Raw genomic sequence first — 72089 nt, forward strand, 5'->3', positions numbered from 1 at the left:
AACAGGGACTTTGTAGATATAACCATATAAATTTGAACAGCAATGTGTAGCCCCCAAGGGCCGGCTTAGTAAGATAATACTGATCTGGGACTTTGTATATAATTGATAATAACATCATATAATATAGTCTCCACCGTGGGGCTTGAACCCACGTCCACAAGGTTAAGAGCCTTGTACTTCACCAACTAAATAGTGGACCGTTCAATATAATGGATTAATGCTTGTGTACCTTGAATTTTTGACAGGAGCAATTGGTAGCCCCCAATGGCCGGCTCATTACAATGGGATGAGTCGGGTCTTCAATAAGTTGATCAAAAAATGACTTTACATTAGCCCCCAAGTGCCATGGTGTATGCTGGCAGTGACATGGGACTTGCCTATTTGATATAATCCCAATCTGAATAATATAGCCCCCAAGTGCTGGGTCGTAAGCCTGCAGCGACTCGGGACTATTCCTTCCATTGTAGAATAAATCATATCCATTGATAAAAATAATAGCGGTTGTGCTAAAGCGACTTTGAAAACCTCAATCATAGCACTGGTTATTGATAATCACAATAAAAATCCAGCCATGTTGGCTATTCGAGATTTAAATAATATAATCCGGTATGAAAACCTCAATCATTCAATATCATCATGAAAATCCAGTCAGTTTTGGCTATTAAAGATTTGAATACCTCATCGGTTGACAAGTAAATCCGGAGTTTAAATACTCGGTGGCTCTTGGCCGATGGCGATTTAATACGCCTCCATTGTAAGCCGGAATTTTTATAACCCGGCGGCTTATAGCCTTTGAGAAAAATCCAGAACGGATCATCATTTTGAAGCATCAACTTTGGTAATGAGCTTGAACTTAATCATTTACATGTCATATTTCTGCAAATCCTGCAAAGAGTTTAAACAGCATATGCCCTGGCGACTTATCGTCAAAAACCAGGGCGGGTAATCACCCAAATGTAGTCTTATCCTGTACACAAGTAGATCACAAGATCCCTATGATCCTTTGAATGATACCGCCGGTTTATGTGACCCGGACAGTGAAGTTAATAACTCAACTCTGTAAGAGCCGGCACATATGATATTTGTGACAACTCAAATACTTGCGATTGTATAAAGCTGTAGAAGAAACAGACAAAATTTTGAGGCTTCTGATTCGAATACGATCAGTAAACCGTTCCAAAGGGGTTAAGCTAAGATTCGAATACGATCATATAGCCCCCGGTGGCTTTGGCGATGTCGATCAAGTGGGTATCGACAGCTATGTTCTCTTTGGTTCGAATACGACCTATGTTTGAACAGGAAGCCCCCAAGTGACCATAAGAGTTGTTTAATGACGTTGGTTCGAATATGACCCACGTCAGACCCAAAGGGGTTAAGCTATGATTCAGATATGATCAAGAAGCCCCCTAGTGGATTTGGAAGTATGCCGATCAAGAGGGTATCGACAGCTATGTTCTCTTTGGTTCGAATACGACCTATGTTTGAACAGGAAGCCCCCAAGTGATCATATAAGTTTTGGCATTGCGCCAATCAAGAGGGTACTGATAGCTATGCTCGATGAGCAAGAAGCCCCCAAGTGATCATAATAAGATAAGCCATAAGGTAGGATACCCAAGTTTGAACCGCGCATCATGGCAGCAAGTTCTTTTGGCAACCTTTAATAATTTCTGAGAACTCGAACTTGCGAGAGATTAATGCTTTTTGAACCGGAACTTTAAACCGGATTTGAAAGCTTTAAAAATTTGTGAAGGACAAATTTACCTTGAACCGGATTCGAGAGCTTCAAAAATTTGTGAGGAACAAATTTACTCTGGGTCGGCTTTTGAACCGGATTTAAGAGCTTCAGTGCTTTGTGGGAGAAAGATGTCTCTTGAACCGGATTTTAAACCAGAGTCCTTATTTTGAGCCAGAAATCTTCTGACAGCTTTTAAATTTTCATCGATCTAGCAGTAATCTCCGGGGCCCAGGTTATTTTCCCTTTAATGACCTGGAGTTCTTGAATTAATTGAAACCGACTAATTTTGCCGAGTCATATCATTGTAGCCCCGAGTCTTAAGACGACTTGAGGAGTTGGCTTGAGATTCTCCATAATTAACCGTGATATAGACCAGTTTGAATCCTGCATGGGACAACTTGCAAACCAAAGTAATTGCTCTTTTGAAGAAAATAATATGTAATATAAAATATATTGGATGGATTTTACCTGATATGTTAGGCTAGTGATTATCCACAGAAGGTTGAGGTGATTGCGGCGGGTTATAAATGATCCCGTATGAACCGTGTCAGCAACTCGGCCAATGGTTCCTTCCAACTGGCTGTTTGAAGTTAACCAAATCATAGTGCCGGCGACTTGTGCACCTATCCATTGAGCCATCCAGTGCAGACGGTGGTTGATAATATATGATAATTCGCCTCCAATTTGTTGGAAGAGAAAACCGGGCTTCCCAAGTAGTGACTTGCTCATACTTAATAAACAGCTCATCCAGACAAGTGCGGCTCGGTGTGTCGATATAGACCAGGCCGCGAGAGACGGACGGTAAAGACGATCGTAACATCAGAGGCGGCATAGACAGATGAACCGGTCGTGGCGTTGTAAGCCAGTGCACACGGGCAAGTTGTCCTCCTTGTTGTAAGCCGGCATGGTCGCGAGAAACGGTCACGACGTTGTAAGCCGGTGCGGGAGTCTGTTGAGTAACGACGACCACCTGTGCCAAAAGATGTTGGCGTGCCTCCATCTCCGCGGTATAATATCACTTTTTGTCATAAATAATTTCCCTGCATCAACAACATTGCAGACCAAAACAGAGATAAACTGCTCTTTGACAAAAAATAATATGTACCAATAAAATATATTTTAGATGGATATCACCTGATGTGCCAGGCCGGAAATAATCCGCCATGAATTGATGATCGTTAGGTGAAGTTGAAGTCGCTCACGGGTGAACCGGCCACATCGTGGTAAACCGATGCGGACGGGTGAGTCGGCCACGACGTTTGTAAGCTGGTGCAGACAGCGAGTCGGCCACAACGCATGTAAGCTAGCGCGGACACGTGAACCGCCACGAGGGCAGATGAGCGAGTCGTCCGTGGCGTTGTAAGTGGGCGCGGACGGTAAGCCGGCCACAACATTGTAAGCCGGTGCGGGAGTCTATTGAGTAAGGACAACCACATGTGCCGAATAATGTTGGCACGCCTTCATCTCCGTGGTATAATGCCACCTTGTAATGGATAATTCTCCTACGCACAAAAAATATTGCAGGATAGAGTAATTGTTCTTAAACAATTTAATACGTGTTGATAAAATATATAGAACAGATAGCAGCTGGTGATTTGTTCGGACAACCTTTGATCCGTATATAGAGTGTGTAGATGACTTCTGAGAATCTTTGACCATTATAATCCAACAAGAGGCCCTTCTGAACCATCCATTAAAAAACGCACGGACGGCTGTTTGACTGGTATTTTTTTTTGCCGTGAGAGGAGTTCCCTTCCTCAAAAAGAGACATATTGTTGTGTGCTGCTGTGGTTTTCAACTGCTTGACAGTAGCAGGCCATTAAAGTCATGTAGTAGTAGTAGAAAATCAGCACGCACAGCCTTTGCCTTCTCGTCAAGCTGTTGTCCCTCCTATAAACAAAAACGGGCCATAATCTCAAAGGCAAAGCAGGGCCGGTGAGTGAGGAGGTGAGGCTGTAGCGGTAATTTTAAAGGGACTGCGACCACGCAACAGATGCAACAGCGAGGCTCGTCGGCTAATGGCACAGCCGTGACCGCAACAGCGGCGACCTGGCGATGCAGCGCGACAGCGGCGAGGGTCGTAGTCACAGCTCAAAGGCGGCTTGCGGCGCGGCCGGCTCAAGGCGACCCAGGGCAGCTTCAGCGCCTAGCAGCAGCGGAGACTTGGTGTTTAAAACGGGGCGATCCGGCGACTTGGCCAGGCAATAACAGCAACTATTCTGGGCGGCTCTTGGCGGAGACATCGCTCGAACGGCGACTCAGAAACAGCAAGGCAGGTTCAATCCGGCGGCACAGACCAGCGAATGCGGCCACTTGGACGGGGCAGTGGTGATGGTGGTTTAGAGGCAAGGCCACGGAGAAGCGGAGGCAGCATGACGAGACCCGGGCGACTCGATGGCGTAAGTGACAGCAGCGGGTCAAGGCCGCAGCGGCGTGGCAGCTCAAGGCGGGTCGGGACGCAGCTGCGGGGGCGACGCCGGTGCAGGCAGCAGAGGCGGGCAGCCGGCTCACAGCCAGGGGAAGCCCGAGGCCTGCTCCAGCAGGTGCCGCGACGACTCTTAGTCACTGGGGGAGGCTGAAACGAGGTTACGGCGGCTCGGCGCCGCTTGCCGCTGCGGAGGCCCGTGACGAAGCAGAGCAAGGTGGCTCGCAGCTGACTCTGGACATCTCTCAGTCACCGGGGCGAAGGCGAAATCCGGCGGGCTGAAGAAGTGGATCCGCGAGGCGGAACGAGGTAAATCTGAATCACGGCTCGCTCCGTTTCCGGGTCGTGGGCATCTCCCCCCTTTTTTATGGTAATTTTCCCCTAATGGACTTGAGTGCCCTGTTGATTCCGTGAGATGACTTGTCTTCATCTTGGTCTCCGTCCAGCACATGACAAGCACTAGTTGTATTAGTACTTTGATTTAAGAAGCGATTTAGATCCTCACGTGAGGACGTGGTAGCTGGGAGCGACTCGCAATTTTACCACTTGCCAGGCGCACAGTACGCTTCAAAAATTCCTCTTGTCCTTTTGTCGGTCTTGGTAATCTGATTCTTGCGCTGATCGATCTCAGACACGTCCTCGACTTGCAACAGAGGCGATGCACCCGATGCAAACTAATTTTCCCTTGACCAGGCGGCAGCTCGTGACGCAACACAAGAGGGGTCAGCGGGTCGCTCAGTGGTAGCTTGAATAATTGCCTCCAGATTCGAGGAATCACCGGTCACGTTCATCCATGCATAACCCTAATTTCTCTTGACCTCAAATCTTAAAAAATACAAATCCAAACCGATGAATTTGAAGCTGACGTAGATCCTTTCAAATCAGATCCTCTTCATTGAAAAATTATGAACTTCTCGATCCCTGTGAGAGATCCCTCCAAGAACTCAACACCACCATGCGCAAGCCCCACGGTGGGTGCCAACTGTCATGGAATTAACACGGCAGATGTCCTCAGCGTCAGGACTTAGTCGCGAGGCGGAACGCATCTATGCGGTAGCTTGAGAGGGGTTGATCGGGACGAGAGACGCAACATGCAAGGCAAGAATTTAGATAGCTTCGGGCCCCGGGAAACATCATCCGGAATAGCCCTACATGTTGTTTGAGGCTAGGTCTCATTATGCTCATAAGGGAGTCGCCGTAAGCCGGCTCTCCTCTTTCTGTCTAGCCCTAGATATTGTTTCTTGTTGCTTGTCCCTCTTTGGGGAGCCCTGCCCCTCCTTATATAAGTTAGAGGGGCGGGTTTACATGTGGAGTCCAAATAGGATTGGACGAGCCTATCTTCTACTACAAGCCGGATACAAGTCCGGGTCTTGATTCCTTGTAAGGGAGATATTCCTCACGCCTTTCCTCTTAAGCCGGCCTACCATAACGTAAGCCGGCATTCTGGGCCTTGAGCCTCCTGGGCCCCCGGGTCTTGTCGCTCCTCTGATCCGCTTGCCAGGTCACCCATAAGTCACCTGAATCGGGCGGGTCACTTAGTGAGTCGCCAAGTCCGGCCGGGTTATACTTCCGGTCGGGTTACACCGCGGGGCATATCCCCAACATATACTATAACTGCTATGATCCTGGAATATGGGATTCAGTGGAAAACTCATATGCACGTGTGGAATGATAAAAGGTTAAAAAAAGTTTCCTAGTCTTGCCTCTAGGACTATCTCAAGTGTTATTGGTGATCATGTTTTTCGGATCTTAGGATATCGTTAAGTGTAATGGTAGTCCTAAAACAACATTGTGATTATGACATTGGAAGAACAGTCATATTGAATGGACCCAAACTTGTATGTTATGAATTGAGTTAATATCGTATGTAATAAATTGTAGAGAGTATCGTAGTCACTTCTTACCGTACGGTCGGCTTTGGAGTTTCTCAAATATCACCAGTAACGCGGTGCTCATAATGACAACTTACAGGTTCATTGGAAAGTTTGACAAGGGACTAGATAGCTCGAGAGTGGGATTTGCTCCCCCGACGATGGAGAGATATTCTTAGGGCATTCTCGGTGTGACAGCATCCATCATCGTCTGGCCAGACATAGGTGACTTCTTCACGGGGATGCCGGAACACAATAATGAGAAAGAAGAACAAAATGAGTAAGGAGGATAACGGTATAGTGAGAATGTGATGACCTGGGAGGATACCAGCGCATCCTGGGTTTTGTGAAGTATCACGAAGCGAAGGAAACATCACATGATAGCCAAAGTTTCACTCAAATATCATTCATGTTCTCGTAGGGATTGATATGGACGTCCACGGTTCCGCTGTCGGACATTGAACGAAGGGGTTTCGTTCATGTATGTGAGTTACTGAACCTACAGGGTTCACAAGCTTAAGGCAATCATGATTTGATGAGTGTTAGTAGGACGGGAGTGATGATAACATATTTGTGTAATTGTTTCATTAATATTCGGAATAGTTCCGAGAGGATCCAGAAGCATTTCGGGGTCACCGGAAGGGTTTCAGAGAGTATCGGGTAATACCAGGTATTACCGAAAATAATATATAGGTGGAAAATGTTTCCGGGGATATTAAATTATATATAAAAGGGTCTGGTATTTATTAGAAGTCTTCTATATTTAATTTAATACAAACCGGCCTTAAAAAGCCAAACCGGAGAAGAAAACTTGGGCCAACTTGGCCCAAGTGGAGGACCCCCCCCCCCCCCTTATGGATGGAGGAGGCCGAATTGGAATAGGGAGGAGTTGGACTCCTCCCCTATGGACGGCGCCCCAAGGACGCTCCTTCCCTCCTTGGTGGCTGCCCTCTCCATCTCCTCTAACCTATATATACTAGGGGTTTTGCTCTATTGAGACACAAGTTTGGAGCCTCCTCTAGTCCCTCTAGTTCTAGTTCTAGTCGATCCTACTTGATCTTAGAGCTAGACAAATCCTCTAATCCTCATAATTATAAGTCGATTGTTGTTCTAATCTCCTCCCTCTAATTCTTCAGTGATGATTAGTTCTGGACGGTGAAGTGCTGCCGGATCATGAAGGCTGCACGCTTGCAACCAACTAGAGAGGCCGTGATTTCAGTCTTTTGTTCGAGGGACTATTCGTGGGTGGTTCGCGGGATCGTTCATAGACGGTTCGAGGGACTCCAAGTACGACCTACATCGACACGTTCTTCTTCCGCTGCAACTCGGTGACGATAGCGATCATGATCTCAACCCGTTATGCATCTTCATATTTATCTTGGGTGTGCATATGTGCGATTTTTTCTATTTTCTACTAAGTTTCCCAATAGTACCTGCCACATCCTCCTTAGGGGTGTCGTCTTGGATTCCTCATCTTTGTTAAACCTTGGTGGCTATTGTTTTCCTATGATTTCATCATCGGCTAGGCAGGTGCACGGCCTCGGGGTCGACAAGGAAGTCGGAGTGATGGCTCCAAGGAGAACCTTAGTGTTGTAGAGTGTCAAATCTGGTCGCGTGGGTGGCAGAGTCGTTAGCTCGTGTGAACACGATCTTGGGGTCGGTGGGGAAGTTGGAGTGGCGGCTTTGAAGAGTAGTTATGTGTTGTGAGCGTCTGATTTGGTCGCATGGGCAGGAGAGTTGTCAACTTGTGTGGAGCGTGGCCTCAGGGCCGGTGTGTGTGTGTTTGTCGAGGTCTATAAGTCGTAGTGGCGGCTCCGGGTCGGGTGTTTGGGTGTCTACTCTGGTTTCTTGGGCGATAGAGTCGTCGACTCATTTGGTCACCAGTTTCGGGGCTGGTGTGTGTTCGTTGTATAGGTTTTCGGACAGTTTTCCTTATAAACTAACCAATTCTCTTCATCTTAATGAAAAGGCGGAGCTCTTGTTAGTTGCTCAAAAGGAAATGAAGGAGAAGAAAAAACAACAACCATATTGTTATCTCTCGAACATTATAAGACTAAATCGACATTGAAGTTTGTTCGATTGCACCATGTAACAAAAATCTGAGAGGCCCAAGTCAAGGGGAAAACTCTTTCAGAATATATGTAACATCCCAATTTTCAATTTGGATGTTATACATAGATCATCATATGCATATCACATTTTATTTGCATTTGGTTGAGATCCTCGGAATCTTCAGCAACTCAAGGACCCAAGGAGAGAGTTGGAGATTTCATAAAATTTTCATATTTGAATTTATTTCAAATTTGAAAAGAGGATCAATTTGATTTTAATAATTTCTCTCCAATTATTTTTCAACAATAAAAATAAATGAGAGAAGATAATATGACTTCTTCAAAACAGAGGAGAAATATTGGAGAAGAAATGTTGAAATCAAATAACTATTTTATTTGTATTTTAGTTGCAGTTTTATTTGAATTAGAGAAAAACATGCATTTTTAAAAAAATTGCATTTAGTCCAGAAAAATGTTCATCTTGTCCCAAATATTAGTTTTGGACGGTGAAAATTGTTTCTAGAATTTTTAGAATTTTATTAATAATTTATTAGGATTTTCTTCGCGGAAATTGTTTTAAAAAAAATCTTCCTGGGCCGGCCCAGCCGAGCCGGGCCACCTACCCAGCGCCGCGCCGCCGCCTTCCTCCCGCTCGAGAGTCTCGGCCGCCGCTGCGGTGGAGTCCAGCTCGGACTCCACCATCGCCCGACGCCGCCCCCTCCCCAAGAGAGCCCCCCGGCCCTTTATAAGGAGCCGACCCCGGCCCCCTTCCACCTCGTCAGCCACCACCGCCTGCGCCACCGCTGCCGCTTTTGCTCGTCGTCGCCTGCCGCTAGCTGCTGCCACCCCGCGTCGCCGCCGTCGCCCCGAGTCGTCGCCGCCGCCCGCCGCCGCCGCCGCCCGCCCAGTCGGATTCTTCCGCCACCCGATGCCAAACCCGCCGGATCTCGTCGACGCCAGTTGACCGGTATAAGCCGCCGGTCTTTTCTCGGTTTAGTTCGATTTCTTTAGTTTTGGTTTATTAGGTTTAGATTGTTTTTTTTTATTTTAGTTCGTTAGTTAGCGAACGTTCACCCGTTAGTTTCTTATAGTGAACGAATTCGTTCGTTACGATCAGTTAGCCAACGTTCGTTCTGTAGATTTTTCCTTTTAGTTTTATTTTTCGGTTAGGGACCTATCCGCGAATAGTTTCTCGTGATCTAGCCCCTGATCTTAAAACTAGCGTAACTTTTAGCTTGTTTATCCAAATTAGATGAAACCAACGCCTAAATCTTCGTAAATATCTCTTCTTTATAGTAAACCAACTTGAACATGATTTTTAAAAATTAAAATTTGAGTTTAGTTCAGATTAGTTTTCGATCTTGTTTTGTTTGTATCTTGAGTTTCGTAGCTCCATTTGAGTTGTTTGTTTTTGCAAATCGTAGCTAATCACATGTACCTGCTGTTAAGATCTAATCCACATGAAAATAATGCTGTTAGGTTTTGTTTTCTATTTAGTTTAGTCGTTTGCTCGTTTCGAGTTTGATTTGGATCTTTTCTCGATTTATCTTTGTTTCGTTTGAGTGATTGCTTATGTATGCTACTGTTTGTCTATGCTAAATTATCCTGAGTGCGAAGCTTGTTACTACGAATCCCTAGAGTTTGCAGCTTGTTAGCAAGTCAAGTTACACTTCGATCATACTCTTCTATACCCAGTTTTTACTATGCATTAGTTGTGCCCCTCAAATATTTGCATGAGTAGGATTGAGACATGTGGTTTGGTTGTAGTATTATGAGGTAGGAACCTAATACCTTTTGATCATCCCGGGAATATACATTATGCTCTATTATTGCTTAGCCATGCTCGTAGATGGGGATTGGATCGCGATATACGTGGAAGTTATGAGAGTTATTAATCTTGGATAACATTAAGGTGACAAATTTAATACACATCTGGGTGGATTGGTTGGGGCACCTGGAGAATCCAGTGTTTGTCCATTTGGGAAATCCCGGAGTACCCGTGTGATTTTTCCTTGGTTCGCCACCCAAGCTCAAAGGGATCATATGATATTTCATGCCTAGAAACTTCCGTGTGCAGCCACAAGCCATTATGGGCTCTGGCATAGTTGAGTAAGTTGTGTGAGTTCTCGAAGAGGTGGACTAGTAGATGTAGGGGAAAGTAGGTGTACCGGTCTACTCGGAGTAGAGAGTTAATGCTTCAGAAAGACTATGTCTCGATCTTCCGATCATGGATGCGGTCGAGTCTTGTGGGGAAAAGTGTGCAAACCTCTGCAGAGTGTATAAACTAATCATGGTTAGCCATGTCCCTGGTTATGGACATCTTGGGTATCTGGAATTGGATATTATTGTTGATCTCATCACTACTTAATTAATTGAATTGGTTTTAATGATGATACTTGTTTAATTAGGATTTGAGTTGGAGGAACCTTCTCAAATATTGGTACAACTTGGGAGTAGTAAATAAAATTTATTCCTTTGTTGTAGGAAAAAATTAGCTTTATGCAAAATCTTAAACTTAGAGCCTCCACCAGCCAAATATTGCATGTACATATAGTTCTTGCATTCATTTCTTTACAGTGTAACTCTGCCAGCATATTCAATGTGCTGACCTACACGACTGCAACGTCTCATGTTGCAGACTACTCAGACGACGTATAAGGTGCGATAGGTCGTTGTCGTGCACTCAGCTATGCTGTCGGAGTTGATGGACTCATTTACCTTCGAAGCTTCCGCGGTTATTTAGTTTAGATGGCCTTCAGCCATATTATTTTTATGTAATCATACTCTTTATGAGGACTCGATGTAATAAGTGTGTGATTGAACTCTGTTATAATTCCTCAAGTACTGGGTGTGTCAGCATTACCGATCCAGGGTTGACACTTAAGCACAGGGACTTCGGTCCATTGAAATCGTGGTCGCTACAATATAGTGAAACCCAATCCTCATAAAAATACCAACAAGATCCAATTATACCAAAATAAGATTACTTATTGTACTACAAGGATCAGATTAGCAAGCGTGTGACGTCAAGTTGTTGCATTCTAATAATTTTGTGGCAAAAATAAACCATTTTACCGGTTGTCCCCGTAGGGACACAACTAATCCATTTGATTTGTGTAGTTGTACACATGTTTTAGGGACTGTCTATCCCTCACATGCCTAAAACTTCTTCTGTATCAGTCACTTTTACTCCGATCCATCGGATCACTGATGAACGTCCAGATCTCCTTCTTCCTTCTTTAACCGTCGATGGTCATCTTCTTTCCCGATCCTGCAGCCCCCTCTGACCCAGCCCTAACCGTCTGCCACCGCCTCCCGCGGCCGGCGGCTATCGCAGCCTTGCCATCTCACCTTTCCCCCCCCCCCCCTGTCGGTGTCAAAACCGACGGATCTCGGGTAGGGGGTCTCGAACTGTGCGTCTAAGGCTAATGGTAACAGGAGACTGGGGACACGATGTTTACCCAGATTCGGGCCCTCTCGATGGAGGTAATACCCTACTTCCTGCTTGATTGATCTTGATGATATGAGTATTACAAGAGTTGATCTACCACGAGATCAGAGAGGCTAAACCCTAGAAGCTAGCCTATGGTATGATTGTTGTTGTTGTGTCCTACGGACTAAACCCTCCGGTTTATATAGACACCGGAGGGGGCTAGGGTTACACAGAGTCGGTTACAGAGAAGGAGATCTACATCCGAATCGCCAAGCTTGCCTTCCACGCCAAGGAAAGTCTCATCCGGACACGGGGCGAAGTCTTCAATTTTGTATCTTCATAGTCCAACAGTCCGGCCAAAGTATATAGTCCGGCTGTCCGGATACCCCCTTATCCAGGACTCCCTCACCCCCACCGCCCCCTCCATCCCTCTAAGTCCCGCCTCATCGTTGAAGAATTCCGGCAATCCCCTGCACCTCACCCCTAAGATAGATAGTGGGGCCGCCTCTTCTCCGGCGAGATTTGATCTTATCCGGCGAGCTTGGGATGAACGAGGAAAAGTGACTGACACGAAGGAAATTTTCAGGCACCTGAAATATAGCAAAACCACATGTTTTATGATCATTTGTTTGAAATGCAAACGAAATCATGAATTTCTATGTAATTCTAGTGGTCTCATGTCAAGATCTTTTAACCCGCCGGTGACCCCCAAAATGGCAACCTAAAAAAACAGAAATGCTGGTTTTAAATATTCTAAAACATAAAAAATCTAAAACTATTCTGCCAATCTGGTCAAACAGAAACGTGCTCTTATTCTTGGGCTCTATCTGCGTGCCAGTTGTTGCTAGCATGCTCGGAAAATCGCCGTGGTTCAGGCCAAGTGGCCACAGTGGCAAAGAGCGGAGGTGTAGCCTAGGCAAGCGAGGCCAAAAGCCGAGAGGAGGATCCGAGAGCAAATACCACATATTCAGGGGAGCAAAGCTGCTAGACACCTGCAACCATCCATGATCCATCTACTCTACTCTGCTCCCCTCCTCTCCTTATCTGCTACAGCAACTATATATTTCCCCCGAGGCAATTTCGGCGTGCTTTACTTACCAGCGGCCTGTTTTTCCCTCCCCCTGACACAAAAAGGCAAAATCTATTTTTGTTAATTAGGAAAAAGAAAGAGCGCGTGTGAACTGGCGAGGGTGGGAAAAAAGGGGGATATATTGGAGGCTGTAGGCAGGAAACTATGGGAGCTGGGTAGGAGTAGCTCAAAAATCTGTGAATTCGTTTCTTCTGTCCCTCTCTTGTGATCTTCTCCGTCTGTAGCGCTGGAGTGAGCTCGTGATGTCTCCATTTTAGGACGGAGGAGTGTGCAAGTGTGCTTCTTCTTCTTAGTATTATTATCATTTCTTTTCTGTTTGCACCCCAGATATTTCCTTTTGCTGCAACTGTTGAGCTCCAAATCTGCCGTGGTTCATTTCGTCTTTGATTCCGGAGGGAGAAGGGGATCTGCCATTTCTGTGCTCGGTTCACCAATTTCTTGCTCAAACTACTCCTCTTGAGATTTTACCGTTCCCCTTTTCAGTTTCTTGGAGGTAATTTCTTGTGCTGTAAAACTCTGGTTTGCCGCTAGAAAGATCTCGTGTTTGACCGGAGACGGGTTTATGGGTTTTCGCAGCTTCCTAATCCCTAGTCCTAACTTCGCTTGAGCGCTCGTGAGCTCTTAGTTAGCGGTGTGAAAATCGCGGCGTCGAGTGTTCTCGTGCAAGAATCGGTTGCTGCTGCTGCTAGCCATGGAGGTGAGGTCCGAGCAAGGCTAATGGCGGGAAGGGATCTGTTCGGCTTGCCCAAGAGCCAGCCGGCGCCGGCGCCAGCAGCTCCGGCAGCGCCGCCGTCCTCGGCAGCCATGCAGAGCGTGCGCATGGCGTACACCGCGGACGGCACACCCGTGTTTGCCCCGGTGAGCTCTGCGGTCGCGCCGCCGGGTTACCAACCGGCAGGGTCTGCAGCACCAGCGCATGGCTCTAGCATGTCCGCTGCTCGGGCCGCCGGAGGAAATGGCGTCGCTGCGCCGCCGGGCATGGGTGAACCGTCGGCGAAGAAGAAGCGCGGGCGGCCAAGGAAGTACGGGCCCGACGCGGCCATGTCTCTGGCACTGGTGACTGTGCCGACGGCTGCAGGCTCGACAGGTGTGACACAGGGTGCTTCTGGGCGGCCGTTCTCACCCACGCTGCCGGGAAACTTCGTGCCGTCGGCGTCGCCGGATGGAGGGAAGAAACGCGGCCGGCCCAAGGGATCTACCAACAAGCCCCGCGTGGATGGTGCCGGTAACATCTCGATTCCCTATTAATATTCTGTGTTGAACACTATTTGCATTTTCAAGATTTTAGGTCCAAGAATAGTGATAACTGAAGCTCATCATTTTGTGTGTGTATGGATTTATGGTAGAATATGAGTACAGGTTTCTCTTTGAACTGGGTTAAGTGTGCTATTTGTCTATGGTCAGAGGCTAAATGAGATATATTGCACACTCTACACTGTCAGAATTAAAGGGTGAACTGCTAGGGAGATTTAGCAATCTAGCACTCCCTTGTTGTTTTACTTTGATTGATTCGAAATTGAGAATATTGGTAAGGCAGGTTTACCTAAAGCATTTACAGTGATCTCTCTCAAAAAAAAAAGCATTTACAGTGATTCACGTATTGATGCATTTCTGAGATGTTTAATTTGATGCTGTTTTTCTCCTTGAATTATGGACCATACAATTTTTTTGTTTGAAGTGTCCTGTTTGCATATTTTTATTATATTAATGTGACACTGATGTTTGTTGACTTTGCATCTGTGAAGTTCTTCTTTGCATAGTTAGTCCTAAGTTTAAGCTATTTTGCAGGGCCGGCAGGAGTTGGATTCACACCTCATGTTCTTACAGTTCAAGCTGGAGAGGTATAACAATATTTGAACTTCCATGCTATACTCAATGATGTTTGAAGCATGAACTACTTTTAATCGGTTAATCTTATCCCATGCATCAAGATAATATGCTGCTGATGGTTATGTGCAATTTTTCTAGTTTACCCTCCCAATTCTGACCCTACAAATCTCAATCAACCTTCATATCCGATATCCTAGAGCACAAAATCCAGTCTGCATTAAGCCAATGTTATTTTGGCCAGGATTTCATGTTGTGCTTTAGAAGATTTATAATTTGATCATAATTTTTATTTATTTTACTTATTGATGCTTTGCGGGTTTGTGCCTCCTTTTTGTTTTTTTTTATGCTTTGCTATACATATTTTACCCTGCTGCATAACTTGGATGCTACATCGCCTTCCTCTAGAAAGTGTTAAGCTGGCGAGTTCTGTAGGTATCAGCACAGCTTTCCTCTAACTAACAAAGAATATATTGAACTCTGTTTTTCAGGATGTATCGTCAAAGATTATGTCATTTTCTCAGAATGGAACTCGTGCAGTTTGTGTTCTCTCAGCAAATGGTTCCATATCAAATGTAACACTTCGTCAAACTGGTACATCAGGTGGAACTGTAACATATGAGGTTTGTACTTTTAACCAGTTTGAAGTAGTTCAATCTGAATTAGTTACCAGGTTGTGGGCTGTTTGCAATAAAGCACGTAAGATGTTGTCATGAGGCAACGAGCAGTGCAAATTCCTGCATGGTTGTGGGGTTCAGTGTCCATGTACAATATACAATATGTCACTCACCAATGCTGATTATTTTTTGTTTCCTCCACAGGGCCGATTTGAGATACTGTCACTCTCCGGGTCGATCTTTGTAACGGACAACGGAGGCCAGCGTACCCGAACAGGGGGCCTCAGCGTTTCGTTGGCTGGTCCTGACGGTCGTCTCTTGGGTGGAGGGGTCGCAGGACTTCTCATAGCAGCTTCTCCAATCCAGGTATTGTTTTCTACCCCGCAATTTTTCATGTGCTAACAAAAGGAAAGTGCCAATGACATGAGATGCTCTAACTCTGTGCATATTTTCTCCTCACTGGATTTCAGCAAACGAGAATCATATCATTTACCAGTATTACTCGTGTTGTATGCAGATAGTAGTGGGAAGCTTCAATGCTGGTGGGAAAAAAGAGCCGAAGCCACAGGCTCCTCCTGAGCCCGTACCACTGAAGGTCGTTCCAAGCACTGGGATGGCGGCCAACAGCCCCCCTTCAAGAGGCACATTGAGCGAATCGTCTGGTGGCACCGCAAGCCCAAGACATCAAGGCTACGCCTCCAACAACAATAACCAGCCGCCGATCTTGTCCAGCATGCCCTGGAAATAAACTCAGCATCCTTGACCGAATTCGGACATCGATAGACTGTTGGTGAACTGCCTCCCTGGCAGGAAGTAGAAATGTCACTTCTGTCTAACTAGCTCCCATTTAGTCGTATAAATCAGAAGTTTAATTAGGGAGCATTGTAGCTGGTATAAGTGGTAACTGCAGCTGCTGTGTAGGTCGTCTCAGCTTGAATTTCTGTGCCACTTAGTTGTTTATTGTTGTCTTGAGATGATGTATTTAGGTATGATCTTGTGACCCTATGAGGCGCTATGGAATAATCATGTTCTTATGTTCAGTCAATTTATGTAATTTTCATGTATGTCCTGCAAAAATTGTTTTGCCGGCTCACTTACCTGATTTGTTCAATGCCCCAAAAGCGATACAAGAATTTGACCAAGACGCAAGACAAAACTTGTGCCAAAACATAAGGTTACAAGCATATATAAGATCAACACAGCAATTGGCATTCTGTGGAACAAACGTTCTTTACAGCAGTATGCTACGTATAACCATTGGCTTCGGCGGGAGGCCACTATATTGCAACTCCAAACATTCTTTACAGCAGTATTCTAACCATTGGCTTCGGCAGCCACTATATTGCAGTTCCAGTTAGTTAAAGCCAACAATGACAGGTCGCCCTTCGAGCAACTCTGGCAGAATCACTAAAATCTCATCTCCATATTCGCTGAAAGGGCGACGTGTCAAAATTTATGGAGCCTAAAACAGGTGACTGAAACTCAGATTCGCTATAATATTGGGCTGCATATTGTATCTACCGTTTGGGACCCACCTGTCATTGGGAGAGACATATTCACCTTCTCCAAAACTCCCGACGTCTCTCTCTGCTCAAGTTCACCCTGATTCCTCTCTCCCACTCCCCGATCTCGAGTGTGGTGGCCGCTCTCTGCTCCATCCCCTACCCGTCGACTCCTCCCTCCCGCTCGGGCTCTACTGCCGACGCAGTGAGGCGCAACTCCACGAGGCCAACAATGGTGGGGACGTCGAGCTCGCTAACCGCAGCAAAATGAAGGGGAGCGCGTAGGCAACGTCAAAGATAGGGCCACGAGGTTGAGCAGCAATGTGGGATGGGTAGCAGCAATGGAATTGCACGTGCAGCGTCAAGGCGGGCTCAAGCCGGAGGTGGAACTTCCCTCCCGCCAGAAATCCCAGCGTCAAGGCGGGCTCAAGCCGGAGGAGGAACTTCCCTCCCGCCAGAAATCCCATGGATGAACACCCTCCGAAATCTTCCCCTGCCTCCAAATACACAGGCTGGAGGGGAGAATATGGAGTGCCTTCCGAATTTTTTGTTGAATAGCGATCCATATGACGGTTATTATGGAGGGAAAGGGTATACAGCCATTCGGCTAGAGTTGGTCGGCCAACCAAGATAATTTTGAAAGATTATACTATTCCAACAAAAATAATCTTGATTGAATTTGATTCTCAGTCCTTGGACGTTACACTCTTCTACATAACCAAGTGTCCGGATTTCCTGGTAAATATGAGGCCTGCACTATATCATCAAACGTTCAAAGCCATGATCTCATGCATGGGAGTGATCAGAAACATCAGTGCGAGCTACCGAAGGAGGGGTAAGCTCTCCACTCGTGCTGACCTGACGTCATCGCAGTCACAACATGATCTTCCTAGCTGTGAACCAATAGAATAGGAATGAGATATATGTCAAAGAACAAAACACGAGGTGAGTCAGAAAAGCAAGAGCTGAGCCAACCTAAGGCACACTATTGTTGTTTTGTCAAGAAGATCCTGTTGACAACATCTAAAGGGAGGGCGTAGGCAGGATCGATAGGCTTCACTCCAGGATACTCCATCAATGAAAGCCCTGTTTTTGCAAGAGGCTAACTAATTCAGCAAGGAGTTTATGACTTTGAATCATTCGAATAGCATACTGCAAGATCCCTGTGGTTAACTACTGTACTATGGGAGGAAGTAATATAAATACCTGCAACTCCAAAGTACGTGTGGTAGATATCGACCGCATTATCTGGTCTATCAGAAATTCCACCATTTTCCTTGTCCTGCCAATGTAAATAGTTATGACAATAAAAGGGCAACCTGGTGCATGTAGCTCCCGCTTGCGCAGGGTCCAGGGAAGGGTCCGACCACTTTGGGTCTATAGTACGCAGCCTTTCCCTACATTTCTGTAAGAGGCTGTTTCCAGGACTTGAACCCATGACCTCATGGTCACAAGGCAGCAGCTTTACCACTGCGCCAAGGCTCCCCTTCTAAATAGTTATGACAATATATACGGTAAATGGAGAAAATTGATCTTTTAGATGATGGGAGTAAGAAGTTGGACACATAATTATCAGAATTTCAGAGCAAGAATCACGAGCAGTTACCTGACAGTTCAATATGAACTTTGCAAGTTTTTCCTTGTCAATCCAGTGCACTCTATCAATAATTATCAAGCTTGATAACACCCACCATGAGTAGCACACCTATTGCGAGCAGTTCAATTAAATCTATGGTACAGTGAGAAATGCAAAAGGTGCACAATCTGAGAAAGCAGTCAATCTCACATCAGCAAGTTTCTCAGGACGCCCATTGAGCCCTCCATCTCTACACTGGCGCTCACAAAGCCACCATCCAAGGAGATCTCTATCAATGTGATGCAAAGAGCCGGTGATTGCGAGAGCACCAACACAACAGAATACTGCACGGAATGGATACATGTTTTCAGGTTATCTGGCCGCTATAAAGTGACAACTTGGAGAGAAATAAAAAGATCAAGGAAATAATCTTGTGACAATGCAAATTTCAGGTCATCATAGGAGTGCCACAATAATAATCATAGCAAATTGATTGGATAAATAGTAAATATCTTGCATTTTCCTGAAGGAAATGTTTTTTACGTTTGTACAACCAACAGCGTAGACAAGAACCAACAACGTAGACAAGAATAATCAATTCTATCCCTCTTCTTCTTCCGGAATACAGATAGAAATACAAATAGACGATCTGACATGAATCTGATAAGGCATCATACTAGAACACTTGGAATCGATGGACTTTCAGTAGGATCTATTTTATTGACAAAATTACAGTTCTACTCAGGTACAATAGCAGTATGATTTGAGAGTAAAATCAAGATAATACATACTCTGCCCAGCATGAGACTCCCCTCCTGGCATAGCCCCAAATCCGCCGTCCAAGTTCTTACAGCTAACAATATATTCTACAGCCTTGTCCACATTAATTTTGTGCAGACGATGCAGTAATGACAAGGTACATATGGAAATATACGAGAACCTACAAGATATATATTACATTCATATTAGTAGCTCACACAGATGCTGCATTCAAAGAAAACACATGGGAACTCAAAAAGAACAGTTAAGTTTTTTACCTAGTATCAACTTCACCCCAAATATCACCAGAAAATGACCCATCCTCATTTTGAAGTCCAGTAATATCTGACACAATTTAGATAGGAAAAAGAACAGTGTACCAGATTTCAAGCTCAGGGTGCGGCCGTTTCAATTCATTCAGAAAACTAAAGGCTTGCAGAAGCTTCCAATGTTATTACTACTTCCCCATTTCATGATATACAGCATGCAATTTAAGTCGAGCGACAAGGTAATCAAATACCTAGAACTGGCTAATGTAGCAGATTAGTGTACCACAAATTTACTGTGTCACAGCCACACATAATCGATCATCTACCAAGTACTATCTCATATGGCATTGTATTCCGAGCAGTTTTAACATGATCCCTCTTACCTCCTCCTTTCATACGAGGGAAGAGTATAAAATACTAGATCTGAGCCGTTGATTTCATTAAGTAGTGGGTCTAAGTAACTCTTACCTTCTTACCTCCCATGTGAAAAGAAGAAGTAAGAGGGACCATGTTAAAATTGCTCTTGTATTCCGGATGCAGCAGCAGACTAAAATTTTGACATGCTGCACTTAGTCAGGAAATTAGCGGATCATGGTTCATATAGATGCTAAGCTGCAAATTAACATAACTTCATAAAGCCATCCACATTTCAAGATGAAATGTTTTTCTCCTTCACTGCTGAGAGAAAAAGTAATGTAAATGCAACACAATATTTCAGCTTTCTTACTGGTAATTCAGGGAAATCAAGCGGCTCCAAAACAAGATGAGAGATTTGACTACAACCATTAGGACGCCGCTAACCTAACATTCACAAAACTGCTACAGCAGGAGCAGCATGAAGCTCACTGAAGATCTTGAAAAGGATACAATCAGCAATTTTGTCTGCATCAAGAACATCGAGCCGATCGAAGAGGCAGAGGACCTGCACGGCGCTGAGCGTGTAGAGGACATGCGGGTCGTGCCCAACGTTCCCCCCGAACCCACCTGCACAGCCACATCCCAAGAAGACATACAACCGAATCATTCAAGAACCGAGGATCCGAATCGACAAAACCAAGGCTTCCCCCTGCAGTCAAAGTACCAGATTCCGGGTGGTAGCACGACATGATCCAGTCGACGACCTCGGCGGCGTCCACGGCGTGAAGCTTGTGGAGGAGGTCGAGCGTGGTGAGGCCCCAGTAGGCGCCGCTGGCCCGGAGGTGCTCCATCACCAGCGACTCGAACGAGTCCTTCTTCTGCGGCAAACGGCGAGGAGGACGGATGAGTTCTCGCCGGAGACGGTTCGCATCCGAGAGGGGGTATGGGTTGGGTGGGTGGTTGCTTACCTTCTCCGCGGTGACGATGTAGCGGACGTGCTTCTCCGCGGCCAGCTCCCCCTCTTCACCCATGGCTTCCTCCTCCTCGCTTTGCTTGGTTAGCGATGCTCCGTCGACGACTGCTGAGCTCTTCGCCGCGAGCGTGGTGGATTCAGGGGAATCAGGGGCCCGAGCGGATGGGTTACTGGGCTAGGCGGGCCTGTGGTATGGATTGTTCGGCGAGATGGGCCTCGTGGATCCATGACGCGTTTGGTAACCTGCACCAGCTAGGTGGAAACCACTACTTGCACAGGTTACTTCAACCTCCACAGGTTGTGTGCGTCACTTGTCGCAACATAATATTTTTTCTTTTTTTATATATCAGTTTTTTTGGAACAGTTTATTCAAAACATTTTATCTCTTAAACCGTGTGTTTCAATCTCAAACTGTTTTCACAGTTGGATTTCTTACGTCAAGATCTTCAAACTAGATCCCATGTTGATAGGTTTTGACAAAAAAAATCATGAAAAAACCGAAAGAAAAAACTGAACTAGAAGCATGTTTTTTTTTTGAAGTAGGCACGACTTGCCTCTCGCGGAAGCAAATCCATGCCTCCACTAGAAACAAATATGTGCATCTCGTGAAAGAAAAAACATGTTTTTTCGTTTTGGAAAGGCACGATCGTGCCTCTCGCGGTAGAAAAAGAAAAAAATGCATTTTTTTACTATTTCTAAGAGGCACGTCCGTGCCACTCTCGGAAGCAAATGTGTCTCTCGTGAAAGTAAAAAACCCACGTATTTTTCGTTTTCGAGGGGCACGACCGTGCCTCTAGCAGAAGGAAATTTGTGCCTCTCACAGAAACAAAAAGGAAGAAAACGCGTTTTTCGCACAATTTTTTTTTTGAGAATATTTTTTTATTCAAAATCTAGGAAACACCGCTGGAAAACCAAAAGGCCGAAAACCCTCAAAAAACCATCTAAAAAGCCAAAAAAGTGTGCAGAAAAATAAATAAAAAACAAAATTTGAAGGGTGCGCCCAGAGCACAACACATGGCGGTGGCTGAGAGCACGACACGTGGTGACGGCTGAGAGCGCTGTGGCGCGCTCTTAGCACCCCCAGGTGACTGTTAGAGGCTCTCGAAGGATCACTCGTTAATTAGACACTTCCTTGGTAGGTTGGGCTACATCAGATTCTTGCATATCACGGTTCTTAAAGCACCTCCCAGCCAGGCCCGCTAGGAACGGTTGATTCGGCTGTTTCAGCAAGCCAGGCTCGAGCGATGCAGGAGGGGAGGGGAATGCGACGCTGACCTCCCGCGTCCACGGAGATTGCGCGAGCTCGCACGTCTCCGAACAAGCGATGGGAGGAATTGGCGTCAACAGCCGAATCGGGCGCCACATATAGCCAGCCTCACCTCTCCCCCAAATTCCTGCCACCATTCCCCCCTCACGAGCTTCCCGTCCTGCGTAGATCGCCAACAAAGACCAGGTAAGCGATGCTCCTGCTTCGGCGTTGGTTGATGGCAGCGGCGATTCGAGTCTTCTTCTCCGTCATGTCCCGCGCCCCCTTCGAGCTCCTCTGATGGCGTTTGTGAGTTCAGCCACCCCTCCTATGTACTCGTTCTAACTAGATCTGTGAGCATGTGGTAGGGTTTGATCTATGACCATCTTCTCGTATTGTACAACGTCGATATATATGAATGTTATGTTCTGATAGCTAGAGGTGATGGTTTGTAGCATGATAGAAGTTGTTTCCATACCAGCAAGGATTAATAGCTATTGGTGATGGATTGCTAGCATGCTTGATGTGCACTATGCTAGTTTGCAAGCATGTGTGGTACTTTATTGAACTGCTTGATATGATTTGAGCTGATGTGTTGAATAGATCATCTATCTGTACATGTGTAGTGTTCGTTCATACTATCCATATGTAGTGTTTGAAGGAAATATGCCCTAGAGGAAATAATAAAGTTGTTAATTTTATATTTCCTTATATCATAATAAATGTCTATTGTTCATGCTAGAATTGTATTAACCGGAAACTTGATAGATGTGTGAATACATAGACAAAACACCGTGTCCCTAGTATGCCTCTACTTGACTAGCTCGTTGATCAAAGATGGTTAAGTTTCCTAGCCATGGACATGTGTTGTCATTTGATGAACAAGACCCATCTGTTAGCTTAGCATAATGATCGTTCAGTTTTATTGCTACTGCTTTCTTCATGTCAAATACATATTCCTCCGACTATGAGATTATGCAACTCCCAGACACCGGAGGAATGCCTTGTGTGCTATCAAACATCACAACGTAACTGGGTGATTATAAAGATGCTCTATAGGTATCTCCGAAGGTGTTTGTTGGGTTGGGGGTGATTATAAAGATGCTCTACATGTATCACCGAAGGTGTTTGTTCGGTTGGCATAGATCGAGATTAGGATTTGTCAATCCGAGTATCAGAGAGGTATCTCCGGGCCCTCTCGATAATGCACATCACATGAAGCCTTGCAAGCAATGTGACTAATGAGTTAGTTACGGGATGATGCACTACGAAACGAGTAAAGAGACTTGCCGGTAACGAGATTGAACTAGGTATGAAGATACCGACGATTGAATCTCGGGCAAGTAACATACCGATGACAAAGGGAATAATGTATGTTGACATTGCGGTTCGACCGATAAAGATCTACGTAGAATATGTGGGAACCAATATGAGCATCCAGGTTGCGCTATTGGTTATTGACTAGAGAGGTGTCTCGGTCATGTCTACATAGTTCTCGAACCTGTAGGGTCCGCACGCTTAACGTTCGATGATGATATGTATTATATGAGGTATGTGTTTTGGTGACCGGAGGTTGTTCGGAGTCCCGGATGAGATCATGGACATGACGAGGAGTCTCGAAATGGTTGAGAGGTAAAGATTGATATATTGGAAGGTTAAATTCGGACACATGAATGGTTCCAGAGTGGTTATGGTATTTTTCGGAGTACCGAGGGGTTACCGGACCCCCCCCCCCCAGGGTAGTAATGGGCCTTATTGGGCCATAGGGGAGAGGAGGCAGGCCACAAGAGGTGCCCCCCCATGGCAGTCCGAATTGTACAAGGGGGAGGGGGTGCGGGCCCCCTTTCCTTCTCCCTCTCTCTCTCCCTCCACTTCCCTCTTTCCCCCTCCTTTGGAAAGGAAGGGGGCGACTAGGACTAGGAGTCCTAGTTGGACTCCCCGCACTTGGGCGCGCCCTAGGCCAGCCCTCTCCCCTCTCCCTCCTTTATATACGGGGGCAGGGGGCACCCCAAAGCACAATAGTTGTTTCTTAGCCGTGTGCGGTGCCCCCCTCCACCTTTTACTCCCCCGGTCATTTTGTCGTAGTGCTTAGGCGAAGCCCTGCGCAGATAACATCACCATCACCGACACCACACCATCGTGCTGACGGAACTCATCTCCTTCGTACCTCTACTGGATCAGGAGTTTGAGAGACGTCATCGAGCTGAATGTGTGCAGAACTCGGAGGTGTCGTACGTTCGGTACTTGATCGGTTGATTTGAGAAGACGTTCGACTACATCAACCGCGTTAAGTTAACGCTTCCACTTTCGGTCTACAAGGGTACGAGGACACACTCTCCCCCTCTCGTTGCTATGCATCTCCTGGATAGATCTTGCGTGAGCGTAGGAATTTTTTTGAAATTGCATGCTACGTTTCCCAACAGTGGCATCCGAGCCAGGTTTATGCGTAGATGGTATGCACGAGTAGAATAGAAAGACTTGTGGGCGGTGATCGTCATACTGCTTACCACCAATGTCTTATTTTGATTCGGCGGTATTGTTGGATGAAGCGGCCCGGACCAACCTTACATGACCACATTCATGAGATCGGTTCCACCAACGGACATGCAACTAGTTTTGCATAAAGGAGGCTGGCGGGTGTCTGTTTCTCCAACTTTAGTTGAATTGAATTTGACTGCGGCCAGTCCTTGTGAAGGTTAAAACAGCAAACTTGATAAATCACCGTTGTTGTTGTTTTGTGCCGTAGGTAAGAACGATTCTTGCTAGAAGCCCGTAGCAACCACGTAAAACTTGCAACAACAAAGTAGAGGACGTCTAACTTGTTGCTACGTCTTGAGCTTGCATTGGTTTTCCTTGAAGAGGAAGGGGTGATGCAGGAATAGTAGCGTAAGTATTTCCCTCAGTTTTTGAGAACCAAGGTAGGAGTCTCCTCACAAGTTCCACGCACCTACACAAACAAACAAGAACTCGCAACCAACGCAATAAAGGGGTTGTCTCCTCACAAGTCCCACGCACCTACACAAACAAACAAGAACTCGCAACCAACGCAATAAAGGGGTTGTCAATCCCTTCAAGGCCACTTGCGAAAGTGAGATCTGATAGAGATAATATGATAAGATAAATATATTTTTGGTATTCTATGATATAGATTGGAAAAGTAAAGATGCAAATAAAAGCAGATTGAAAGCTTATAAGGTAAAAGATAGGCCCGGGGGCCATAGGTTTCACTAGTGGCTTCTCTCAAGATAGCATAATTATTACGATGGGTGAACAAATTACCGTCGAGCAATTGATAGAAAAGCGAATAATTATGAGATTATCTAGGCATGATCATGTATATAGGCATCACGTCCGTGACAAGTAGATTGAAACGATTCTGCATCTACTACTATTACTCCACACATCAACCGCTATCTAGCATGCATCTAGAGTATTAAGTTCATGAAGAACAGAGTAACACATTAAGAAAGATGACATGATGTAGAGGGATAAACTCATGAAATATGATATAAACCCCATCTTTTTATCCTCGATGGCAACAATACAATACGTGCCTTGCTGCCCCTGCTGTCACTAGGAAAGGACACCGCAAGATTGAACCCAAAGCTAAGCACTTGTCCCATGGCAAGAAAGATCAATCTAGTAGGCCAAACCAAACTGATAATTCGAAGAGACTTGCAAAGATAACTTAATCACACATAAAAGAATTTAGAGGAGATTCAAATATTTCTCATAGATAAACTTGATCATAAACCCACAATTCATCGGATCTCGACAAACACACCGCAAAAAGAGTTACATCGAATAGATCTCCAAGAAGAGGAAGGAGAACTTTGTATTGAGAATCAAAGAGAGAGAAGAAGCCATCTAGCTAATAACTATGGACCCAAAGGTCTGTGGTAAACTACTCACAACTCATCGGAGAGGCCTTGGAGTTGATGTAGAGGCACTCCATGGTGGATCCCCCCTCTGGCGGAGCGCCAGCGACGGCTCCAAGATGGGATCTCGCGGATACAGAAGGTTACGCTGGTGGAAATAGTTTTTCGTGGTCGTCTCTGATGTTTTTGGGGTATATGGGTATATATAGGAGGAAGGAGTACATCGGTGGATGATCGAGGGGCCCACGAGGGTGGGGGCACGCCCGGCCCTAGGGGCACGCCGGGTACCCTCGTGGCCGCCTCGCTTGTTTCTTGACTTCCACTCCAAGTCCTCTGGATCACGTTTGTTCCAAAAAGATCGCTCCCGAAGGTTTCATTCCGTTTGGACTCCGTTTGATATTCCTTTTATTCGAAACACTGAAATAGGAAAAAAAACAGCAATTCGGGCTGGGCCTCCGGTTAGTAGGTTAGTCCCAAAAAATGATATAAAAGTGTAAAGTAAAGCCCATAAACATCCAAAACGGGTAATATAATAGCATGGAACAATAAAAAATTATAGATACATTGGAGACGTATCAAGCATCCCCAAGCTTAATTCCTGCTCAGAATTTTTGATGTGGAATGCTACCTAGCATAATTCTCAATGTAATTTTCTTTATTGTGGCATGATTGTTCAGATCCAAATGATTCAAGATAAAAGCTTATAAAACATAAAAGTAGTAATACTTCGAAGCATACTAGCAAATAATTATGTCCTATCAAAATAACATAGCCAAAGAAAGCTTATCCCTACAAAATCATATAGTTAGGCCATGCTTCATCTCTATTACACAAAATACTCCCCTTATGCATAATCCCGATGACGAGCCGAGAAATTGGTTCATAATTTTTAACGCACTTCAGCCTTTTCAATTCTCACACAATACATGAGCGCAAGCCATGGACATAGCAATGTGTGGTATATGGTGGTTATGAAGACAAAGAGGGAGAAGATAGTCTCACATCAACTAGGCGTATCAACTTGCTTGCTCACGAAGACCTAGGGCGTTTTGAGGAAGCCCATCATTGGAATATACAAGTCAAGTTCTATAATAAAAATTTCCCACTAGTATATGAAAGTGACAACATAGGAGACTCTCTATCATGAAGATCATGGTGCTAGTTTGAAGCACAAGTGTGGAAAAGAGATAGTAACATTGTCCCTTCTCTCTTTTTCTTTCATTTATTTTTTTTCTTTTTTCCCTTTTTTTGGTGGGCTTCTTTGGCCTCTTTTTTCTTTCATGGGCTTCTTTGGCCTCTTTTATTTTTATAAAGTCTGAAGTCTCATCCCGACTTGTGGGGGAATCATAGTCTTCATCATCCTATCCTCACTTGGGACAATGCTCTAATAATGAAGTCATCACACTGTAAGTGCATCTAGTGCCACCCCTAGTTGGTTTTGGAGTATTGACGACAAACCTGGTTGAGGGACTAATGTGTTTGTGTGAATTGCAGGATAACATAGGTAGTAGTCCCTCATTGATTCGGTTTACCTACCGGAGATGACCCCTAAAAATGTGAGAAGACATTGAAGACAATGGTGGTCTGTGAAGCTATTCACGTTGAAGACTATGACATGAGAAGACATTGCATGAAGACTATGGAGCGTGAAGACTTAGTTGTTTCATTCTTTCCTTTTCTTCTTTGTTGAGTCATAGGAACCACCGCACTCTTAAGTGGGGTCCAAGTGAACAAAGTCAGAGTGACTGAAGTGATGCTTAACCAAATCCTATGTCTTCGAGCGAAGACAATGAGAGCAAATCTTATCCAAAGTCGGATGAGTCAGCTTTACTTGTAGTCCAAGTCAAGCTGCCGCGTGTGTTTGAAATCTGACCGTTGGAACACGTGTCAGTTCCTTAGTGACCCGGGGTCATTTCGGACAAATCAGGTCGGGTTGCCATGTGTCTATAAATAGCCCACCCCCTACACCATAAATTGGTGGCTGCTCAGAGTTAGTACACCATAACGCATGACAAAACATGAACACTGGGCTATCTCTAGAAATCACTAGAACATGCTCAAAAACACATGGCAAGATTGCAAATAATAACAGTTTACAGGCTTAGCAGAAATAACATCAGGTTGCAATGTTTAAAGCTATCAAACAACATGCTACAGGAACTTATCATGGCAAACAAAGACATGGCATGCTAATACTGAAGACAAAGAACAAATCTCCCTTACTGAACTAATTCCAAAGATCAACAGAAAACATGGTAGCATCCATACAAACATGGCAAGTAATATAACAGATTCAGAATAACAGTACATGGCAGGAACAACGATAAGTAGGCATGTTGGTGAGCTTGTACCACTCACCACAAAGCAATAAATGGCATGACAAGGCAACCAATAGTACAAAGACATGTTTATGAAGCTAAGCATAGCAAGAGAAAGTTCATTGGGTACATGGATCACTAGCAAATCACATGGTAAAACTGAACTTAATGTTAACAGGCTGACAACAACATTATTTAGCAATTTGAGAGCAAGATTACAACAAGCTACAGTAGGCTATAAATGCAACCAGGGGCATGGATGGATATAGCATGACATGTATAACAAAACATCCTTAGTGAACATCTCCAGATTATGCATAGAATGACTTGTAGCAGCAGGTTTACATAGCATCATGAAATAACAGATTCAGCCTAGCAAAACAGTAACAACAAGTACCCTACTTCACGAGCTCGATGCACTCACTACAAGATTCACAAAAATACATGGATTGCACCACAGTGAATATGGCATGATGTAGTTCAAAACTCATGTAGACATAAAGCTCATAGGATGCACACACAAAATGCAATGAAAAAGACAAATCACGAAGTTCTGTTAACAGACAGCAGTTAACATCATATAGCACTCTTGCAACGATGATGAGGGCATCAAGAGGGTCTCAAATGAACATGGCACAATGGAAAAAAATGAAGAGCACATCCTTATGAACATTTTGACATATTAAATGCAGCAAACGGAGCAACACACATCAAGTTATGGCAGGTCAAAGTATGCACCAGAATGCAAAAATTAAGGACTTAAGAAAATCCGGGGTCAACCTCGTGGATCTGGATCTGGCACGGTTTTCGAGGATGGCCGGAGTAGTCGCCGGAGCTCGCGAGGGGAGGCGGCCGGATTGAGGGAGGTGGCCGGAGAGGGGTCGGGGCACCGGATCCGGGGGCCGACGAGGTCAGGAGGGGGGGGGCACGGGCCGCGCTGGCGGACAGGGGCGGCGGCAGAGCGCGACCTGAGGCGAGCGGCCTCGGGCGCGGCGAGGGCCGGCGACGGGCACCATAGATCGGCGGCGGAGGGAGGCGAGGCGGGCGCGGAGCTCGCCGGCGGCGAGGCTGTGGGGTGCTCGGGGCACGGGAGCTCGCGCGGAGGACGGGCCCGGCGGCGGCGGGCGTCCAGGTCGGGAGGGCCGACGTCAGGCTTCCCGGGCCCGCGCTGGAGGCGGCGAAGTGGGGAGCGGGCGGGGACGGGTGGCGGCTTCTGGTTGGGTGAGGGCGAGGGCGGACGTGTCCGGCTGCGGGGTGGACACGTCCGACGGCACGGGGAGGAGCGGGGCTAGGGTTTCATCTGCGCGAAAATGGAGGGGAAGGGCCTATATATAGGTAGAGGGAGTTAGGAGTGTCCAAATGAGGTGCGGTTTTCGCCCACACGATCGTGATCGAACGACCGAGAGGATGGAGGGGGTTTGGATGGGTTAATGGGCCACTTTGGAGGGGTGCTGGGCTGCACACAAAAGAGGCTTTTACGGTTCCCTGGTTAACCGTTGGAGTATCAAACGGACTCCAAATGGCACAAAACTTGATAGGCGGTCTACCAGTGGTGTACCAAGGCCGCTTGGCAAATCTCGGTCCATTCCGAGAATGTTTAACACCCGCTCACAACAAGAGACAAGAGGGGAACGCCGGAGGACATAGGAGTGTCGGATTGCAAAACGGACAACGGGGAAAAAGCTTGGATGCATGAGACAAACATGTATGCAATGCAATGCAATGCACATGATGACATGGCAAAATGCAACACGCAAGCAATGCCATGGCAATGACGGTGAATAACTGGCGGACACCTGGCGCATCGAATCCGGGGCGTTACAACACTCCTCCACTAATAAGAGATCTCATCCCGAGATCTTAGGACCGAGACGGAAGGGAAAAGGGATGAGGTGAAACAAGAACTCAAGAGAAGAAGCAAAGAACCGAGAGCACTCGAGAAGAAGAGAGGAATGACGAGAGTCACGAGAATCGAAAGCTCACAGAATCAGATAGAGTATGAAACCACTCCGGTTAGAACGAGATAAGAAACGAATAAGACTGAAAGGATTTAGGCAGCACTCCGGCTGAAACATGGAGGAATAGAACACAAGCTTGAGACGATGGAATGATACTTGATGAAGACATGACACAAAACCTCTGGAAAGAATTGAAAGAGTTGAATGAAAGAACGGAGAAGAAAATGACAACTTTTGCCACGAATGAAATTGAAAGCATCTTTAGAAGGAAGGTTTAAACAGAGTTGTTGAGAAAATCAACAACGAAAATAATAAGCTTGTTGTGGACTTATCAAAAACAACTCAAAACTTGAGGTGAAATTATACCACAACCAAAAGTTTGAATAGCTGAGAAGAATGAAGAAATGCAAAACTTCACTTCAGGAGAAAACGGAGAATTAATTGCACTTCGAGACGCAAGAGGAAAAGGTACTTGAACTCCACCAACAAGAATCTTGATGAACTCTTGAAGAATGAATTAAATCATGAAGAACCACCATGAGGAACTCCGGTAGCAAAAGGATGATGAGATAGAGTTGAAGGATGAAAATATGAAAACACTTGGAACTAGAATTTATTCATCAAGAACAAACTCCGAAGGAAGGAATTACTCACTTGGATGAAATACGAATAAGATTTATTGTATGCTTATCCTTCATCAAATTTAATTGATGATACACGAATTTTGCATACTACTTATTCTTGTTGAAAAGGATTAAGAGGGATACAACGCAAAACTTGAGAAAGTCTTCATGAACCACCGGTAGGATTGAAAAGAACGAATGAATTAATATGATAATCAAAGAAAAGAATCTTGAACGAACCACCATAAGAATTCGAAAATGACTGATGAAAGAGACTGAATCACCGGGAAGAATTAGAAGAACCAATATGCTAGAGGGGATTTAGATGCCAAAGAACAAAGAGATCAAGAGCTGATTAAAGAACACTTGAATGAAGCAACTCCTGACATGGCCTCCGGTGAAATGTGAGGACAAGAATTCTTCTAGAATGATGGCCTCCGGTGAAAAGAAATGGAAAAACAACTCCTAACATACTCCGGATGGGTAAGAAAAGAATATCTGACAAATGGAATAATTCAAGAGGATAACATGAAGCTAGAACCGCGAATCTTCGAGAGAATAGACAAGATTTAGAGGAAAAACTCTTCTTCGATCTTCAAAAGACGACGAGAAACACCACCAAAATTTGTTAAGGCACTCCGGGGGAACGAAAAAGCGAAGAGGTTGAGGCAACAATGAAAATGATTTGAAATTCATCTTGGAAAAACCTCTGACTGATGAAATTCATACTTACGTCAACTTTGAAGAGGATTAGGAATGGCTCCGGAATAATTAGAAGAGTCAGGTAAGATCCTGGGAAAAGGCCTGTGGGTCAGGGCCCACTAAAAAGAAAAACACTGTTGGAAAGGGTTGTTGAACAGATAGATGATGCACCGGAACAATTGAAATATTTGAATGAGGTGACAACCTCGACTTAATTGGAACACAGACGAATCTCCTGAGATCTCTTGAACACTCCGGAAGGATAAACTAGCGAGAGGCGAACGAGCAGGGAAACACTTGATCCGAGGGAAAGAATATAATCAACCCGAAAAACCTTTAATTGAATCCACCGGAAAAGAAAATGAGACGAACAACGATTAACTTGATGAGAATTCACCGGTTAAGATAATTGAGGAAAGACTGAAGAGGCTCCACACGAATGAACTTGATGGTCGAAAGAGACTCAAGCTCTGGGAAGAAAAAGGGGTGGGAGGGCGGGAAAAACAAAGGGAACTTGGAATGGGGAACCGATGAATAAGAGAAAATACCAGTTGAAATATTTGAGGAAAGAATGCAAAGGCTTCGCACGAGTAGGATGGATACTCGATTAGGGACTCCGGCTCCGAGGAGAAAAAGGGGTGGGCGGGTGGGAAAAGAAGACAACTGAGGACGACATTGAGAAAGAACCGAGGATTGATCTCGTAAAACAAAGAGGGTCGAATCAACTTGACGAGAAATGCACCGGATGCAAAAGCTAAGGAACAACGATCGAAAAACCAACTCCGTGATCCTAAAGAAAGTTTGGAAGGGAAGAGGAGTAATTCAAAACACCTACGTCAAGATTCCTGACCAGAGTGACGAAGGGGCTGAGGAGTAAAAAGAATTCTACTCTCCGATATATATAATACTAAGACTCAAATAGTTTTTTTCTAGACTCAACAACGGCCAACAATCAAGGGGGCTCCTATGGTCGGTCGAGGCTCTGATACCAACTTGTCACACCCAATATGCGACCCTATCCTAAAGAGACTCGAAGGTCCCACCAAGGATAGAACCGCATATTGATACGCTTTTGCAAGGTGGATATCATTACATCAACATTACATAATAGATGTGGATACATACAAGAGGCATACAATGCCACACAAATACAACATCATCTTACATAAGAGCACCATCCGACTATGGATGAAACACAAAACAGAAACTCAAACGACATCCACCCTGCTAGCCCAGGCTGCCGACCTGGAACCTATCCCCTGATCAAAGAAGCAGAAGAAGAACTCCAAAACAAGCAAACATCGCTCTCGCGTCATGATCTTCGCAAAACCTGCAGCTGCAACTGTTGTTGTAGTAATCTGTGAGCCACGAGGACTCAGCAATCCCATTATCAAGACTAGCAAAGCTTAATGGGAAATGAAGGGGTAAAGTGGTGAGGTTGCATCAGCGACTAAGCATATATGGTGGCTAACATATGCAAATGAGAGCGAGAAGAGAAACAACGGAATGGTCGTGAATCTAGCAATGATCAAGAGGTGATCCTGTACTCCTACTTACGTCAAACATAACCCAAAGCCGTGTTCACTTCCTGGACTCCGCCGAAAAGAGACCATCATGGCTACACGCGCGGTTGATGCGTTTTAGTTCGGATCTGGTGTCAAGTTATCTACAACCGGACATTAACAAATTCCCATCTGCCACATAACCGCGGGCACGACTCTCGAAAGTTTATACCCTGCAGGGGTGTCCCAACTTAGCCCATCACAAGCTCTCACGGTCAAAGAAGGATATTCCTTCTCCCAGGAAGACCCGATCAGTCTCGGAATCTCGGTTTACAAGACATTTCAACAATGGTAAAACAAGACCAGCAAAGCCGCCCGATGTGCCGACAATCCCGATAGGAGCTGCACATATCTCGTTCTCAGGGCAACGCCGGATAGGTCAGCCTACGAGTAAAACCAACCCTCGAGTTGCCCCGTGGTGGCTCCGCAGTCTGCCCGTTTCGGACCAACACTTAGAGAAGCACTGGCCCGGGGGGGCTAAAATAAAGATGACCCTTGGGTTAATTACTCCCAAGGGAAAAGGTATATGTGGTAGGCAAATGGTAAAACCAATGTTGGGCCTTGCTGGAGGAGTTTTATTCAAGGCGAACTGTCAAGGGGGTCCCATAAATCACCCAACCGCGTTAGGGACGCAAAATCTGGGAACATAATACCGATATGACGGAAACTAGGGCGGCAAGAGTGGAACAAAACACCAGGCATAAGGCCGAGCCTTCCACCCTTTACCAAGTATATAGATGCATTAATTAAATAAGAGATATTGTGATATCCCAACATAAACATAAATCCAACATGGAGCAATCTTCATCTTCACCTGCAACTAGCAACGCTATAAGAGGGGCTGAGCAAAAGCGGTAATATAGCCAAGCAACGGTTTGCTAGGAAGGGCGAAAAGGTTAGAGGCTCACATGGCAATTTGGGGAGGCTTGAAGAACAAGTGATAGGAAGCGCATCAGAGCGATAGAACGAAGCAACTAGCATAGCAATGATAGTGATGGGATCCAAGGTGATGGCCATCTTGCCTGAAATCCCGCTAGGAAGAAGAACGAGTCATGAAGAAGATGAAGCCACGAAGACGAACCAAGCGTAGACGAACGAATCCTCATGATCGCAACGAAACAGGAACTAACGATAAGAAGCACAACCGGAAAGAAGCAAACAACAAGGTAAACACACAACACATAGACATGGCATGATGCTCAACCAAGCATGATGCATGACAAAGCTACATGAAGTTACTCATGGCAAGAGATGATGCGTACAAGAGCAACACATCAAAGCAAATTTAAATGAGGCCGGAAATAACATATAACAACTCTGGAAAATCCCCATATGCATATCTAGAAATTGGTCCAGAACTGAATAAACCTTATGTTCAAGTTGTTAAACAGCAAGTTAAGATGCACCAAGATTATCTACACGAGATTCTAGTCAAGTTACATATAAAGGTCATTTAATTCGGAGCTACGACCTAGAAGATATGAGCAAAACAAGTTAAACATGGCATTCATGCAAAATGCATTCAAACATCAAGAAAACACCTCAAAACAAGGATGCAACATGATAATATGAAACTTCATGCAAAATCAAGCAAGTTTCATATAGAGCACACTCAAAACGGAGCAACGGTTCAACACACACACATGAAACAAGTTTAAATGACAAGCTGTCTAAAACATCAACTAGGCATCTTGCAAATATAAAAAAATATGCTACAGCACCCCAACATGATAACAGAAGGCATGTGCGTGATGTACAGGTAACGCGTGACAAAACATAAACACTGAGCTATCTCCAGAAATCACTAGAACATGCTCAAAAACACATGGCAAGATTGCAAATAATAACAGTTTACAAGCTTAGCAGAAATAACATCAGGTTGCAATGTTTAGAGCTATCAAACAACATGCTACAGGAACTTATCATGGCAAACAAAGACATGACATGCTAATACTAAAGACAAAGAACAAATCTCCCTTACTGAACTAATTCCAAAGATCAATAGAAAACATAGTAGCATCCATACAAACATGGCAAGTAATATAACAGATTCAGAACAGTACATGGCAGGAACAACGATAAGTAGGCATGTTGGTGAGCTTGTACCACTCACCACAGAGCAATAAATGGCATGAAAAGGCAACCAATAGTACAAAGACATGTTTATGAAGCTAAGCATGGCAAGAGAAAGTTCATAGGGTACATGGATCACTATCAAATCACATGGTAAAACTGAACTTAATGTTAACAGGCTGACAACAACATTATTTAGCAATTTGAGAGCAAGATTACAACAAGCTAAAGTAGGCTATCAATGCAACCAGGGGCATGGATGGATATAGCATGACATGTATAACAAAACATCCTTAGTGAACATCTCCAGATTATGCATAGAATGACTTGTAGCAGCAGGTTTACATAGCATCATGAAATAACAGATTCAGCCTAGCAAAACAGTAACAGCAAGTACCCTACTTCACGAGCTCGATGCACTCACTACAAGACTCACAAAAATACATGGATTGCACCACAGTGAATATGGCATGATGTAGTTCAAAACTCATGTAGACATAAAGCTCATAGGATGCACACACAAAATGCAATGAAAAAGACAAATCACGAAGTTCTGTTAACAGACAGCAGTTAACATCATATAGCACTCTTGCAATGATGATGAGTGCATCAAGAGGGTGTCAAATGAACATGGCACAATGGAAAAAAATGAAGAGCACATCCTTATGAACATTTTGACATATGAAACGCAGCAAACGGAGCAACACACATCAAGTTATGGCAGGTCAAAGTATGCACCAGAATGCAAAAATTAAGGACTTAAGAAAATCCGGGGTCAACCTCGTGGATCTAGATCTGGCACGGTTTTCGAGGATGGCCGGAGTAGTCGCCGGAGCTCGCGAGGGGAGGCGGCCGGAGTCGAGGGAGGTGGCCGGAGAGGGGTCGGGGCGCCAAATCCGGGGGCCAGTGAGGTCCGGGGCGGCGCGGGCCGCGCCGGTGGACAGGGGCGGCGGCGGAGCACGACCGGAGGCGAGCGGCCTCGGGCGCGGCGAGGGCCGGCGACCGGCACCGCAGATCGGAGACGGAGGGAGGCACGGCGGCGGGGCGGCTCCGGTCGGGGAGGCGCGGGCGGCGCGCGGCGACGAAGGTGGCAGGGCACGGCGCAGAGGAGCCGCGGGAGGAGAGGCGGGCGCGGAGCTCGCCGGCGGCGAGGCTATGGGGCGCTCGGGGCACGGGAGCTCGCGCGGGCGGGTGAGGACAGGCCCGGCAGCGGCGGGCGTCCGGGCCGGGAGGGCCGGCGTCGGGCTTCGCAGGCCCGCGCTGGAGGCGGTGAAGTGGGGCGCGGGCGGGGACGCATGGCGGCTTCTGGTTGGGCGAGGGCTAGGGCGGACGTGTCCGACTGCGGGGTGGACGCGTCCGGCGGCGCGGGGAGGAGCGGGGCTAGGGTTTCATCTGCGCGGAAATGGAGGGGAAGGGCCTATATATAGGTAGAGGGAGTTAGGAGTGTCCAAATGAGGTGCGGTTTTCGCCCACACGATCGTGATCGAACAACCGAGAGGATGGAGGGAGTTTGGATGGGTTAATGGGCCACTTTGGAGGGGTGTTGGGCTGCACACAAAAGAGGCTTTTACGGTTCCCCGGTTAACCGTTGGAGTATCAAACGGACTCCAAATGGCACGAAACTTGACAGGCGGTCTACCGGTGGTGTACTAAGGCCGCTTGGCAAATCTCGGTCCATTCCGAGAATGTTTAACACCCGCTCACAACAAGAGACAAGAGGGGAACGCCGGAGGACATAGGAGTGTCGGATTACAAAACGGACAACGGGGAAAAAGCTCGGATGCATGAGACTGACACGTATGCAATGCAATGCAATGCACATGATGACATGGCAAAATGCAACACGCAAGCAATGACATGGCAATGACGGTGAATAACTGGCGGACACCTGGCGCGTCGAATCCGGGGCGTTACAGTGACCCAGGGTCATTTCGGACAAATCAGGTCGGGTTGCCATGTGGCTGTAAATAGCCCACCCCCTACACCATAAATTGGTGGTTGCTCAGAGTTAGTACACGGCTTTTGTCGTTTGAGAGCAACCCACCTCTGAAGCCTTTGAGAGAGAATCCTTGTGAGGACAAAGCCCAAACCACCTAGAGCCCAAAGAGTGTTTGGCATCACTGAAGTCTTTCTGTCCGTGTGATCTAAAGACTTGTTACACTTGAGGACTATGAATCCTCCAGCCGGTTAGGCGTCACGTTCTGAGCATGCAAGAGTCATTGTGGATTGCTGGTGAACAAAGTCTGTGAAGGTTGGGAAGTCTACCTTGAAGACTTACGTGGGTGATTGGACGGGGACTAGGTGTCCTTAACTCAATGGGAATAAGGTGAAGACACGGTCTTCTGAGTTGAATCTCAGCCTCCCTAACCAGACGTATAGTTGTCACAGCAAATGGAACTGGTCGAACAAATCTTTGTCCGCTCCAATCTACTGGTTCTATCTCTCACTTCTCTTTACTTACAGTTTGTCTTCGTGAAGTCATTGCCTGCTTGCATTATCTGCTTGACTTCACTATGTGACTACTTAGTCTGATTGGCTTCATACCATCTTCCATCCTGATCCTTACTACCTAGCTACTGATAGTCTTCGTGCTTTCACTTCATTGAATACTTGACTATGGCTTGCCTAGTGTAGTCTACCTTCCGCTGCATAGGAATAATGTCATTTCTATCGTTTGTCTTTGAAACTCCCATGTTTGGAAGACTTCCATAAAAATCGCCTATTCGCCCCCATCTAGTCGATAACTAGCCCTTTTAATTGGTATCAGAGCAAGGTACTCCCTTGTTCTGTGTGATTCGGTTAACCACCTGGAGTTTTAGCTATGTCGACTGCAGGGATAATCAAAGGCTCCGCTGCGTGCCCCCTCTTCAATGGCACTGAATATCCCCACTGGAAGAATAAGATGCACATGCATCTTGAAGCCATTGATGTCGATCTGTGGTATGTCGTCAAGAACGGCGTTCCCAAGACTGGTGAAGGTGTCACCCCTGTTGATGTCAAGAACTTCGTTCAACTGGACTCTACCGCCAAGAACATCATCTGTGGTCATCTGACCAAAGGACAGTATGGTCGTGTGAGTGCTCTGGAAACCTCGAAGCTAGTCTGGGACTAGCTCTCCAAGGTCAATGAAGGCGTCTCAACTCAGCAAGATCAAAGGATAAGTGTCCTCCGCAACCTCTTCAACCGCTTCAAGCGACACGACAATGAGAACGTCCAGCTCACATTTGATTGCCTCACTGATATCACAAATGAGCTCCAAGCACTCAGCGCCACTGAGATCATGAAGCATGAAATAGTCAAGACACTACTGAGATCACTTGACAGCTCATTTGACACCTTAGCCCCGATGATACAAGAATGCCCTGACTTCAAGACTCTCGATCCGTCTGACATACTTGAGAGGCTCAACACACATGAGTTTCAACTGTCTGAGAAACGAGATATCTATGGCCCCAACTATGGCCGAACTCGCGCTTTGAAGGCAAAGGCTGTTTCCTCATCTGAGAAGAATCTGACTACAATTCTGGTGATCCTAAAGACATTGGAAAGGAGCTTTCTATGCTTGTGAAGAAGTTCCAGAAATTCACCAAGAAGAAAGGCTTCAGAAAGTCTTCAGCTCAAGAAATGATGAAGCTTCTACCCATGACCACAAGAAGAGAACCTGCCACAAGTGCAAGAAACCTGGTCACTACATCTCTGAGTGTCCACAGTGGGATAATGAGAAAAAGAAGAAGAAGAAGAGCAAAGAATATGATTCTAATGACAAGAAGAAGAAGAAATCCTCAAAGTCTTCTTCCAAGTCTTCATCACACAAGAAGAGCTCATCTGTCAAGGCTCGTGCTTTTGTTGGCAAGGAGATGGATTCAAAGGAGGAGTATGCTGAGGGAGTCATGGATTAGGGGGTATCCGGAGAGCCGGACTATATACATCATCCAGACTATTGAAGCGTGAAGATACAAGACACAAGACTCCGGCCCGTGTCCGGATGGGACTCTCCTTTGCGTGGAAGACAAGCTTGGCGATCCGGATATTATATTTCCTTCCTTGTAACCGACTCCATGTAAACCCTAGCCCTCTCCGGTGTCTATATAATTCGGAGAGGATGGTCCTTAGAAGGCCGATCACAATTACAATCATACCATTATAGGCTGGCTCTTAGGGTTTAGCCTCTACGATCTCGTGGTAGATCTACTCTTGTACTACTCATATCTTCAATATTAATCAAGAAGGAAGTAGGGTTTTACCTCCATCGAGAGGGCCCAAACCTGGGTAAACATTGTGTCACTTGCTTCCTGTTACCATCAGCCTAAGACGCACAGATTGGGACCCCCTACCTGAGATCCGCCGGTTTTGACATCGACATTGGTGCTTTCATTGAGAGTTCCTCTGTGCCGTCGCTTCGAGGCTTGATGGCGTCTTCAATCACTAACAACATGATCCAGGGCGAGACTTTTCTCCCTGGACAGATCTTTGTGTTCGGCGGCTTCGCACTGCAGGCCAATTCGCTTGGTCATCTGGAGCAGATCGACAGCTACGCCCCTGGCCACCAGATCAGGTTCGGAAACTTGAACTACACGACGGATATCCGCGGAGACTTGATATTCGGCCCTATGCCAGGAGCGCCGGACAGTCACGACGAGCACGGCCTAGACCTGCTGTCGGACGATCCTCGGGACATCACCCCTGCAGTGGCCCTGGATCTAAATCCGGAGCAGGTTGCGTTGCCCAAGGACGGAGGGGTAGACCCCACCCCGCAGGCCGCATACTCATCGGCGGTGGAGCCGAACACAGGTCTCACCTCTGTGGAGGCCTGTAACCCCGGGCCCCCGGATTCGTATCTGGTTGTTGGTTCCGGTCTGCATACCCTCGAGCCAGGTTGGGCTCCAGTAATGGAGTTTACCATTGCGGACATCTTTCAGCACTCGCCCTTTGGCGACATGCTGAACTCATTAAAGTCTCTCTCTGTCCGGAGGCTTTGGGCCGAACTATGTCCGGCTTGAGTGGGAAGCGGGTGACGAAGGAATTCGCTGCCCACCCACCACTCACTTCATTGCCACGGTCGATGATTTAATCGACATGCTTGACTTCGACTTCGAAGACATCGACGGTATGGACGACGATGCAGGAGACGTATAGGAGCCACCGCTCACAGGGCGGTGGACAACCACCTCTTCATACGATATATATATGGTGGACACTCTGAAAGAAACCAATGGCGATGAGGCAACGGAGGATAACCCCTCCAAGTATAAAGCAAAGCATGGGCGTCGCCAGCACCGCTCCAAGCCCCGTCAAGGCAATACCGGCACCGGAGATTAAAACAATCCTGATGGTGCTGAAGATGAATACAACCCCGATCAGCCCGCCTTCGAGCAGGCCGAGCAGGAGGACGGGCAGGACAGCCCAGACGAACAGGCGACGGACGGGTATCCGGAGGAGGACAACTACATGCCCCCCTCCGAAGACGACATTAGCCTCGGCGACGACGAGTTTGGCGTGCCCGAGGACCCCTAGGAGCAGGAGCGCTTCAAGCGCCGGCTTATTGCCACTGCGAGAATGTAACGCCTCGGATTCGATGCACCAGTTGTCTGCCAGTTATTCACCGTCGTTGCCATGTCGTTTTCTTGCGTGTTGCATTTTGTCATGTCATCATGTGCATCTCATTTTGCATACATGTTCGTCTCATGCATCCGAGCATTTTCCCCGTTGTCCGTTTTGCAATCCGGCACTCCTATGTCCTCCGGCGTTCCCCTTTTGTCTCTCATTGTGAGCGGGTGTTAAACGTTCTCGGAATGGCCCGAGGTTTGCCAAGCGGCCTTGGTATAGCACCGCTAGACCGCCTGTCGAGTTTCGTGCCATTTGGAGGTCGTTTGATACCCCAACGGTTAACTGGGGAACCGTAAAGGCCTCTTTTGTCTTGCAGCCCAACACCCCTCCAAAGTGGCCCAAAACCCATCCTAACCCTCTCCATGCTCTCGGTCATTCGATCACGATCGTGTGGGCGAAAACCGCACCCCATTTGGACTCTCCTAGCTCCCAGAATCTATAAATAGGTGCCTCCCCCTACATTTTCGTGGATGAAACCCTAGCCCCGCTCCTCTCGCCCGCCGGACACGTCCGATCTGGGCCGGACATGTCCGCCGCCACTCCCCGCGCCAATCTGGAGCCGCCAAGTGTCGCGCCGCCGTCGCCCCAGCTCCTCCCCCGCCGCCGGGCCCGCTCGGCCCATCCGCGGCCTGCCCCGGGGCCCGACCGGGCCGCGCCTCGCGCCGCCGCGCGCCCGAGCGCCGCCTTGCCCGCCTCCGCTCGCCCCGAGCTCCGCGTCCGCTGCCGCCTGCCCTGGCGCCGCCGCCCGCCGACTCCTCCCGGGCGCCACCCGTCCCCGCCGACACCTCCTCCCGGGCGCCACCCGTCCCCGCTGCCGCGTCTCCTCCAACCGCCGCCTCCCGCCGGTGCCGCGCCGCCTCGCCGGCCACGCCTCGCCGTCCTGCTCCACCTGCGCCTTACCGCGCCCCGCCTCCAGCCTCCCCCGTCATCGCCGGTCCCGCCGCTCCGGCCGCCGCGCCGCTCGCCAGAGCTCCCCGCCGCCGTCCTCGTCCGGATCTGGTCAACCAGGACCAGATCCACCGGTCCCCCCAACCAAACGCGCCTCCGCCGTCCCGATCCGCTCCGTCCCGTGTTGACTTTCGCGGAGGTAAAAATCCGCAAAATCCCCAGATCTGTAACATTTTCATGCTCTGTTCGTCATGTCATATCTCCATGCATACTGCTCCGTTTCGTGCGTATGCTTTATCAAAATGTTCATCATGAGATGCTCTACATTTCATTACATAATGACATGCTTGTTTGTGGTCATCTTGATGCCAGAATCATCGTTGCAAGAGTGCTATATAATGTTGTCTGCTGTTTGTTAACATAACATGCTCATTTGTCTTTTTTGCCATGTTTGATGTGTGCATCTTATGAGCATGAGCTCTACTTGTGTTTTGAACTACACCATGCCATCTTTGCAGGGGTGCTTTCCACGTATTTTTGTGAGTCTTGTACTGAGTGTATCAAGCTTGTTAAGTAGGGTACTTGCTGTTGCTGTTTTGCTAGGCTGAATCTGTTATTTCGTGATGCTATGTAAACTTGCTGCTACAAGTCATTCTATGCAGAATCTGGAGATGTTAACTAAGGATGTTTTGTTCTACATGTCATGCTATATCCATCCATGCCCCGGGTTGCATTTATAGCCTTCTGTAGCTTGTTGTAATCTTGCTCTCAAATTGCTAAATAATGTTGTTGTCAGCCTGTTAACATTAAGTTCAGTTTTGCCATGTGTGTTGCTAGTGATCCATACACCCTATGAACTTGTTCTTGCCATTCTTAGCTTCATAAACATGTCTTATTACTGTTGGCTACCTTTTCATGCCATGTATTGCTCTGTGATGAGTGGTACAAGCTCACCAACATGCCTACTTATCGTTGTCCCTGCCATGCCCTGTTTGCTGAATCTGTTAACGAAACTTGCTATGTTTACATGGGTGCCATCATATCTTCTCATCTTTTTTGGCTCATGGTCAGTAAAGGACTTTTGTTCTATGCATTTAGTAGTAGCATGCCATGCCTTTGTTTGCCATGATAAGTTCCCGTAACATGTTGTTTGATAGCTCTAAACATTGCAACCTGATGTTATTTCTGCAAAGTCTGAAACTGTTATTATTTGCAATCTTGCCATGTCTTTTTGAGCATGTTCTAGTAGTTTCTGGAGATAGCTCATTGTTCATGTTTTGTAATGCTTTACCTGTACATCATGCCCATGTCATTTGTTTTCATATTATGGTACTCTAGCATGTTGTTTTGATGCTTGCAATATGCCTAGTTGCTGTTTTGGACAGATTGTTGCTATAACTTGTATAGAGTGTATGTGTTTAACCGTTGCTCCGTTTTGAGTGTGCTCCATATGAAACTTGCTTGATTTTTGCATGTAGTTTCATATTATCATGTTGCATCCATGTTTTGGTGTGTTTGCTTGATGTTTGAATGCATTTTGCATCAATGCCATGTTTAGCTTGTTTTGCTCATATCTTCTAGGCCGTAGCTCCAAATCTAATGAACTTTATATGTAACTTGACTAGAATCTCATGTAGATCATCTTGGTGCATCTTAACTTGCTGTTTAACAACTTGAACATAAGGTTTATTCAGATCTGGACCAATTTTGAAGTTTGCATATGAGGACTTACCGGGATTGTTATATGTTGTTTCCGGCCTCATTTAAACTTGCCTTGATGTGTTGCTCTTGTATGCATCATCTTTTGCCATAAGTAGCTTCATGTAGTCTTGTCTTGCATCATGCTTGGCTGTGCATCTTATCTTGCCTATGTGTGGTGTGTTTACCATGTTGTGTGTTTCTTCTCGATAGTTCCTGTTTCGTTGCGATCGTGAGGATTCGTTCGTCTACGCTTGGTTCGTCTTCGTGGCTCCATCTTCTTCACGGACTCGTTCTTCTTCCTTGCGGGATTTCAGGCAAGATGACCGCTACCCTGGATCTCACTACTATCATTTCTATGCTAGTTGCTTCGTTCTATAGCTCTGCTGCGCTACCTATCTTTTGCTCTTCAAGCCTCCCATATTGCCATGTCAGCCTCTAACCTTTTGCACCCTTCCTAGCAACCATTGATTGGCTATGTTACCGCTTTTGATCAGCCCCTCTTATAGCATTGTTAGTTGCAGGTGAAGTTGAAGATTGCTCCATGGTGGACAGGATTATGTTGGGATATCATAATATCTCTTATTTAATTAATGCATCTATATACTTGGTAAAGGGTGGAAGGCTCGGCCTTATGCCTGGTGTATTGTTCCACTCTTGCCGCCCTAGTTTCCATCATACCGGTGTTATGTTCCCGGATTTTGCATTCCTTACGCGGTTGGGTGATTTATGGGACCCCCTTGACAGTTCGCCTTGAATAAAACTCCTCCAGCAAGGCCCAACCTTGGTTTTACCATTTGCCTCACCACCACCTACATTTCCCTTGGGAGTAATTAACCCGAGGGTCATCTTTATTTTAGCCCCCCCAGGCCAATGCTTGTCTAAGTGTTGGTCCAAACCGAGCGATGTCCGGTGCACCCTGGGCAACCAGGGTCTATGCCTACCCATCGTCTTGCTCATCCGGTGTGCCCTGAGAATGAGATATGTGCAGCTCCTATCGGGATTTGTCGGCACATCCGGCGGCTTTGCTGGTCTTGTTTTACCATTATCGGAATGTCTTGTAACCGGGATTTCGAGTCTGATCGGGTCTTCCTGGGAGAAGGAATATCCTTTGTTGACCGCGAGAGCTTATCATGGGCTAAGTTGGGACACCCCTGCAGGGTTTAAACTTTAGAAAGCCGTGCCTGCGGTTATGGGCAGATGGGAATTTGTTAATCTCCGGTTGTAGATAACTTGACACCAGATCCGAATTAAAACACATCAACCGTGTGTGTAGCCGTGATGGTCTCTTTTCGGTAGAGTCCGGGAAGGGAACACAGTTTTCGGTTATGTCTGACGTAAGTAGGAGTTCAGGATCACTTCTTGATCATTGCTAGCTTCACGACCATTCCTTTTGCTCTCTTCTCGCTCTTATTTGCGTATGTTAGCCACCATATATGCTTAGTCGCTGCTGCAACCTCACCACTTTACCCCTTCCTCTCCCTTTAAGCTTTGCTAGTCTTGATACCCATGGTAATGGGATTGCTGAGTCCTCGTGGCTCACAGATTACTACAAAACCAGTTGCAGGTATAGGTTATACGATGATCATGACGCGAGAGCGATGTTTGCTTGTTTTGGAGTTCTTCTTCTGCTTCTTCTTCGATCAGAGGATAGGTTCCAGGTCGGCAACCTGGGCTAGCAGGGTGGATGTCGTTTGAGTTTCTGTTTGTGTTTCATCCGTAGTCGGATGTTGCTCTTATGTAAGATGATGTTGTATTCTTGTGGCATTGCATGCCTTCTGTATGTATTCCCACTATTATGTAATGTTGATGTAATGATATCCACCTTGCAAAAGCGTCTTCAAGATGCGCTTCTATCCTTGGTGGGACCTTCGAGTTCCTTTAGGATAGGGTCGCATCTTGGGCGTGACAAGTTGGTATCAGAGCCTTGACCGACCCTAGGAGCCCCCTTGTTTGATCGTGTAGTCTGGCCGATGTTGATTCTAGAATAAAACTGTTTTGGGAGTCTAGTTATATCGGAGAGTAGGAATTCTTTTTACTCCCCAGCCCCTTCGTCGCTCTGGTCAGGAATCTTGACGTAGGTGTTTTGAATTACTTCTTGAAAGTGCTAGTTATCGACTAGAGAGGGGGGGGGGGGGTGAATAGGCAATTTTTATCAAAGTCTGCAAAACGTGGAAGTTTCGAAGACAAACAATAGAAATGACCTAATTGATATGCAGCGGAAGATAAACTACAACAAGCAAGCCATAGTCAAGTATGCAATAGTGTTAACGTACGAAGACTAATAGCAGCAAGGTAGTAAGGATCAGGATGGAAGATAGTATGAAGCCAATCAACAATAGTAGTCAAGCAATGAAGTCAAATAGATAAGACAGATAAGCAATGACTTCACGAAGATAAACTCAAAGTAAAAGAGGGAAGGGATAGAACCAGTCACTTGTTGTAGACACAGGATTTGTTGGACCAGTTCCAGTTGCTGTGACAACTGTACGTCTGGTTAGGGAGGCTGAGATTCAACTCAGAAGACCGCGTCTTCACCTTATTCCCCTTAAGCTAAGGACACACAGTCCTCGCCCAATCACTCTGGTAAGTCTTCAAGGTAGACTTCCGAACCTTCACAGACTTCGTTCACCGGCAATCCACAATGACTCTTGGATGCTTAGAACGTGACGCCTAACCGGCTGGAGGATACACAGTCCTCAAGTGTAATAAGTCTTCACGTCACACAAACAGAAAGACTTCAGTGATGCCTAACACTCTTTGGCTCTGGGTGTTTGGGCTTTGTCCTCGCAAGGATTTCTCTCTCAAAGGCTTCGAGGTGGGTTGCTCTCAAAACGACAAAAGCCGTAAACTCACTCTGAGCAGCCACCAATTTATGGTGTAGGGGGTGGGCTATTTATAGCCACAAGGCAACCCGACCTGATATGTCCGAAATGACCCTGGGTCACTAAGGAACTGACACGTGTTCCAACGGTCAGATTTCAAACACACACGATAACTTTACTTGGGCTACAAGCAAAGCTGACTCATTCAGCTCTGGATAAGATTTGCTCTCATTGTCTTCGCTCGAAGAAATAGGATTTGGGTTGAGCATCACTTCAGTCACTCTGACTTAGTTCACTTGGACCCCACTTAACAGTACGGTGGTTCCTATGACTCAACACAGAAGAAAAGGGAACAACGAAACAACTCAGTCTTCGCGCTCCTTAGTCTTCACTCAATGTCTTCTCATGTCATAGTATTCAATGTGAACATCTGCACACACCACCATTGTCTTCAATGTCTTCATACATTTTTAGGGGTCATCTCCGGTAGGTAAACCGAATCAATGAGGGACACTACCTGCGTTATCCTGCAATTCTCACAAACGCATTAGTCCCTCAACTAACTTTGTCGTCAATACTCCAAAACCAACTAGGGGTGGCACTAGATGCACTTACAATCTCCCCCTTTTTGGTGATTGATGACAAACTGGTTGAAGTTTTCAACTTGAAAGAAGTATGTGAAATTGTAAAGGATAGCGTATTGTCTTCATAAGTGGCAAGGGCTCCCCCTGAAGATGTGCATATAAATAATTTGCTTTTGGAATGCAAATGCACATGGCAAGTTGTACTTGTGGAGATCCTCTTCTACTTATGAACATAATTCATCATGCACAAAAGGATATAGCTAAGAGAATGACATGCATAATGAAAAATGGACATCTGCAGAATGATCTAAGTGCGGAAGTTATCATCACACGTGGAAACGCAAATAAGTAGCAGACGACCATCAAGTTTAAGTGTTACAACTCAAAGAACGAAGTGTATCAAAAAGCAAGAGTTGTAAGCACTAGGCAAAAATATAAAGCAACCGCCCTTATGAACCCGCTTGAAGACTATCAACTCATATGCTTCTCCCCCTTTTGTCAGTAATGACCAAAAAGGTTTGAAGATACAGAGCATCTACTCGTCCTCTTGAGGAGTAGGTGAAGCAGCAGGGTTGTCGTGGTTGGTTGGCGGTGCAGACGAACTTGGTGCAGTGTTGATGCGTGCAGAAGTAGGAGGCGGTGAAGTTGCATTGTCTTCATCATCGATCACATTGGCATTGATAGTTGCCGTGGAGGAAGAATAGTCAGAGTCTTCAAGAGATGGAGTTCTTCATAGGACAACATTCCGTGGAGGAGTGGAGTCAAACTTGAATCTTTCAGTGAAGCCATCGTCTTGAAGATCTGGTTTAGCACTCAGCAGGGTCAAACTCTTCCATGATCGCCGCCAAGTTTCATGCGTGACAAAAGCATTCTTGGTGGCAAGGTTGCGAATGCGATTTACGTCCACCAAGAGGCTTTGCATCTGACGCTTGAGCCAAAAATGATGCTTATCTTGCTTCTGATGTAGGGCCACAAGAAGTTCTCGGTCATTTAGGACCCGAGAGCGCTTCTGAGGCCTTTGAGCAATTGTGCTTGCAGTAGCTTCAGTTGAGGCACAATGAGGTAGACGAATATTTCCAGCCATCGGATAGACACGCGTGACAGCTTGGACTCCTTCCATTGGCTGGTGAAACTTTGATGTTCAGCATTTTGAAGACAAAGAGGCTTCTTGGCAGGTTTAGGGTATATAGCTTCAACTGACATATCAACCTCTGGCAGAAAGATCACATGATTGCGAGCAGAGGGTTGATAGTTGACAGCGGAGTGGTGCTTGATGAGGCGCATGACCCATGGAGCATAGAACTTCAGCCCGAAAAGGTCAGATCCAGATGCAGCCAGTTGCCTGATGAAGAAATCTTGTGCATTGAAGCTGATGCCATTGAGAATGTAAAAGACCAATGTCTTCATGGCTCCTTGGCAGTCTTGGCTTTGGCTTCTGGACCTGAGGCCTATGCTCAATGTGATAGTCAAATTGAGGACCAGAGACATTAGGTGGAGGGACCAGAACAGGCCATCTTACTGTGATTAGCTCGCCATGGTTGTATGCTTGCTCGAGTGTATAGGGCCTTGGTGGCGGAACAGGAGCAGTGGCAGCAACAGTGGCTTCGGGCTGCACAACAGAAGCTTCAGGAGCATTTTCAGCATTGACTTCTGGTACGGTGCTGGGGTCAGGCTCCACGTTAGCTTCAGCCATGACTATGTCATTGGCTTCATTGGTGTTGGTGGTGGCAGCCTCAAGGTTTTCAACCTCCACTTGCTGAGCTGGAGGGTCAGGCACAGACACGTTCATTTCATGAATAGCTTCTTCAGGAGTGGGGGGAGTAGGGACACGTTCTTCTTGACGTTCGTCATCGGTTGATGCAGCCGGATTGTCTTCAGCAGCTGGGGCTTCAGACATGGAGACATTCACAGTTGGAGTGGCTTCTGAAAACACTTGACGTGCAACAGGTTGATGGTGCACTTCTCCTTCTGGAACGCTCGGAAGAGGGGCTTGAGGCCTTGGTCCTTTGTGAAGCCTTTGTAGTACAGGCGACGCCTTTGGAGATGGAGTGGGCAGGTCCTCATTCTCTTCAATTTGCACGGATGGTGTGACTTGTTATTGTTGGGGAGTACTGGGGGAGTCTTGTTGTTGCGGGCGATCAACCCATGAAGCATCCTGAGCAATTGGCGTCAGAGGACGACCAATGCTGATGATTTCGCTGTTCGTACGAACAGGCGATGATACCACATTGTATTCAATTTGAGGAAGAACTTCATCATCTTCAACATTGTCATGATGACCAATATCTTTAGCAGTGATGGGATCAACTGCTGGATTCTCTTCAGTTTCAGGAGCCTCTGTGGAAGCAGGCTCATGAACAGTCATTCGTAGTTCTTGGGTAGCGGACGCAGGACGAACCACTGAGATGGGTTCAACAACAAGGGGCTCTGTGGGAACAGCCCGATTCTTCTTGGTCTTGCGCTTCTTCTTGGAGGGAGTAGCATCAGAGGCTTCTGAGGTTTTCCTTTTTCTGGCTCCAGCCTCTGCAGCTCTCGTCTTCTTCTGTTCTAAAGCGGTTGACGTGACCTTTGGCTTCGAGCTAGTCATGCTGCTTGGGAAGACAATGCGAGGTTCATCTTGCCTTGAGGGTGCAGGTTGGACAGTCGATTTCTTCTTCTTCTTTGCAGCCATCCTGGGGTCGATGCCAGGACGACCAAGAGCCTTGCGCTTCTCAGCCTCATTGTAGGCAAGCACACACTTGTCAGCCAGATCTTTCATACGCTCACGAGAGCCTCTAGCTTCTTCACGCTTCTTGTGAAACGCCTCTTTGAGCTCGTGAAGCATGATCTTGAAGTTCTTGACATCTTGCACACTGAGATTGGCGACGTGCTTCTTGAACTGAGCCTTTTCATAGTCAATCTTGTGCTTCAGTTCCACGATGTGCTGAGCAATAGATAGCTCAGAAGTAATGGCGCCATTGAAGGCGACGCTGAGGCCAATTGGAAGTTGCAAGTCATCAAAGCTGAGATTTGGTGTGTCAAACCATTCATCAATGAAGTTATGGATGACGGCCACATCAAAGAGAGGCAAGTTGTTGAAGATCTCAGCTTCTTCCTTGCTCTTGATCAGTTGCTCAAGAGCATCATCTGCAAGATCATCATCGCTGGACAGATCAATGTGCTCATCACGCAAAATGGCGGCAGGAGTCAAAGCCTGATCAGTACTCTTGACGATTTTCTTTTTATCTTCCGTCTTCTTGGAGATGCGTGAAAGATCTTCAGACTGCACACTGTCTTCAGGAGGTGCAGTGGCCAGTGGCTTCACACGAGAAGCTTTTGGAGGTGCAGTTGATGATGAAGCCTTAATCTTCTTTGGCTTCTGCGGCCTTGGAGGAGGGGCCGGGGCTTCATCAGAATCAGCATCATTGTCAGAATGATCCACTTTGGCACCTTGTACCATGACATATGAGATGAGGCCATCAAGGTTTGCAGAGGGGCCAATTCTATTTTCTTCAGCTTCACGTGTGCCATCATTGCGGGGAGCAGAGGGACCAGATTAAAGTCTAATCCCCGTGACTTCTTGTTTTCTTTTGCCAAAGCCTTTGCAAACTGGAAGTTGCGCTTGAAGAGATTATCATTGCGACACCAGAGCAATGAGGATGGGTCGGCATCTTCAGGCTATGGTCCACAGACCATGCAAGGCTAGAATTCTTGCGCAATGGCTTCAGCTTTGTTCTTGGGGGGAAGGCCTTGATAGAGAATATCACCCCAAGGACTCTTGATAGCATTTTTCTCAGCGTACTCCTGGGTCACAAACTTGTACTTGAACCATTGTTCAGCCCAATAGCGTCGAATCCATTGGATTCGTGTCTTGCGCTGATTATAATCCTCTTCAGGATCTGTCTTGTAAAGTTCTACAAGATCATCAGGCAGATCCTTTGATGTTCCTCCTCGACGCTGTCTGCCACCCTTCCTTACTGATTTCTCTGCAGCCATGAACTTCAAACTGAATGGTTTCAAAAGGTTCAAAGGCTTCAAGGGTTTTTGCTTGCTGGTCAGACAGGAACTGGCTTCAGGAGATTCAATGTGTTGCTGTAAGAATTCTGCAAACGAATGCAGACTATGAGAACCTAGGGATTCTCCCATGGACATGTACCTGTGACAGCATTAGAGATGCGAGGGAAGGGGAAGAGGTCATATGCATTCTCAGAAGATTTTGAAGATAAATCAGTTTGAAGACATTGACCTCATGTTGTGAAGACATTCACTTATATGTTGAGAGTCGGTTCCAGATTTGTACGAATCCGTGAATAAGTACAAGTGAGGAATCTAACTAGACGTGAAGCTTAAGTGAATATACTAGGCAGTATGAGATGCAGACAGAATAGATCTAACTTTGTATAGACGGAAACCAATTTTGGTAAATTGGATGAATCATTGAGAATCAAAAAGCTGGTAAAAATAGAGTTATATTTACCACACGAAGAACTGCTAGATGGGATGAATAGGAGACCGAGCAGTTCAATCCACCGTGCCCTAACTTGGCGATGGAGGACACCTACGGCGGCGGCGGAGAGGAGATGCTCGCGGCCGGCGTGAGGACGGCGTCGGAGAAGTCGCGGCAGCTAAGCGCTTCGTCGCCGGTGTCGTCGAGAGCTAGCGGTGGTGCTAGGGTTTTGACGAGGTGGAGAGGTGGAAGAAGGTTTTCTTGACCGTAGGGGACACGTATTTATAAGTAGGTGTGCGGCATAGCATAATTACGCAGGTGCCCCTGTCTGTTCACATCTGTGGGACACGTGGCAAGCATGCAACATACTCAGAGTTGTCCCATGTTCCCACGCCCACCAAGTTTGTCGGATGGTTGTTCCGGCTTCTCCGGATTTCAGTCAACAAGGATGAATCATTTAACTGACTTAATGTTTGTCTCTGTGTCTTCTGCTGACAAGGATGCAGAGAAGACATTCGACAGTTTCAATAGAATGCATATGATTTGGACAGATAGAATTTGAGATAGTAAGCATAGAGAGATTAGGGTCCGATCACATTCACTTAGTTCAAAATATTCAACAATGAAGACATAGCTATAAGTGAATGCTGTGGAGGACAGAATACTAGTATATATATATATATATATATATATATATATATATATATATATATGAGAAATCAATCAACCCACATAGTGAAGTAAATCATGAAGTCAAATCCAATAATAATAACGCCATGAGTGAAACACTTCAAACCAAGAATTTTGGTGGTGGCGTTACCCACCGTATAGGAAGTATTAGACCCAGACATGGCGCACGATTATCGTGGCGCTCCGAAGTCAAATTCCATGTTAATGTATTCACACTCAGAATGTAAGTCTTCATTGATTGAAGATATACTTTACTTCGTGTGTTGCACATCTAAGTCATCAACATGCATAAGTGTTAGGATGTGTGCCTGATCACAGGACATTTGAGGATTCCAAGATATTTAGTTCACACCGTAACTTGCAAAACCTTTTCTCATCCAAGGGCTTAGTGAAGATATCTGCCAGTTGCTCTTCAGTGTTGACGTGAATGATGTCAATATCTTTCTTCATGACATGATCTCTGAGAAAATGATGACGAATTTCAATGTGCTTTGTCTTCGAGTGCTGAACTGGATTGTTGGCAATCTTGATGGCACTTTCGTTGTCGCAGAAGAGAGGTACTTGTTTCAGACTGACGCCATAGTCCTTGAGAGTTTGCTTCATCCATAGAAGCTGAGCACAACAAGATCCAGCAACAATGTATTCAGATTCAGCAGTTGAGAGTGATACACAGTTTTGGTTCTTTGAAGACCAACAGACAAGTGATCATCCCAGAAAGTGACATGTTCCTGATGTTCACTTGCGATCCACCTTGTCACCAGCATAATCAGCATCCGAGAATCCAACCAGATCAAACCTTGAGCCCTTTGGATATCATAATCCGAGTGTTGGGGTGTAAGCCAAATATCTAAGAATTTGCTTCACAGCTAAGTGATGTGATTCCTTTGGTGCCACTTGGAATCGAGCACACATGCAAACACTAAGCATAATATCTGGCCTAGACTTACCTATGTAAAGTAAAGAACCAATCATGGAGCGGTATACCTGTTGATCGAACTCTTTACCATTGTCGTCGGGACCAAGATGATGTTTGGCTGGCATTGGCGTCGTGCAACCTTTGCAATCTTGCATGCCGAACTTCTTCAGACCGTCTTTGAGATATTTTTCTTGAGATATGAAGATACCATTTCTTTGCTGACGAATTTGAAGACTAAGGAAGAACTTCAGCTCACCCATCATGGACATCTGATATTGCTCTTGCATCATGTATCCAAACTCATCACTATACTTCTGATTGGTGCAACCGAAGATTATGTCATCCACATATATTTGGCATACAAACAGTTCACCATCATATGTCTTCGTGAAGAGTGTGGGATCGAGGGATCCTGGTTTGGAGCCCTTGCTCTTCAGGAAGTCTTTGATTGTATCATACCAAGCGCGAGGAGCTTGTTTGAGACCATATAGTGCTTTGTTCAGTTTATACACCATATCAGGATGTTTTGGATCTTCAAAGCCAGGTGGTTGAGCAACATACACTTCTTCTTCAATCTTGCCATTGAGGAAAGCACTTTTCACGTCCATTTGATATAGCAAGATGTTGTGGTGATTAGCATAGGCTAGCAGTATACGAATAGCTTCAAGCCTAGCCACAAGAGCAAATGTTTCATCGAAGTCAATTCCTTCAACTTGAGTATATCCTTGTGCCACAAGACGTGCTTTGTTTCTGACGACTTGACCATGCTCATCTTGCTTGTTCCGATATATCCATTTAGTGCCAATAATGTTATGCTTACGAGGGTCAGGTCGCTTGACTAGTTCCCAAACATTATTCAGCTTGAACTGTTGAAGTTCTTCTTGCATGGCTTGAATCCATTCAGGTTCCATAAAGGCTTCAGCAACTTTCTTGGGTTCAGATATTGATACAAATGAAAAATGCCCACAAAAATTTGCTAGCTGTGTCGCCCTTGAGCGAGTAAGTGGTCTAGGTGCGTTGATGCTATCAATTATCTTCTCAATTTGTACTTCATTTGCAACACGAGGATGAACTGGACGAAGACCTTGCTCATGCTGATCATTGTCATCATTGGGAGGATTGTCTTCGGTCTGAGCATTGTCTTCAGGTTGGTTTGGTGCAGAAATGATAAGTTCCTCTTTAGGTTGTGCTTCAGAGGGCATGATTTCACCAGTTCCCATCAGCTTGATAGATTCACTGGAAGGAGCTTCATCTAATGTGCTTGGCAGGAGCTCTCGTTGTGAACCATTGGTTTCATCAAATCGCACGTCCACAGTTTCAACGATTTTGTAGTGAAAGAGGTTGAAGACTCTGTAAGAGTGTGAATCCTTTCCATAACCGAGCATGAAGCCTTCGTGTGCTTTAGGCTCAAATTTTGACTTGTGATGGGGATCCTTGATCCAGCATCTAGCACCAAAAACTCTGAAGTAGCTAACATTTGGCTTCTTGCTAGTAAGGAGCTCATAGGATGTTTTGCCGAGAAGCTTATGGATGTAGACACGGTTGATGATGTGACAAGCTGTATCAATAGCTTCAGGCCAGAACTTTCTTGGTGTCTTGTACTCGTCGAGCATTGTTTGAGCCATCTCAATGAGGGTTCTGTTCTTGCGCTCTACAATGCCATTTTGCTGAGGTGTGTATGGGGCAGAGAATTCATGAGTAATTCCCATTGTATCCAGATAAAGATCAAGCCCGGTGTTCTTGAATTCAGTGCCGTTATCGCTTCTGATATGCTTGATCTTGACGCCATAATTGTTCATTGCTCGATTGGCGAATCGTCTGAAGACATCTTGTACTTCAGTCTTGTAGAGAATTATGTGCACCCATGTATATCTTGAGTAGTCATCAACAATGGCGAAGCCATAGAGACACGCCGTTGTTGTGAGGGTAGAGTAGTGAGTAGGGCCAAATAAGTCCATGTGCAACAGCTCGAAGGGTTGAGATGCCGTCATGATTGTCTTCGAGGGGTGCTTGGCCCTAGTCATCTTCCCAGCTTCGCAGGCACCACACAAATGATCTTTCTTGAACTTGACACCTTCGATGCCTATGACATGCTTCTTCTTGACGAGAGTGTGTAAGTTCCTCATGCCAGCATGCCCCAGCCTTCGATGCCAGAGCTAGCATTCTGAAGCTTTTGCAAGAAGGCATACGACAAGCCGTGGACCTGCTGAGAAATCTACCATGTATAGATCACCTTTCCTATACCCTTCAAAGACTAGAGACTTGTTAGATTCCATTAGTACAAGCAACGATATTTTCCGAATATCACAATCATGTTTAAGTCACAAAGCATTGAGACAGACATTAAGTAGAATCCAAGAGATTCAACAAGCATCACTTTATCCATGTGTTGATCCTTTGAGATTGCAACTCTACCTAGACCCAATACCTTGCCTTTACCAGTGTCAGCAAATGTGATTTGACTCTTATCGGATGGACGTAAGGTTGAGTCCATGAGAAGACTTCGATCACCAGTCATATGATTAGTTCATCCACTGTCCATAATCCATTCTGAAGCACGAGGTGTCATACCCTACAGTGCAGTTAGGAGGATAGGCTTCACAAGGTATGTTGTGGAGCGTAAGCATTCAATGTACACATGGATTATCACAGCACTTAGCATAAGGTTAGAACTCATAGTATGACTGGTAAGCGATTCACATGTGAAATATATGATATGATCATTTTATCATGCGTCCCTTATAGTGTTTTAGGACCCCAGCAATAACATCGTACGCCTTTGATTGCTGGCTGGAGACCATGTTCTGCAAAGGAGAGTTAGTTCTTCTTCACCACCCACATCTTTAGGGGTGGCTTAGAAGCAATGAGTCTAAGTGCAGCATCTGAGAATTTCGGCTTTGGAGCCCTAGCAAATAGCCTTGCAGGAGATGAATGATACTCATATGAATAAGCAGAAAAGTTCTTAGTCCTATGAACATAGCGGTTTGAAGACACACGCTCATATTCATAAGTTTGAGTACGATTTCCCTGCAAAACATTGGCGTTAGGGTGACTCAGGTGAGTCCTGTTTCCGTATGAAGCCGTTGGACCATGTGACGCCTTTGGTCTGGGGTTTGTCTTCTTCACTGGTGGTGTCATGACAACATTCACTGGAAGATTCTCAAGACAGCTTTTGGGAACCCAGATCTTCTTCATTGGCGGCCCATTCCTGCAGTTAGTACCAATATACCTGGCAAACACTTCACCATTCTGATTTTTGAACAGTTTATAGTTTGCATCAAAGGATTCATCAATGATAATAGGATTAGCATAGATAAAGCCAGATAAGGTGGATGGATCCACTGAAGGTTCCTTTGCAGCAACCCATGTGGTTTTGGGATACTGCTCAGGCTTCCAGTAGGAGCCATCAACATTCATTTTCCTCTCGAACCCAACACCCTCTTTCCTAGGGTTTCGGTTCAGAATCTGCTTTTTGAGGACATCGCAAAGTGTCTGATGCCCTTTCAGACTTTCATACATCCATGTTTCAAGCAATGTCTTCAGCCTAGCATTTTCATCAGCAATAGTAGTGGTATCCTTAGTAGAGGGGTTAGTTACCACATCAGTAGTTGAAGACAGAGCAACAGTAGCAGCAGTAGAACATTCAGCAACAGAGGTAGTGTTATCACGCTCAATGCATTTTAGACATGGTGGTTCAAATCCTTCCTGAGCGGAACTGATCTGTTGAGCGTGAAATGACTCATTCTCTTTTTGAAGATCTTCATGAGTCGCTTTCAATTTCTCAAGCTCTTGCTTCCTTTGAAGATAATCATAGGAGAGCTTTTCATAAGTGGTTGAGAGCGTCTCATGAAGACTTTCAAGTTCTTGATACTTAGCATGAAGATTTTTTATGTCTTCAACTAAGGACTGTGAACGTGTCATTTCCGCGTCCAACAGGTCATCGCTTTTGTCTAACAATTTTTGAGTATGTTCCATAGCCCTTTGTTGTTCAGTAGAAATTTTAGCAAGTGTTTTGTAGCTGGGTTTAGATTCACAATCAGAGTCATCTTCACTTGATGTTTGAAAGTAAGCATCGCGTGATTTTACCTTGGCACCGCGTGCCATGAAGCAGTAGGTGGGAGCAGGATCGTCCTTGTCATCATTAGCGTTGGTGTGGGAGTCATTGTCTTCAGTGTTGAAGATGGACTTGACAACGTAGGCTGTGGCTAGAGCCAGACTTGCAATGCCAGAGTCGGACTCAGCTTCAGATTCCACCTCCGCCTCCTCAGAAGCAGACTCCTCCTCTGAATCCATTTCCTTGCCGACAAAAGCACGAGCTTTGCCAAATGAGCTCTTCTTGTGAGATGAAGACTTTGTTGAGGGCTTGGAAGAAGACTTTGAAGATTTCTTCTTCTTCTTGTCATCAGAGTCATATTCCTTGCTCTTCTTCTTCTTCTTCTTCTCGTTGTCCCACTGAGGACACTCAAAGATGTAGTGCCCAGGCTTCTTACACTTGTGACAGGTTCTCTTCTTGTTGTCTTGAGTGGAAGCTTCATCATTTCTTGAACTGGACCGTGAAGACTTTCTGAAGCCCTTCTTCTTGGTGAATTTTTGGAACTTCTTCACAAGCATAGCAAGTTCCCTTCCAATGTCTTCAGGATCATCAGAACTGCAGTCAGATTCTTCTTCTTCAGATGAGGAAACAACTTTTGCCTTCAAAGCACGAGTTCGGCCATAGTTGGGGACATAGATATCTCTTTTCTCAGAAAGCTGAAACTCATGTGTGTTGAGCCTCTCAAGTATATCAGACGGATTGAGAGTCTTGAAGTCGGGACGTTCTTGTATCATGAGGGCAAGGGTGTCAAAGGAGCTGTCAAGAGATCTCAGCAGCGTCTTGACGATTTCATGCTTGGTGATCTCAGTGGCGCCAAGAGCCTGAAGCTCATTTTGATGTCGGTGAGGCGATCGAACGTGAGCTGGACATTTTCATTGTCGTTTCGCTTGAATCGGTTGAAGAGGTTGCGAAGAACACTGATCCTTTGATCTCTCTGAGTTGAGACGCCTTCGTTAACCTTGGATAGCCAGTCCCAGACTAGCTTTGGCGTTTCCAGAGCACTCACACGGCCATACTGTCCTTTGGTCAGATGACCGCAGATGATGTTCTTTGCAGTCGAGTCCAGTTGGATGAACTTCTTGACATCAGTAGGGGTGACACCTTCACCAGTTTTTGGAACGCCGTTCTTGACGACATACCAGAGGTCGACATCAATGGATTCAAGATGCATGCACATCTTATTCTTCCAGTAGGGATATTCAGTTCCATCGAACACGGGGCAAGCAGCGGAGACTTTGATTATCCCTGCAGTCGACATAGCTAAACTCCAGGTGGTTAAACCGAATCACACAGAACAAGGGAGTACCTTGCTCTGATACCAATTGAAAGTGCTAGTTATCGACTAGAGGGGGGGTGAATAGGCGATTTTTATCAAAGTCTTCAAAACGTGGAAGTTTCGAAGACAAACAATAGAAATGACCTAATTGATATGCAGCGGAAGATAAACTACAACAAGCAAGCCATAGCCAAGTATGCAATAGTGTTAACGTACGACGACTAATAGCAGCAAGGTAGTAAGGATCAGGATGGAAGGTAGTATGAAACCAATCAACAATAGTAGTCAAGCAATGAAGTCAAATAGATAAGACAGATAAGCAATGACTTCACGAAGACAAACTCAAAGTAAAAGAGGGAAGGGATAGAACCAATCACTTGTTGTAGACACAGGATTTGTTGGACCAGTTCCAGTTGCTATGACAACTGTACGTCTGGTTAGGGAGGCTGAGATTCAACTCAGAAGACCGCGTCTTCACCTTATTCCCCTTGAGCTAAGGACACACAGTCCTCGCCCAATCACTCTGGTAAGTCTTCAAGGTAGACTTCCGAACCTTCACAGACTTCGTTCATCGGCAATCCACAATGACTCTTGGATGCTCAGAACGTGACGCCTAACCGGCTGGAGGATACACAGTCCTCAAGTGTAATAAGTCTTCAGGTCACACAGACAGAAAGACTTCAGTGATGCCTAACACTCTTTGGCTCTGGGTGTTTGGGCTTTGTCCTCGCCAGGATTTCTCTCTCAAAGGCTTCGAGGTGGGTTGCTCTCAAAACGACAAAAGCCGTAAACTCACTCTGAGCAGCCACCAATTTATGGTGTAGGGGGTGGGCTATTTATAGCGACAAGGCAACCCGACCTGATATGTCCGAAATGACTCTGGGTCACTAAGGAACTGACACGTGTTCCAACGGTCAGATTTCAAATACACACGGCAACTTTACTTGGGCTACAAGCAAAGCTGACTCATCCAGCTCTGGATAAGATTTGCTCTCATTGTCTTCGCTCGAAGACATAGGATTTGGGTTGAGCATCACTTCAGTCACTCCGACTTAGTTCACTTGGACCCCACTTAACAGTACGGTGGTTCCTATGACTCAACACAGAAGAAAAGGGAACAACGAAACAACTCAGTCTTCGCACTCCTTAGTCTTCACTCAATGTCTTCTCATGTCATAGTCTTCAATGTGAACATCTTCACACACCACCATTGTCTTCATACATTTTTAGGGGTCATCTCCGGTAGGTAAACCAAATCAATGAGGGACACTACCTGCGTTATCCTACAATTCTCACAAACGCATTAGTCCCTCAACCAACTTTGTCGTCAATACTCCAAAGCCAACTAGGGGTGGCACTAGATGCACTTACACTTCTCTTCCCCTTCAAATTTTTCTTTAGGATCACACAGTTGGTTTTCCGATCGTTGGTTCTCTTCTCTTTTCATCCGGTGCATTTCTCGTCAAGTTGAATCGAGCCTCTTCATCGTTGTCAAGTTCAATCCTCAGTTGTTTTCTTTTCCCACCCGCCAACCCTCTTCATAGCCGGAGTCCGTAATCGAGTATCCATCCTACTCGTGTGAAGTTTTCGCTCTCTCTCCTCAATGATTTCAACCGGTGTTTTCTCTTCAAGATATTCGTCGGTTTCCCCTTCCAAGTTGCCTTTGTTTTCCCGCCCTCCCACCCTCTTCTTCCCGGAGCATGAGTCTGTTTCGAGCATCAATTTCATCCGTACGGAGCCTCTTCAGTCTTCCCTCAATTATTTCAACCGATGAATTCTCGTCTTGTTCGTCATTCTTCATCGCTTTTTCTTCTCCGATGGATTCAATTCTAATTTTTGGTAGTGATTATATTCTTTTCCTCGGCTCAAGTGTTTTCCCTGCTCGTTTGCCTCTCGCCAGTTTATCCTTCCGGAGTGTTCAAGACATCTCAGGAGATTCGTCTGTGGTCCAATTAATTTGAGGTTGTCACCTCATTCAAATATTTCAATTGTTTCGGTGCTTCATCTATCTGTCCAACATCCCTTTTCCAACGGTGTTTTCTTTCAGTGGGCCCTAACCCACAGGTCCTTTTCCAGGATCTTACCTGACTCTTCTAATTATTCCGGAGTTATTCTCAATTCTTTTCAAGTGTGACGTAAGAATGGGTCCCATCAGTCAGATGCCTTTCCAAGATCGATTTCAAATCATTTTCATTGTTGGCTCAACCTCTTTGCTTTTCATTCTACTGGGGTATCTCAGCAATTTCGGTGGTGTTTCTCGTCGTCATTTGAAGATTGAAGAAGAGTTTTCCCTCTAAATCTTGTATGTTCTCTCGAAGATTCATGGTTCTAACTTCATGTTATCCTCTCAAGTTATTCCATTTATCAGATATTCTTTTCTTAACCATCCGGAGTATGTCAGAAGTTGTTTCCCATTTCTTTTCATTGGAGGCCATCATTCCAGAAGAATTCTTCGTCCTCACATTTTAGCTACCGTTATCCAATTATCCCGGTGCGTTGTTCAAATGTTCGTTAATCAGCTCGAGTTCTTCCCATTCTCTTGCATCTAAATCCCCTCAAGCATATTTGTTCTTCTAACTCTTCCCGGTGATTCATTCTCTTTCATCAGTAATTTTCAAATTCTACCGATGGTTCGTTCAAGATTCTTTTTCCTTTGTTATCATTTTAATCCATTCGTTCTTTCGAATCCTACCGGCGGTTCATGAAGACTTTCTCAAGTTTTGTGCTATATTCCCCTTAATCCTTTTCAAGAGGAATAAGTTGCATGCCAAATCCGCATGTCATCAATTAAATTTGATGAAGGATAAGCATACAATAAATCTTATTCTTATTTCATTCAAGTGAGTAATCCCTTCCTTTGGAGTTTGTTATTAATGAATAAATTCAAGTTTCAAGTGTTTTCATCTTTTCTTTTCCGGAGTTCAAATTCCCTCGGCCATTTTGTCGGAACCTCCATCTAAATCACCGCAAGGCTTTAGTCTTATTCTTTCATCCTTTATTCTATCTCATCATCTTTTTGTCACCGGAGTTCTTCATGGTGGTTCTTCATGATTTAATTCATTCTCTCAAGAGTTCATCAAGATTCTTGTTGGTGGAGTTCAAGTATCCTTTTCTTCTCACGTCTCGGAGTGCAATTAACTCTCCGTATTCTTTTGAAATGGAGTTCTGCATTTCTTCGTTCTTCTAAGCTATCAAATCTTTTCCGTTTGTGGCCGATTATCACCTTATGATCTTGAGATGTTACCTATAAGTCCACAACAAGCTTATTCTTTCGTTGTTGATTTACTCAACAACTCCATTCAATCCTTCTTTCTAAGTTCTTTTCATTCCATTCTTTCAATTCTCCTGGAGGCTTTGCTTTGTTCATCTCGTCAAGTGCCATCTCTTTGGGTGAAGCTCGTGTTCTATTCCTCCATGTTTCAGCCGAAGCTCTGCCTAAATCCTTTCAGTCTTATTCCTTTTCTATCTCGTTCTAACCGGAGTGGTTTCATAGTCTATCTGATTCCATGAGCTTTCGATTCTCGTCATTCTCGTCGTTCCTCTCTTCTTCTCGAGTGCTCTCGATTCTTTGCTTCTTCTCTTGAGTTCTTGCTTCACCTCTTCCTTTTTCTCTTCCGCCTCAGTCCTAAGATCTCGGGACGAGATCTCTTGTTAGTGGAGGAGTGTTGTAACGCCTCAGATTCGATGCGCCAGTTGTCTTCCAGTTATTCGCCGTCGTTGCCATGTCGTTTGCTTGCGTCTTGCATTTTGTCATGTCATCATGTGCATCTCATGCATCCGAGCATTTTCCCCGTTGTCCGTTTTGCAATCCGGCACTCCTATGTCCTCCGGCGTTCCCCTTTTGTCTCTCATTGTGAGCGGGTGTTAAACGTTCTCGGAGTGGCCCGAGGTTTGCCAAGCGGCCTTGGTATAGCACCGCCGCCTGTCAAGTTTCGTGCCATTTGGAGGTCGTTTGATACTCCAACGGTTAACCGGGGAACCGTAAAGGCCTCTTTTGTCTTGCAGCCCAACACCCCTCCAAAGTGGACCAAAACCCATCCTAACCCTCTCCATGCTCTCGGTCGTTCGATCACGGTCGTGTGGGCAAAAACCGCACCCCATTTGGACTCTCCTAGCTCCGAGAATCTATAAATAGGTGCCCCCCTCCATTTTCGCGGATGAAACCCTAGCCCCGCTCCTCTCGCCCGCCGGACACGTCCGATCTGGGCCGGACATGTCCGCCGCTGCTCCCCGCGCCAATCCGGAGCCGCCAAGTGTCGCGCTGCCGTCGCCCCAGCTCCTCCCCCGCCGCCGGGCCTGCTCGGCCCATCCGCGGCCTGCCCCGGGGCCTGATCGGGCCGCGCCTCGCGCCGCCGCGCGCCCGAGCGCCGCCGTGCCCGCCTCTGCTCACCCCGAGCTCCGTGTCCGCCATTGCCTGCCCTGGCGCCGCTGCCCGCCGACTCCTCCCGGGCGCCGCCCGTCCCCACCCTCGCCTCCTCTCGGGCGCCGCCCGTCCCTGCCGCCGCGTCTCCTCCAACCGCCGCCTCCCGCTAGCGCCGCGCCGCCTCGCTGGCCGCGCCTCGCCGTCTCGCTCCTCCCGCGCCTTGCTGCGCCCCGCCTCCGGCCTCCCCCGTCGTCGCCGGCCGTCATCCGCTGCCGGCCCCGCTGCTCCGGTCGCCGCACCGCTCGCTGGAGCTCCCCGCCGCCGTCCTCGTTCGGATCTGGTCAACTGGGACCAGATCCACCGGTCCCCCCAACCAAACGCGCCTCCGCCGTCCCGATCCGCTCCGTCCCGCGTTGACTTTCGTGGAGGTAAAAATCTGCTAAGTTCCCAGATCTGTAACATTTTCATGCTCTGTTCGTCATGTCATATCTCCATGCATACTGCCCCGTTTCATGCGTATGATATATCAAAATGTTCATCATGAGATGCTCTGCACTTCATTTCATTATGCTATGCTTGTTTGAGGTCATCTTGATGCCAGAATCATCGTTGCAAGAGTGCTATATAATGTTGTCTGCTGTCTGTTAACAGAACATGCTCATTTGTCGTTTTTGCCATGTTTGATGTGTGCATCTTATGAGCATGAGCTCTACATGTGTTTTGAACTACATCATGCCATCTTTACGGGGGTGCTTTCCATGTATTTTTGTGAGTCTTGTACTGAGTGCATCAAGCTTGTTAAGCAGGGTACTTGCTGTTGCTGTTTTGCTAGGCTGAATCTGTTATTTCGTGATGCTATGTAAACCTGCTGCTACAAGTCATTCTGTGCATAATCTGGAGATGTTCACTAAGGATGTTTTGTTCTACATGTCATTCTATATCCACCCATTCCCCAGGTTGCATTTATAGCCTACTGTAGCTTGTTGTAATCTTGCTCTCAAATTGCTAAATAATGTTGCTGTCAGCCTGTTAACATTAAGTTCAGTTTTTCCATGTGTGTTGCTAGTGATCCATACACCCTATGAACTTGTTCTTGCCATTCTTAGCTTCATAAACATGTCTTCTTACTGTTTGTTACCTTGTCATGCCATGTATTGCTTTGTGATGAGTGGTACAAGCTCACCAACATGCCTACTTATCGTTGTTTCTGCCATGCCCTGTTTGCTGAATCTGTTAACGAAACTTGCTATGTTTACATGGGTGCCATCATATATTATCTTCCTTTTTGGCTCCTGGTCAGTAAAGGACTTTTGTTCTATGCATTTAGTAGTAGCATGCCATGCCTTTGTTTACCATGATAAGTTCCCATAACATGTTGTTTGATAGCTCTAAACATTGCAACCTGATGTTATTTCTGCAAAGTCTGAAACTGTTATTATTTGCAATCTTGCCATGTCTTTTTGAGCATGTTCTAGTAGTTTCTGGAGATAGCTCAGTGTTCATGTTTTGTAATGCTTTACCTGTACATCATGCCCATGCCATTTGTTTTCATATTATGGTACTGTAGCATGTTGTTTTGATGCTTGCAACATGCCTGTTGCTGTTTTGGACAGATTGTTGCTATCACTTGTATAGAGTGTATGTGTTGAACCGTTGCTCTGTTTTGAGTGTGCTCCATATGAAACTTGCTTGATTTTGCATGTAGTTTCATATTATCATGTTGCATCCATTTTTTGGTGTGTTTGCTTGATGTTTGAATGCATTTTGCATCAATGCCATGTTTAGCTTGTTTTGCTCATATCTTCTAGGCCGTAGCTCCAAATCTAATGAACTTTATATGTAACTTGACTAGAATCTCGTGTAGATCATCTTGGCGCATATTAACTTGCTGTTTAACAACTTGAACATAAGGTTTATTCAGATTTGGACCAATTTCGAAATTTGCATATGAGGACTTACCGGAATTGTTATATGTTGTTTCTGACCTCATTTAAACTTGCCTTGATGTGTTGCTCTTGTATGCATCATCTTTTGCCATAAGTAGCTTCATGTAGTCTTGTATTGCATCATGCTTGGCTGTGCATCTTGTCTTGCCTATGTGTGGTGTGTTTACCATGTTGTGTGTTTCTTCTCGATAGTTCCTGTTTCGTTGCGATCGTGAGGATTCGTTCGTCTACGCTTGGTTCGTCTTCGTGGCTCCATCTTCTTCACGAACTCGTTCTTCTTCCTTGCGGGATTTCAGGAAAGATGACCGCTACCCTAGATCTCACTACTATCATTGCTATGCTAGTTGCTTCGTTCTATAGCTCTGCTGCGCTACCTATCTTTTGCTCTTCAAGCCTCCCATATTGCCATGTCAGCCTCTAACCTTTTGCACCCTTCCTAGCAACCATTGATTGGCTATGTTACCGCTTTTGATCAGCCCCTCTTATAGCGTTGTTAGTTGCAGGTGAAGTTGAAGATTGCTCCATGGTGGACAGGATTATGTTGGGATATCACAATATCTCTTATTTAATTAATGCATCTATATACTTGGTAAAGGGTGGAAGGCTCGACCTTATGCCTGGTGTATTGTTCCACTCTTGCCGCCCTAGTTTCCGTCATACGAGTGTTATGTTCCCGGATTTTGCGTTCCTTACGCGGTTGGGTGATTTATGGGACCCCCTTGACAGTTCGCTTTGAATAAGACTCCTCCAGCAAGGCCCAACCTTGGTTTTACCATTTGCCTCACCACCACCTACATTTCCCTTGGGAGTAATTAACCCGAGGGTCATCTTTATTTTAGCCCCCCGGGCCAATGCTTGTCTAGGTGTTGGTCCAAACTGAGCGATCTCCGGCGCCCCCTGGGCAACCGGGGTCTATGCCAACCCGTCGTCTTGCTCATCCGGTGTGCCTTGAGAACGAGATATGTGCATCTCCTATTGGGATTTGTCGGCACATCCGGGCGGCTTTGCTGGTCTTGTTTTACCATTGTCGAAATGTCTTGTAACCGGGATTTCGAGTCTGATCGGGTCTTCCTGGGAGAAGGAATATCCTTCGTTGACCGCGAGAGCTTATCATGGGATAAGGACACCCCTGCAGGGTTTAAACTTTCGAAAGCCGTGCCCGCTGTTATGGGCAGATGGGGATTTGTTAATGTCCGGTTGTAGATAACTTTACACCAGATCCGAATTAAAACGCATCAACCGTGTGTGTAGCCGTGATGGTCTCTTTTCGGCGGAGTCCGGGAAGTGAACACGGTTTTGGGTTATGTTTGACATAAGTAGGAGTTCAGGATCACTTCTTGATCATGGCTAGCTTCACGACCGTTCCTTTTGTTCTCTTCTCGCTCTTATTTGCGTATGTTAGCCACCATATATGCTTAGTCGCTGCTGCAACCTCACCACTTTACCCCTTCCTCTCCCTTTAAGCTTTGCTAGTCTTGATACCCATGGTAATGGGATTGCTGAGTCCTCGTGGCTCACAGATTACTACAACAACAGTTGCAGGTACAGGTTATACGATGATCATGACACGAGAGCGATGTTTGTTTGTTTTGGAGTTCTTCTTCTGCTTCTTCTTCGATCAGGGGATAGGTTCCAGGTCCGCAGCCTGGGCTAGCAGGGTGGATGTCGTTTGATTTTCTGTTTGTGTTTCATCCGTAGTCGGATGTTGGTCTTCTGTAAGATGATGTTGTATTCTTGTGGCATTGCATGCCTTCTGTATGTATTCCCACTATTATGTAATGTTAATGTAATGATAACCACCTTGCAAAAGCGTCCTCAAGATGCGCTTCTATCCTTGGTGGGACCTTCGAGTTCCTTTAGGATAGAGTCGCATCTTGGGCGTGAGAGAGAAGCCTGAAGAATAAGCAGCAGCAGCTTCAAGCTGATCAAGACCCGCTCACAGATAGATGGACAGAAGTCCTGGCAGCCGAGGAATATGGACTCGAGCGCCACACGGCTGACCGGCTGCCTCGAGGTCGGGATAAAATGGCATATCAGCTCGAATACCAGTCTGCACCTCCGTTCCAGTTTACTACGGCCCGGGGCAATACTCAAGACCTGCGCAATAAACTGGATAACACCGGAGGACAACCAAGATCGATCTACGGATCACGGGGGCAAGCCGCAGCACATGACGATGATCGTCATACCGGATACACTAACAGCAAATCTGGCCGGGCCGAATATAACCAGTCAGACGCAGCTGGACTGCATTGTGACATAGCCCGGCACAGAGGCGCCGCACACCCCCTCTGCTTCACCGATGAAGTGATGTATCATGAATTCCTAGAAGGGTTTAAACCCGTAAACATCGAATCATACGATGGCACAACAGACCCCGCGGTATGGATTGAAGATTTCCTTCTCCACATCCACATGGCCCGCGGAGACGATCTACATGCCATCAAGTACCTTCCCCTTAAGCTCAAAGGACCCACCCGACACTGGCTAAACAGGCTGCCTGCAAATTCCATTGGCAGTTGGGAAAACCTGGAAGACGCATTTCTTGACAACTTCCAAGGCACATATGTGTGACCTCCGGATGCCGATGACTTGAGCCACATTACTCAACAACACGGAGAATCAGTCAGGAAATTTTGGACTCGGTTCCTAACTAAAAAGAACCAAATAGTTGATTGTCCGGACGCCGAAGCCCTGGCGGCCTTCAAGCATAATATCCGTGACGAGTGGCTTGCCCGACACCTCGGCCAGGAGAATCCCAAGTCCATGGCAGCTCTCACGACACTAATGACCCATTTTTGCGCGGGCGAGGATAGCTGGTTGGCTCGTAGCAGCACTACGCCACATTCTGGCACTTCAGATGTCCGTGACAATAATGGCAAGCTACGGCGCAACAGACACAAGCAACGAAACAACGGCGACAAAACCGAAGACACGACAGTCAATGCCAGATTCAGCGGATCTAAATCCGGTCAGCGGAAGAAGCCATTCAAAAGAAACAATCAGGGACCGTCCAGTCTAGACCGTATACTGGAGCGCTCATGCCAAATTCATGGCACCCGGACAAGCCAGCCAACCACACCAATAGAGACTGCTGGGTATTTAAACAGGCCGACAAAATAAACGCCAAGAACAAGGACAAGGGGCTGCACAGCGACGATGACGAGGAGCCCCGACGCCCGAACACGGGGGGACAGAAGAAATTTCCCCCAGGTGAAAATAGTCAACATGATCTACGCCACTCACATCCCCAAGCGGGAACGGAAGCGAGCACTACGGGACGTCTACACGATGGAGCCACTCGTCCCCAAATTTAACCCATGGTCAGCTTGTCCAATCACCTTTGATCGTAGGGATCATCCTACTAGCATCCGTCACGGCAGCTCGGCCGCATTGGTCTTAGACCCAATCATCAATGGATTACACCTCACGCGAGTCCTTATGGATGGCGGCAGCAGCCTGAACCTGCTTTACCAGGACACAATGCACAAAATGGGCATCGATCCTTCAAGGATCAAGCCCACCAAAACCACCTTTAAAGGTGTAATTCCCGGAGTAGAGGCCCGTTGTACGGGCTCTATAACATTGGAAGTGGTCTTCGGATCTCCGGACAACTTTCGAAGCGAGGAGTTAATCTTTGATACCGTCCCTTTCCGCAGTGGTTACCACGCACTGCTCGGACGAACCGCATTCGCTATATTCAATGCGGTACCACACTATGCATACCTCAAGCTCAAGATGCCAGGCCCGCGCGGGGTCATAACAGTCAACGGAAACATGGACCGCTCTCTCCGTATAGAAGAGCATATTGCTGCCCTTGCGACAGAAGTACAATGCGGCCTCCTCGGGCAAACCACCAATCCGGCGACGACAACCTCAAGCACCGTCAAGTGAGGTCGGAGTACCCCGCAACAGGATCACCAGGCACGCCAAGAGCATGACTAGCAGTCCGGCCTCCGCTCAAATCCCATCAAAGTAGCATTCGTGCCACGCGTACACAATTACGCACTCAAAATACCATGGGCACAGGTGGGGACACAGCAGTGGCTCAGTCAACAGTGCGGTATAACCGCCACGCACCTTCGAAACCTTTCCTTTTACCTTTCAGGACATTGCTTTAGTGCAAATTCTCCAGAAGAGCCGGACTGTCGGACTTACATAGGAGAGAAAACCAAGGAGGCAACAGGCTTTGCGCACAGAAGGAAATACCCAGGTGGAATCTATTTACGATCGTTATACCTGCTTTATCTATCTGTACGTAGCCTGCCCCTGGATAGGGTATGTCAAATAATCCTATTTATCTCCGCTTAATGCATTCATTGTAAACATACACTTAAACGTATTATTCATCAATGGGAGATCATATATAGCATCAGCTTATTATTCTTATTTGAGCATTTTTTTCTTACAAATGTCTATTTGATATTGCATCCGTACACTTTGGTATGTTGAGTTTGCCAGGGGCTTCTTATGGCGCCCCATAATACGGCAAGACAAGTCCGAACACTTTCAACAGTGCGGTACCCCGAACTTATAACATTATATGCATCAGCTCCGAATCATGTCTCGGGTCTACAGTTGGGGTAGCCCGGCTCCCTTGTTTTGGTGCCTTACGTTTCGTTATATCAGCTAAGGTAGCGCAGGGAGAACTACTGCGATTTTGTCCCAATTCTTCCCGACGAGCACCTTAGTAGAGAAAGCCGAAAACTGACCGGCATGATGTGGCGAGAGCTGGTCGCTGTTCGAGAGGTCTTAAAATGCTTAAAGATTTTTCCGCTTTAGGCGATAATTCGGCTTCGTCCGATTTAGGCGTATATAGCGCCCCAATTCGGTCTTCCGGATTCTAGGGGCTTCACCGAAATTTAAAATTGTAGACGTCTATGGCTAAGTGAAGGTTATAAAGCCGCATAGTCCGACTGCCTTGTTCGTTGTGCCGGACACCTCCTTAAGGGACCAAACATTTGGATGAAGAGTGTCCGGGTTTTCCACGAACACCCCGGTACTAGTTACATGAGGGCAGAAGCCGACGACTGGCCTACTTTCAGAAATATAAACAACCGCACAGAAGGTAATATTTTAAATAACAAAAGCGCTACATAGCGCAAGTAACTTCGTCTTTAAATTACAAACATGACAGAAGTGAATTCATTCTAAAATTATGTCCTTGGTACATTCATCGGCCACGAGGCGAGCTCCCTTCATAAAGCCATCATAATACTTCTCCGGATAGCGATGCGCCTTGCCCTCCGGCGGCCCGTCCTTCACCAACTTCTCTGCATCCAGCTTGCCCCAATGCACCTTCGCACACGCAAAGGCCCGGCGGGCACCCTCAATGCAAACGGATCGCTTGATGACTTCCAGTCGCGGACAGGCATTCACCATCCGCTTGATCAGGCTGAAGTAGCCGGTGGGCAGGGGCTCACCAGGCCACATCCGGACTATGAAATCCTTCATAGCCACTTTGGCCGCCCTGTGGAGTTCGACCAACTGCTTCAGTTGGTCACTCAGATGCGTTGGATGTTTGGCCCTAGCATACTGGGACCAGAACAACTTCTCCGTTGAGCTCCCCTCCTGAGCACGGTAGAACTCCGCGGCATCTGATACGCTGCGTGGCAGATCTGCGAATGCCCCTGGAGAGCTCCGGACTCGGGTAAGCAAAAGAAACGCCTCCTCCACATGTTTGCTTTGCATAAAGAATTTCTTACCCGCCGTTATCTTTTTGGCCTCCTGGATTTCCTGTTGTGCCTTCTCGGCTCCGGCCTTGGCGTCTTTTATACTTGCAAGGGCCTTCGCAAGCTCGGCCTCTTTTGCCTTAAGCTCATGCTCCACGGACTCGAACTTTTTGCCAAGCTCCTGGAGCTCTTCTTGTACCTCGCCCACTCGGGCTTCTTGCTTCTCGCGCTCGTTGCGTTCCAAGGCCGCCTTGTGTTTGGCCTCGGACAACACCTTCTTGAGAGACGCCACTTCGGTGGTGGCCTCTGTCACCAAATCACGACGCTTCGTTGTTAGAATAACCAATTTTATCTATCATTCATTATATGAGAGAAGGGAATCATTCACCTTTGCTCTCTTCGAGCTGCCTCCTCGTGAGGTCGAGCTCTCCCTGCGTCTGCTCCAGGTCCCGTTTTAGTCCGGCGATCTCGGCCGTACGGACAGCAGCGACAAGCAGCACAACCTGTTTATTCACATTAAAACTCATTGATTAGACTCCTGTGGATTATAATTGTGTCACGCCCAATATGCGATACTATCCTAAAGAGACTCGAAGGTCCCACCAAGGATAGAACCGCATATTGAAACGCTTTTGCAAGGTGGATATCATTACATCAACATTACATAATAGATGGGGATACATACAAGAGGCATACAATGCCACACGAATACAACATCACAATACAAAAGAGCATCATCCGACTACAGATGAAACACAAACAGAAACTCAAACGACATCCACCCTGCTAGCCCAGGCTGCCGACCTAGAACCTATCCCCTGATCGAAGAAGAAGCAGAAGACGAAACTCCAAAACAAGCAAACATCGCTCTCGCGTCATGATCATTGCATAACCTGTACCTGCAACTGTTGTTGTAGTAATGTATGAGCCACGAGGACTCAGCAATCCCATTACCATGGGTATCAAGACTAGCAAAGCTTAAAGGGAAAGGAAGAGGTAAAGTGGTGAGGCTGCAGCAGCGACTAAGCATATATGGTGGCTAACATACGCAAATAAGAGCGAGAAGAGAGCAAGCGGAACGGTCGTGAAACTAGCAATGATCAAGAAGTGATCCTGAACTCCTACTTACGTCAAACATAACCCAGAAACGTGTTCACTTCCCGGACTCCGCCGAAAAGAGACCATCACGGCTACACACGCGGTTGATGCGTTTTAATTCGGATCTGGTGTCAAGTTATCTACAACCGGACATTAACAAATTCCCATCTGCCCATAACCGTGGGCACGGCTTTCGAAAGTTTATACCCTGCAGGGGTGTCCCAACTTAGCCCATGACAATCTCTCGCGATCAACAAAGGATATACCTTCTCCCAGGAAGACCCGATCAGACTCGGAATCCCGGTTTACAAGACATTTCGACAATGGTAAAACAAGACCAGCAAAGCCGCCCGATGCGCCGACAATCCTGATAGGAGCTGCACATATCTCGTTCTCAGGGCAACACTGGATAAGTCAAGCTATGAGTAAAACCAGACTTCGAGTTTCCCCGAGGTGGCCCCGCAGGCTGCTCAGTTCGGACCAACACTTAGATAAGCACTGGCCCGGGGGGGGGGGGCTAAAATAAAGATGACCCTCGAGAGAGCGACTCCCAAGGGAAGAGTAGGTGGTGGGAAGGCAAATGGTAAAACCAAGGTTGGGCCTTGCTGGAGGAGTTTTATTCAAAGCGAACTGTCAAGGGGGTCCCATAAATCACCCAACCGCATAAGGAATGCAAAATCCGGGAACATAACACCGGTATGACGGAAACTAGGGCGGCAAGAGTGGAACAAAACACCAGGCATAAGGCCGAGTCTTCCACCCTTTACCAAGTATATAGATGCATTAATTAAATAAGAGATATTGTGATATCCCAAACATAATCTTGTCCACCAAGGAGCAATCTTCAACTTCACCTGCAACTAACAACGCTATAAGAGGGCTGAGCAAAGCGGTAACATAGCCAAACAATGGTTTGCATAGGAAACGTGTCAAAGGTTAGAGGTTCATGGCAATATGGGAGGCTTGATGAGCAAAAGATAGGTAACACAACATAGCGATAGAACGAAGCAACTAGCATAGCAATGATAGTAGTGAGATCCAGGGTAGCGGTCATCTTGCCTGAAATCCCGCAAGGAAGAAGAACGAGTCCATGAAGAAGATGAAGCCACGAAGACGAACCAAGCGTAGACGAACAAGTCCTCACGATCGCAATGAAACGGGA

General features: G+C 46.3%; 1 protein-coding gene and 1 pseudogene across 6 annotated transcripts; one reads left to right on the plus strand and one right to left on the minus strand.

The window, feature by feature from the left end:
• Window positions 1–12453: 12453 nt before the first annotated feature.
• Window positions 12454–16089, plus strand: LOC123160927 (AT-hook motif nuclear-localized protein 10-like; annotated as a pseudogene). The gene is made up of 5 exons (XR_006480459.1): window positions 12454–13830; window positions 14394–14446; window positions 14924–15055; window positions 15254–15415; window positions 15567–16089. The product of XR_006480459.1 is annotated as an AT-hook motif nuclear-localized protein 10-like (transcript).
• Window positions 16090–17201: 1112 nt separating this feature from the next.
• On the minus strand, window positions 17202–20661 carry LOC123160925 (geranylgeranyl transferase type-2 subunit beta 1). 5 transcript variants are annotated; one of them, XM_044578775.1, is made up of 11 exons: window positions 20481–20661; window positions 20237–20390; window positions 20023–20139; window positions 19632–19718; window positions 19165–19231; window positions 18919–19067; window positions 18338–18471; window positions 18158–18256; window positions 17758–17833; window positions 17527–17637; window positions 17202–17444 (listed from the first exon to the last, which is right to left on the minus strand). In XM_044578775.1, exons 1-10 carry the CDS (start codon window positions 20541–20543, stop codon window positions 17537–17539), a joined length of 1047 nt encoding a protein of 348 aa, XP_044434710.1. In that variant the 5' UTR covers window positions 20544–20661; the 3' UTR covers window positions 17202–17444; window positions 17527–17536. The 5 variants fall into 5 exon arrangements, with proteins under 5 accessions (XP_044434710.1, XP_044434711.1, XP_044434708.1 ...); XM_044578776.1 differs by lacking the exon at window positions 19632–19718; XM_044578773.1 differs by having other exon boundaries at window positions 20237–20620.
• Between the last annotated feature and the right edge of the window lie 51428 nt (window positions 20662–72089).

The sequence above is a fragment of the Triticum aestivum genome, chromosome 7B (genome assembly GCF_018294505.1).
Source record: "Triticum aestivum cultivar Chinese Spring chromosome 7B, IWGSC CS RefSeq v2.1, whole genome shotgun sequence".
Taxonomy (NCBI): Eukaryota; Viridiplantae; Streptophyta; class Magnoliopsida; order Poales; family Poaceae; genus Triticum; species Triticum aestivum.

Coding starts and splice junctions, on each gene's coding strand:
- LOC123160925 (XM_044578773.1), bottom strand. CDS start 20,543: ATGGGTGAAGAGGGGGAGCTGGCCGCGGAGAAGCACGTCCGCTACATC. Junction 18,257..18,337: donor GTCCTGAGAAACTTGCTGAT/GTGAGATTGACT, acceptor TGCTCGCAATAG/GTGTGCTACTCATGGTGGGT. Junction 17,834..18,157: donor AGTTCATATTGAACTGTCAG/GTAACTGCTCGT, acceptor TTACATTGGCAG/GACAAGGAAAATGGTGGAAT.